The sequence below is a fragment of the Saccopteryx bilineata genome, chromosome 2 (genome assembly GCF_036850765.1).
Source record: "Saccopteryx bilineata isolate mSacBil1 chromosome 2, mSacBil1_pri_phased_curated, whole genome shotgun sequence".
NCBI classification, from domain to species: Eukaryota; Metazoa; Chordata; class Mammalia; order Chiroptera; family Emballonuridae; genus Saccopteryx; species Saccopteryx bilineata.
The window spans coordinates 12,426,855-12,481,699 of record NC_089491.1 but is presented as its reverse complement, the minus strand read 5'-3'; the positions used below and the strand labels follow the sequence as shown (position 1 = coordinate 12,481,699).

The window sequence follows — 54,845 nt, the reverse complement described above, 5'->3', positions numbered from 1 at the left end:
GACAGGCAATGTATAGCTCTCTACCCCACTGACTTTGAACTTGTTTTAGCCAGCAGTTCATAAATAAGCATAACAAACACTGCTTCCAATAAAAATCTTTGAATGGGTTTAGACTGTCTGGTTTCCCTCTTGGGCTCTGGCCTTCACCAGGAGAAGAAAAGCTCATCTCATATAAGTCGGTCCCCTTAGCTTGGGTTTCAGAATGAGAAACACACAGAACAGATCTGAACTTGACCCCAAATCTGAAGCACAGTTGCCTCTTTAAGTCTGCAGGCTTTTGACTAAGAAATAAATGCCTGTTGTTATAAGGTACTGAGGTTTTGGATTGTTTCTTATTCAGTGCTTTAAAGGAAATCCCAACAGATATAATACACAGATACTATAAATTGCTGTTTAGTCAGTAAAAAGAATGAGGCAGATTAACTCCTGGCCATATTCTCATTTCATCAACAGTCTCTAGGTACATATAGATATCCAAGCTTTTACCTAGCAGCTGTTTGTACTTTTCTCCCAATATTTCTTCACCTATATGCTATTAATAATAATAACAATAATAGTAATAATAATAATAGAATACACATATATGGTACTAACTATGTGCTGGTCACTCATGAGTGCTTTATGTATATGTATTCATCAAATTCTTACAACAACTCTAAATTATAGATAACATTTCTCTCTTCTTTACAAATGGAAAACTGAGACAGGGAGTAGCTGCAAAATTGTCAAAGATCGCCTGACCAGGCAGTGGCACAGTGGATAGAGCATTGGACTGGGATACGGAGGACCCAGGTTCGAGACCCTGAGGTTGCCAGCTTGAGTGTGGGCTCATCTGATTTAAGCAAAGCTCACCAGCTTGAGCCCAGGGTCTCTGGCTCGAGCAAGGGGTTACTCGGTTTGCTGAAGGCCCACGGTCAAGGCACATATGAGAAAGCAATCAATGAACAACTAAGGTGTCGCAACAGAAAACTAATGATTCTCCATTCCTGTCTGTCTGTCCCTCTCTCTGACTCTCTCTGTCTCTGTAAAAAAAAAAAAAAGTCAAAGATCTCTGTTGTATTAGTCCTGAGAGTTGGCTTTTCCTTTTTTTTTTTTTTTTTTTTTTTTTTTTAATAAATTTTTATTAATGGTAATGGGATGACATTAATAAATCAGGGTACATATATTCAAAGAAAACATGTCTAGGTTATTTTGTCATCAAATTATGTTGCAAACCCCTCGCCCAAAGTCAGATTGTCCTCCGTCACCCTCTATCTAGTTCTCTGTGCCCCTCCCCCTCCCCCTAACTCTCCCTCCCTCCCTCCCATGTCCTCCCTCCCCCCCCGCCCTTGGTAACCACCACACTCTTGTCCATGTCTCTTAGTCTCAATTTTATGTTCCACCAATGTATGGAATCATGTAGTTCTTGTTTTTTTCTGCTTTGCTTATTTCACTCCTTATAATGTTATCAAGATCCCACCATTTTGCTGTAAATGATCTGATGTCATCATTTCTTATGGCTGAGTAGTATTCCATAGTGTATATGTGCCACATCTTCTTTATCCAGTCTTCTATTGAAGGGCTTTTTGGTTGTTTCCATGTCTTGGCCACTGTGAACAGTGCTGCAATGAACATGGGGCTGCATGTGTCTTCACGTATCAATGTTTCTGAGGTTTTGGGGTATATACCCAGTAGAGGGATTGCTGGGTCATAAGGTAGTTCTATTTGCAGTTTTTTGAGGAACCACCATACTTTCCTCCATAATGGTTGTACTACTTTACAGTCCCACCAACAGTGAATGAGGGTTCCTTTTTCTCCACAGCCTCTCCAACATTTGCTATTACCCGTCTTGTTGATAATAGCTAATCTAACAGGGGTGAGGTGGTATCTCATTGTAGTTTTGATTTGCATTTCTCTAATAACTAATGAAGCTGAGCATCTTTTCATATATCTGTTGGCCATTTGTATCTCTTCCTGGGAGAAGTGTCTGTTCATGTCCTCTTCCCATTTTTTTATTGGATGGCTTGTTTGTTTGTTGTTGAGTTTTATGAGTTCTTTGTAAATTTTGGATATTAGGCCCTTATCTGAGCTGTCGTTTGAAAATATCAGTTCCCATATAGTTGGTTGTCTGTTTATTTTGATATCAGTTTCTCTTGCTGAGCAAAAACTTTTAATTCTGATGTAGTCCCATTCATTTATCTTTGCCTTCACTTCTCTTGCCATTGGAGTCAAGTTCATAAAATGTTCTTTAAAACCCAGGTCCATGATTTTAGTACCTATGTCTTCTTCTATGTACTTTATTGTTTCAGGTCTTATATTTAGGTCTTTGATCCATTTTGAATTAATTTTAGTACACGGGGACAGGCTGTAGTCGAGTTTCATTCTTTTGCATGTGGCTTTCCAGTTTTCCCAACACCATTTGTTGAAGAGGCTTTCTTTTCTCCATTGTGTGTTGTTGGCCCCTTTATCAAAGATTATTTGACCATATATATGTGGTTTTATTTCTGGGCTTTCTATTCTGTTCCATTGGTCTGAGTGTCTATTTTTCTACCAATACCATGCTGTTTTAATTATTGTGGCCCTATAATATAGTTTAAAGTCAGGTATTGTAATGCCCCCAGCTTCATTCTTTTTCCTTAGGATTGTTTTGGCTATTCGGGGTTTTTTGTAGTTCCATATAAATCTGATGATTTTTTGTTCCATTTCTTTAAAAAATCTCATAGGGATTTTGATGGGAATTGCATTAAATTTGTATATTGCTTTGGGTAATATGGCCATTTTGATTATATTTATTCTTCCTATCCAAGAACAAGGAATATTTTTCCATCTCATTGTATCTTTTTCGATTTCCCTTAACAATGCTTTGTAATTTTCATTATATAGGTCCTTTACGTTCTTTGTTATGTTTATTCCTAGGTATTTTATTTTTTTTGTTGCAATCGTGAAGGGGATTATTTTTTTGAGTTTGTTTTCTAATATTTCATTGTTGGCATATAGAAAGGCTATGGACTTTTGTATGTTAATTTTGTATCCTGCGACCTTACTGTATTGGTTTATTGTTTCTAATAATCTTTTTGTGGAGTCCTTCGGGTTTTCGATGTATAGGATCATATCATCAGCAAAAAGTGATAGCTTTACTTCTTCTTTTCCGATATGGATGCCTTTTATTTCTTTGTCTTGTCTGATTGCTCTGGCCAGAACTTCTAGCACCACGTTGAATAAGAGTGGAGAGAGTGGACAACCCTGTCTTGTTCCTGATTTAAGGTAGAAAGTCCTCAGTTTTATGCCGTTTAATAGGATGTTGGCTGATGGTTTATCATATATGGCCTTTATCATGTTGAGATATTTTCCTTCTATACCCATTTTGTTGAGAGTCTTAAACATAAAATTGTGTTGTATTTTATCAAAAGCCTTTTCTGCATCTATTGATAAGATCATGTGGTTTTTGTTCTTTGTTTTGTTGATATGGTGTATTACGTTAACCGTTTTGCGTATGTTGAACCATCCTTGAGATTCTGGGATGAATCCCACTTGATCATGATGTATTATTTTTTTAATATGTTGTTGTATTCGGTTTGCCAGTATTTTGTTTAGTATTTTAGCATCTGTATTCATTAGAGATATTGGTCTGTAGTTTTCTTTCTTTGTGCCATCCTTGCCAGGTTTTGGTATGAGGGTTATGTTGGCCTCATAAAATGTGTTTGGAAGTATTGCTTCTTCTTCAATTTTTTGGAAGACTTTGAGTAGAATAGGAACCAAGTCTTCTTTGAATGTTTGATAGAATTCACTAGTATAACCGTCTGGGCCTGGACTTTTATTTTTGGGGAGATTTTTAATAGTTTTTTCTATTTCCTCCTTGCTGATTGGTCTGTTTAGGCTTTCTGCTTCTTCATGACTCAGTCTAGGAAGGTTGTATTGTTCTAGGAATTTATCCATTTCTTCTAGGTTGTTGTATTTGGTGGCATATAATTTTTCATAGTATTCTACAATAATTCTTTGTATTTCTATGATGTCTGTGGTGATCTCTCCTCTTTCATTTTGGATTTTATTTATTTGAGTCCTGTGTCTTTTTTCCTTGGTGAGTCTTGCCAAGGGTTTGTCAATTTTGTTGATCTTTTCAAAGAACCAGCTCCTTGTTTTATTGATTTTTTCTATAGTTTTTCTGTTCTCTATTTCATTTATTTCTGCTCTGATTTTTATTATCTCCTTTCTTCGGCTGGTTTTGGGTTGTCTTTGTTCTTCTTTTTCTAGTTCCTTAAGGTGTGAAGTTAAGTGGTTTACTTCGGCTCTCTCTTGTTTGTTCATATAGGCCTGAAGTGATATGAACTTTCCTCTTATTACTGCTTTTGCTGCATCCCAGAGATTCTGATATGTCGTATTTTCATTTTCATTTGTCTGTATATATCTTTTGATCTCTGCACTTATTTCTTCTTTGACCCATTCATTTTTTAGAAGTATGTTGTTTAGTTTCCACATTTTTGTGGGTTTTTCCCCCTCTTTTTTGCAGTTGAATTCTAGTTTCAGGGCTTTATGATCAGAAAATATGCTTGGTACAATTTCAATTTTTCTAAATTTGCTGATATTGTCTTTGTGGCCCAACATATGGTCAATTCTTGAGAATGTTCCATGTACACTAGAGAAAAATGTATACTCTGTCGCTTTGGGATGAAGTGTCCTGTAGATGTCTATCATATCCAGGTGTTCTAGTATTTCGTTTAAGGCCACAATATCTTTATTGATTCTCTGTTTGGATGACCGATCTAGAGCCGTCAGCGGTGTATTGAGGTCTCCAAGTATGATTGTATTTTTGTTAGTTTTTGTTTTAAGGTCAATAAGTAGCTGTCTTATATATTTTGGTGCTCCTTGGTTTGGTGCATATATATTAAGGATTGTTATGTCTTCTTGATTCAACTTCCCCTTAATCATTATGAAATGACCATTTTTGTCTCTGAGTACTTTTTCTGTCTTGTAGTCAGCATTATTAGATATGAGTATTGCTACGCCTGCTTTTTTTTGGGTGTTGTTTGCTTGGAGTATTGTTTTCCAGCCTTTCACTTTGAATTTGTTTTTATCCTTGTTGCTTAGATGTGTTTCTTGTAGGCAGCATATAGTTGGATTTTCTTTTTTAATCCATTCTGCTACTCTGTGTCTTTTTATTGGTAAGTTTAATCCATTTACATTTAGTGTAATTATTGACACTTGTGGGTTCCCTACTGCCATTTTATAAATTGCTTTCTGTTAGTTTTGTATCTAGTTTGATTCTTCTCTTTTGTTTTTCTATCATTTGTTTTTGTTTGTTTGTGTTCCATACTTCTTTCCTCTGTTGCTACCTTTTTTAAGTCAAGTGTTTTTGTGGTGGTTTTTTTAAGGGTGGTTACCATTAAGTAATGAAAAGGGTACCTACCATATTCATTGTAGTACCCTATCTTATAAGTATTTCTGCACTTCATCATCCTTTGCTACTGTTAATCTCCATCCTCTCCCCCCTTTTTTTCCTTTGTTGTCACAGTTTAAGTTTGGTTTTATTGTGTTCTTGGTGGAGCTGTTACTTGTGGTGTTGTTTTCTTTTGTTCTTTGAATCTGGTTGGAAAACCCCCTTTAGTATTTCCTGGAGTGGGGGCTTTCTGTTGATAAATTCTCTCATCTTTTCTGTATTTGTGAATGTTTTTATATCTCCTTCATACTTGAAGGATAGCTTTGATGGGTATAGTATTCTTGGCTGAAAGTTCCTCTCTTTCAGGGCTTTAAATATTGGGGTCCACTCTCTTCTAGCTTGTAGAGTTTCTGCTGAGAAATCTGATGATAATCTAATAGGCCTTCCTTTATATGTTGTACTCTTCTTTTCCCTGGCTGCCTTGAGAATTTTTTCTTTGTCATTGGTTTGTGTCATCTTTATTATGATGTGCCTTGGAGTGGGTTTGTTGGGGTTAAGAAAACTTGGTGTTCTGTTTGCTTCTTGAATTTGAGGCTTTAGTTCCTTCCACAGGCTTGGGAAGTTCTCGTCTATTATTTGTTTGAGTATATTCTCCATTCCATTTTCTTTCTCTTCTCCCTCTGATATACCTATTATTCTTATGTTATTCTTTCTGATGGAGTCAGACAATTCCTGTAGGGCTTTCTCATTTTTTATTATTTTTGAGTCTCTTTCTTCTTCTCTCTGTTGTGCCTCAAGTTGTTTGTCTTCTATTTCACTAATCCTATCTTCAATCTGGCCTGTTCTGTTAGCTAAGCTTGTTACCTCATTTTTCAGCTCATGAATTGAGTTTTTCATTTCTGTTTGATTTGTTTTTATAGTTTCAATTTCCTTGGTAATATATTCTTTGTGTTCATTGAGTTGTTTTCTGATCTCCCTATATTGCCTTTCTGTGTTTTCTTGTATATCTCTGAGTATTTTTAAGATTTCTAATTTAAATTCTCTGTCATTTAGCTCCAAGGCTTCCAATATGTTAAGTCTTTTCTCCATAGATTTTTCCACATCTATTTGTGTTACCTCTCTTTCTTTTGTATCCATAATATTCGATTTCCTCTTTCTTATCGGCATCTGAGGGTGGTCTTATTGATAGCACGCGGGCGCACTCCCTGGCGGCTTGAATGAGCGTCGCTGCGGTACCTTCCTCCACACCCTCGTCTCTCAGATTCAAGTGATAACAGTCCTTTTGCTTTCAGTTTGTGTGGAACTCCGGAATGCTCCGAGGATAAATTTTTCTGTTTCTAGTTGATAAATTTGTTGTGATTTAGGGGAGAGCTGTCGGACGCGCTTCTCACGGCGCCATTTCCGTGACGTCACTCCTCCTTTTTTTTTTTTTTTTTTTTTTTTTTTTTTTTTTAATGCAAGTGCCTGACTTAAGCGTTGATTGTCAAGGCATTCACTTAAAGAACTGTCTCAAATGGACACATTGCCAACCACCAGGATAAAGAGCCAGGCCCCATGGTCCTCAGCTTTACAGATCTTGATTTATTCCAAGAACTGCACTTGAGCCATTTGTTTTTCTCTTCTCATGCTTAAAAGCCTGCCCCATGTTTTTAATCCACCAGTAGTGAACCTGAAATACCCTACCCCCACATTCAACCCCAGTAAAAGCAGAACCCAAGCCACGCATGCTCTCTATCCACCTACAGCCTTGCTGAGTGGTCACAGGTGCTCAGCTTACTTTCCAGGACCTGTGAGTAACTACATTTTCCTTCAAAGTTCCTGATGGTTATTGCTAAGGGCATCTTGCAATCATAATAGGAACCACAGAAGGGGTATTCCAGCCTAAACACTGGTTATCAATAGGCTGAGAGCACAAAATAATCACACAGCAAGTGATGTCAAAGCTGGGATTCTGAATCATGGTATCCAGCTACAGAGTCCATCCCCTCAACCCTCAGCCTCTACCACCTTTAACAAAGCCCAGTAGCGTTTTTTTCTTGGGTTTCTGAAATCTGTTTCGTTCTGACCTGTTTAAGGCAAATAGTTTTCTGGAGATCATATGTTTGCACAAAAGAGCTCCTTACTTATATTGTTTCAGTGAAATCATAAATACTGTTCCCCTTATCTCTCAAAGGTGTGCCTTTCTATACATCAACAATAATCTATCTGAAAAGGAACATTTTTTAAACCCCATTTACAGTAGCATAAAAAAGATTAAAATATTTTTGGAATAAATTTATCCAAGGAGGTAAAAGATATGTACACTAAACTCTATAATATGCTAATATAAGAAATAAAAGGAGGCACAAAGAAATTGAAAGATAGCTTGTATGCATGGATTGAAAGATTACTATTGTTAAAATGTCCATGCCACCCAAAGAGATAAACAGATTCAACACACTCTATTAAAATTCAAAAGCAATTTTAACAAATGTATAGATCACACATAGAACCACAAAAGACCCCAAATTGCTGAAGCAATTTTGAGAAAGAACAAAGCTAGAGATAGCACACTTCCTGATTTTGAAATATATTACAAAGCTACAATAATCAATACACAGAGACCAATACAACAGAACAGATGGCTTAGAAGGTCATATCTTAGGCTTTAACATTACAAATAATTGCACCACTGGTAGAAACTCAATTTTAAACGTTTCACTTCCTCTCAGCTTCTGTTCCTTCACCTTATTTAATTTAGTTCTCCAACCACAACAATCAAACAATTCCCTTGACAGTACTTTTCATTATTCATCATTTAATTTATGCCCTTCCCTCCTCCCTTCATAAGAATACATTTTATGGTCCAGAATTGTAAACTGCCTTCTTATAAACACCCTAATTCTTTTGTTCCCTTTTGCTCTACCTGGTCAAATCCAGCCCGAGGTAAAGCCGACATTTTGTTTATTCATGACTGTACCGGATTACCTGGAAATTGTTGAATATCACTCAATCATGATGACAGGATGAATATTAAACTGGTCAGTGGAATACCTAAATGGGCACTCAATACTGATAGAGCTGAGGCTTACCGTGACATTTCCCAAACTCTAACAGTTCAGATAATTTCTTCCCACAATTCTCTAAAATAATCCTGCTCCCCACCACTCTCCACTGAAGTCTCTTCAAGTCCATGCTGTGTTCCTGCCATCAAACCCACCAGTGCATTTGCATACCTGCCCTTTCTGTTGTTGTTTTTGTTGTTACAGAGAAAGAAGTGGCTCATCTCCTAGGTAAAAAACTGCCCTTAATGGGGGGCATTCCACTTCAAGGACCTTATTTTCACAATTAATTTCTTTCTCTCTTGAATCTTAAATTTTTCATTATACACTGGATTGTTTCTATCAGCAAAGAATGCTTAATGTCACAAGCTTTTATAAAAATTAAAAGACATTCTCTCTTGACTCACGTCCTCCTCAAGTTACACAACACTTGTATGTCTTCTTCAAAAAACTGTACTTGAGAAAGATCTATTATCATGGCCTCCACTTATTCACTTGCAATATTATCAGAAAATGATAACAATTGTAATTTTCCTCCTAATACTTCACTTAACTGCCAGCCCCAAAATTTTCAATATTCTATACTTTGTCAAATCTAATAATCAATTATCTGTTCTCATTAATGACCTCTCAACTGCATTTGAGAGAGTGACCACTCCCGTATTCTGGAAAGACTCGTTCCTAGGATTCAGACGTACGAGCATGTCTCCTTCCTCCCTGCGAATAGCCACGCCTCAGTTCCCTTTGCCGTCCCCTCTCCCAGACTGCAAATGCTGGAGTGAGCAACTGTCTCGGGCTCTGTTCATAGTTCCCTTCTCGTTTCTATATGCTCTAAGCAGGTGATTTTACCCAATCCCAGGGCTTCAAATATCATCTACATTTTGGTGTAACATTTCTATCTCAGGACAAGGCCATGAACCTCAAGAATTACATAATTCTTAACTACCTTTGAAATATCTCCACTTGGATAGCTATCACAAGATCAACATGTCCTAAAACGAGTTATTGATTTCGCCCCCTCCCATCACATTGGCATACCTTCCATTTCCCCAGTCTTCTACATCTAAATGGCTATTCCACCCATGTTCACAGTCCATCCTTGACCTTTCCTTTTCTTTTTCTTTCTTTTTTTTTTAATTCAGTGAGAGGAGCAGACGCAGAGACAGACTCCTACATGCACCCTGACCAGAATCCACCTGGCAAGCCCACTAGGGGGTGATAGTCTGCCCATATGGGGTATTGCTCCATTACTCAGCAACTAAACTCTTCTTAGCATCTGAGGTGAAGGTCATAGAGCCATTCTCCGTGCCTGGGGCCAACTTACTCCAATTGAACTATGGCTGCAGGAGGAGAAGAGAGAAAGAGAGAAGCAAGAGGAGGGGTGGAGAAGCAGATGGGCACTTCTTCTGTGTGCCCTAACCAGGAATCGAACCCAGGGCCTCTGATGCCAGTCCAACATTCTAGCACTGAGCCAACCGGCCAGGGCCATTCCTTTCCCTTACATATTACATCTAGTCTCTCAGTGTGTCTGAACAGCTCTACTTACCATAGGTCCCAAATCTGACTGCCTGCTCCTGGTGTGAGCGCCACTGGGGAAGCTCTCCTCCACTCTTTTTTATCAGTGACCTACACTGTCTACATGGAGTGACACAAGAGCTCAAATGGAATAATTCAGTCACTAGAAGTTTCAAATTGCTTATTATTACTGTGAGTTGATACTAACAAGAAACCATAAAATTATTACAATTTTAAGAGGGCCTTAGACTACTTTATGGCTTATAGATAAATCAGTTCTCTGTATAATGGTTGCAATTCATCTTGACTTCTCTGGAAAATTGTACATGCCATGCCATCACTAAAAGGATCAAAGTTCTGCAGGCCATCCTGATTTGTAATAATTTGCCTTAGTAACCCCCCCAACAGGCCCCATATTAGAGCTGAAAGATGAGAGCTTCAGGTTTGATGACTTAAAAGTATCTTTTCGGTTCCAAAGCGATGAGATTCTAGGTCAGTCATTAAGGACCCAAACAATTTATTTAAAAACTCACTTCTCCCCAAATCCAAACAAGAGAGAACCAACAGAGAAGATTATTCCATGGGAATGTGAACCAAACCAGTTATCAGGAGTGCAGCCCATCTATCTGAGGCATTTTCAAGGTAGACCCTAACTCCTTGGGCTCAGGAGACATGCTGCCATTCCCGGTTGGCCTGGGAGCCAGACTGGAAGTTCCCCAAGATGCAGAGTTTCCTGGACAGTCTCCGCAGAGCTCCCTTAACCTCCTGGTTCCTCAGGCTGTAGATCAGGGGGTTTAACATAGGGGTAACCACTGTGTAAAAGATGGCAACCTGGCGGTCCTGGCCCAAGTCGTAGCTGGAGGAGGGGCGGAGGTACATGCGGATCACAGAGCCATACAGCAGCATCACAACCAGGATGTGGGAGCCACAGGTGGACAGAGCTTTGCGCAGGGCAGCAATGGAGTGCATGCGAGCTATGGCAACACCAATGCGGGCATAGGAACCCAAAATGAAGAAGAAGGGGCTGACCACCACAGCCACCCCCTCTGTGAATATTAGCATTTCATTGACCACTGGTCGGGTGCAGGAGAGCTTCAACAAGGGTGTGATGTCACAGAAGAAGTGGGTGACCTGGTTGCCACAGAAGGTTAAACGGGTCACCAACACACTATAAAGGAGGCTATTGAGGCTGACCATCACCCATGAGGTCAAGGTTATGTGTAGACAGAAGCGACGGCTGATGATGGCTGAATATCTTAAGGGGTCACAGATGGCAACATAGCGGTCATAGGCCATGGCAGCCAACAAGTGGCCTTCCATGCTGCCCACAGCCATAAAGAAGAACAGCTGGAGCATGCAGTGGTTAAAGGAGATGGTTTTAGTCACAGACAGTGTGTGGACCAGCATCTGGGGAACAGTGATGGTTGTGAGAAACATGTCAATAAAGGAAAGCTGGCCAAGCAGGAAATACATGGGAGTCTGCAGCCTGGGGTCTGAGAGGGCAACAACTACTAACAGGGCGTTGCCTATAATTGCCACCAGGTACATGACAAAGACAATTCCAAAAATAACTGGCTGCATCTCTGGCCAGTTGGACAGGCCCAGTAAGACAAAGTCGGTTATTTCTGTCCTGTTTCTAGCGGCCATAAGACACAATCCACATCGCCTGCAAAAAGCAAGTGTCCAGATGAAATAATGCTGAAATTTACTTGAGGATAACCTTTACAAAACACCTTTTCTTGCATGGATGCCCCTAGTTTCCAAAAGAGGGTTTCTTTTCCCCCTTAATTTATTTCCCTTGCCATTATCTTTCTATCCAGCCACTCACTCACCTGCTCTTTAGTTTATTCCAGGTTCATTTATTGGTCATTGAGAATTTTTCAACTTGATAGATCCTAAGAATAATAGGATAAGTCACACATGGTCCCTTCTTTTAATGAAATCCACTGTATACCATGGAAGGCATTCCTATAGGCAGAATTTGTTTGGTGCTTGCTGTGAGTTGAAGAGCATACTGAATACCACACATGTGATCCTTACAACAAACAGTCCCATATGATGGAAACTACAGTATTTGCAGCCCCATATTACAGATGAGAAAACTAAAGCAAAGAGACTATACTACTGAAGGTCTTATAGGACCTGAGCGACAACACATGGACTTAACCCTGTATAGGTTTGTTGGACTTTAGCACCACACATGGCTGGCTGCCAGGGTTGGAGAGGGGAGAGAAAGATGTCAAGGCTCCAGCCAGGTGTTTGAGTCTCTCCATCTCTGGTGGGGGCACTGGAGTGAAGATCTGGTCCCAACTTTCTATGTCCAGAAGCTACTGGTCCTTAGGTAGGGGAGTTCTTATTGCATCAAGTCAACTGAATTTACCTGGGATTAGAGTAGAAGTGATTAATATAATCACTGACTTATTTTAATGATTAATTTTCAATGAATAATAAAATCTTACAGTAGATAGAATTCTCATATATTTTCAGATTTTCCTTAAAGGTTGATCTACATGGTATAACAAAGAAGTAACTTTTTTTTTTAATTTTTCCATTGATGAGAGAGAAAAAGAGTGAGAAGCATTAACTCATTTCACTTAGTTGTTCCATTTAAGTGCATATTAATTGATTGCTTCTCGTTAGTGCCCTGACTGGAGATCAAATCCACCACCTTGGTGCACCAAGACAACACTTTACTCATTGAGCCACTCAGCCAGGGCCAAAAAGGTAAAATTTTGAGGCTGCTGTATGGGTAAGGATATTTTGATAAAATACTATATTTCTTCATGAATGTGAGAAAAATAATTTTAAAATAGTAGATTATAAGAGAACATACAATAAAAAGCCGAGGTCTCTTACTCTAAGTTTGCCCACCTCCACATTTCTTTAGTTTTAACTCTTCTGGTGGTCCATACTTTTATGCCTCTAAATAATGTGCTATTTGCTTATACATCCATGTAACAATTTTTTAATTTAAGATATCTTTCAGCTCTCTACTATGAAAATGAAGTTTTATCTTGTTTTCATTACCCTACTTTTTTCTCCTCTTTCCCCACACCCGCCACTTTTTGATGATTATTTTAGTTCTGAAATTACTTACCATTTTGCTTTTAAATAGTATACTTAAATTTGTATTTCTTTTTCTATCAACTTCAGACTACACTTGTTATCTTCACCCTGGTACCCTCCCAAACCTTAGGAAGCTATACCTTGACTCATTTACTGTCAAGATTGAACACATAATTTATGAGCCGTAATTATAGGTAAGTCTTCCCACTAAAAGCTGGGAGTCAACAGACACCATTTACATTAGTATAACTATATAGCTATTTTTTGCTATGGTGTCAAATGATATACTATGGTAGCATTTACTTTTAGATGAGCCAGTGTTCCACCCAACTAAAGGATAATATTCCTAACATTAAGATAAAGAATTAAAACTATTTTAAGGATATCTCTCTAGGTGCTTAGTTTAAAGATCACACATAAAGCAGGAGCCTGAAAGGTAAAACTTACCTTTTGTCTTTATTTCTCTCTGTATCCTTCTCTGGGTCTGTGGATATAGCTCAGAATATGCTCTTGTGATCCTAATACTCATTCAAGGCAGTGGCCACAGAGAAGAATGTCTATGTCGAGGTATAGACAAAGGTGAAAGAGAAGAAGAGATGAGAAGAATTGGAGATGGAACAATTCCTTTCATGGAGAAAGGGAGAGAAAATGGTCTCCAAGAGGAAAAAAGTAGCAAAGAATATAGATGTATCCATTATGAGGATAAGAATATAATAGCATAGAGTCCATTTTCTTCCAAGAACAGCAAAACTGTATTCTCTAATTATATGCAACAAGAGTAATAAGAAATGGCAGTGCTCTTCTTGGCTGACTCCACCAAGACTCATCTCTTTGTCTTTCCTATTTTCCAATATCTCAACATTACTCCCACCAGAGCCTGAGCTCTGTGGATTCTGTTCAGACAATTTCGCGGGATCAGGGATGCCAGAGAGAGGAGGAATTTGCTGGAAGAGATATGAAGATACACATATATACAGATTTCAACACCTTAAGATAATAACCAAGCCTGACCAGGCAGCGGCGCAGTGGATAGAGCATCGGACTGGGATGCAGAGGACTCAAGTTCAAAACGCAAGATAACCAGCTTGAGCACAGGGTTACTAGCTTAAGCATGGAATCATAGACATGACCCCATTGTTGCTGGCTTGAAGCCCAAGGTCGCTGGCTTGAGCAAGGGGTCACTCACTCTCGCACTGCTGTAGCCTCCATCCCCAGGTCAAGGCACATATGAGAAAGCAATCAATGAACAACTAAGGTGCCACAACGAAGAACTTATGCTTCTCATTTCACTCTCTTCCTGTCTATCTGTCCCTATCTGTTCCATCTGACCCTCTCTGTCTCTGTCACACACACAAGAAAAAAGTAACCAAAACTGAAATCTGGGAAACAAAAGCAAGAGGAAGAATCCCCATAATAAAAGTGAAAAGCATCTCAGGTGTCCCAGTGCCCACCTGGTGCTTCAGGGACTTTTAGAGTCATAGAGAAGGGACGGAGCTGGAGTGTCAATCCCTAATCCTGCTTATTCTTGTCTTTCTTCTTTGATGAAAGCACAAAGGGACACATGAGTCATCACTGTTTTGTTTTGTTTTTTTAATTTTATTTATTTTTTAGAGAGGAGAGAGAGAGGGAGAGAGAGGAGAGAGAGACAGAGAGAGAAGGGGGAGGGGCTGGAAGCATCAACTCCCATATGTGCCTTGACCAGGCAAGCCCAGGGTTTTGAACTGGCGACCTCAGCATTTCCAGGTCGACGCTTTATCCACTGCGCCACCACAGGTCAGGCCAAGTCATCACTGTTTTATCTGTATCTAAATCTTAAAATATGCACTGTTTAATGTCCTCTTGGCCTAAATTCTATTTCTCATCTGCACCCTGTATTGATGAATCACAAATATTGAGTCTGAGATTTATATTTCTCTGTCTCAAAGGTGCTGAATGAAAGAAGGTAAAGGGACTAGGCAAAAAATCATAAATATATAACACATAGACACAGCAACAGTGTGGTGATAGCCAAAGGGAAAGGGGGTGGGGGAGGTGGAGGTGGGCTAAGGTGGGGAAAGGCGCAGAAAGAAACATTGCTTTGGGTGAAGGATGCACGATGCATTGTGCAGATGATGTTTTGTTGAGTTGCACACTTAAAATCTGTTTGTTTCTGTGGACCAATGTCATCCCAATAACTTCAATTAAAAAAAATATCATTCAAATTCTAACAAAATAAATTAGGTCCTTTGTTACACATTCCTCATACCTGGAAACTGTGAAATATCTCTCCAGATCCTTCCTGATTGAATGACTATATTCTCCATCTTAACCTGATTCATATTTTCGCTCAAAAGCCTATCTTCCTATGTTACTATTGACAAGTTCCTCCATTCTATTGCTCCCCTTGACTATGATATTTGTATCTCATTCTATTCATTGGTCTTTTTGGTACAAATATCACACTATTTTCTACAAGAGGACTACAATGTCTTATTTTCTATTCCCTTCCAATTGACTATTAGGGCAGAGTGTGACCTTATACTCACCTTTCTCAGTATCTAACATCACACACTCAAGTTAGAAAGTCTGGATAGAGCTCTTAGCTACATTCTCACAAAATTAGAGATTCCCCTTGTGTACTATTCCACAAAAGCCTTCTGTAGGGCAGCTGCTCCCAGGGAAGCAGCCTCACTTACACGCACATGCTGTGAGACTACCCACCCCAGAAGCTTCCACCTGTATTCAGATGAGATGTTATCAGAATGAGCTGAGCCCTTCGACCTTGCTTTGTAAACCGGGACTGTAGCTCAGGAGTCTGTGAGTCGGCTCCTTCTCCTTCCTTACACCTTCATCTCACTAGGGGGAAAACCATAGAGCTTCTGAAAACAATTACTTCCGTAGGGAAGGTCTGTCCTTGGGGGATCACCATAGCCCTGCTGGGCAGGAAGAAACCCCAAGGGGATAAGTTTCATCATCTCAAGAAACTATCTTTCCTAACCTATCTTTTCGGTAATTATTGAGTGTTTGCTCTTCCTACAAATATCTTAACTCAACTGTACTAGCTGCGCAGCACGAGGCTTGATGGGACAGCAGCATGACAATTCTGTCCACTGCTGTGTTTGCATTCTGCTCTCCAGTGCCTTCCTCATTTCCTGCCCTCCCCCATTCGTTTCCTTTTGCTGGACTTCATCTAGCCATTTTGCTTATCTACTTTAGAGCTATTGTTCCCAGAATTCTTGATTTAAACAAGTTTTTGAACATAAAAGAAACAGCAGGAGGTGGAGCATCACATGCAAAAATCTGAGACTGTATGCAAACTGGACAGATTCTTGGTCTCATTGGCAAATAGAGTACTAATACCATATGGCTTATTGTGGAAATGGATGCAAATTGAATAAATACATAGTAGTATTTTCCACCATTGACCTGCACAGGAGAAACTCAGTCCTGTGCTAGAAAACCAATACATACTAATAATTGGTAAATATGATCAAAATTCAGTGGAAACAGAAAAGAGATTCTAACCAATCAAAATATAATCAATTTCCTTAAAAAAAAAAGTAATACAATTATTTTTGTTTGCAGTCCATCTATTTGACTTTCTAACAGCCCTCCTTTTGCTTTGGGGAATTGACTTCTTCCCCCTAATGGATATAGGCTGATAGTATTGTCAAATCCCCTTCCAGCCCAGAATTTAAGGTAGGAGATAGGCGGACTGAGAATGGTTGGATGCGATTCATTCCTAACAGTCTCACTCTAAGCAGACAGTCCTGAATTTTAGGCTATCTTTAATCCCCTCCACCTGACTCCTTCCACCTGTCTATACATGTACACCTCTACTTTAATTACTGAACTAATAAATAGATCTAGACATTGAATAACAACAGCTGCAAATATTAACAAAAAATGGAGCATAAATAGTTCTCCACAAATGGAAGAACACACCACCCCCTACGAAGAAATCTCCCCTTTCCAAAAGTCAAGCATGAATCTGATCAAGCTTCTACATTCAAACTCAAGCTTATGGAAAATACAAAGCACAGAGGGACATGTAGTGATACAATACAGTGACAAAACCAGACAAATCCAGACTGTAGGGAATTCCATAAGAAAAGTACACAATGTCTTCCATAAATAAACAGAGCTTATAAATGAAGAGAGCTAATAAACCAGCAAAGTTGTAGAATACAAGATCAATAAGAAAAATCAGCCATATGTATGTATATATATCTATATCATCTATATCTGTATCTATTTCTATATATATATTAGCAATGAATAATCTGCAAGGGCATTAAGAAAACAATTTGATCTACAGTAGCATCAAAAAAGAATAAAATACTGTGAACTAAATTTAACTAAACAGATGAAAGACTTGTTTGCCAAAAACTACTAAACATGACTGAAATTAAAGAATGCCTAGATAAATGGAAATATAGCCCAAGTAATGGATCGGAAAACTTAATATTGTTAAAATGGCAAGTTTCCACAGGTTGATCTACAGATTCACTACAATCTGTCAAAATCCCAATGGACTATTATGTGGCAAAGTATTTCATTTGAATTTTTCCTATATATTTTACTTGCAATTTTTAATTTAAAAATTATTTGAAATACATAAAATGAAATTCACACACATCAAAATAAGATGCTCACACTGTGAGAAGCCCATGGAACCTGGGCTAACATTTGGAGTAGCAGAATCATGGGCCTATCTCACACTCACTTCTGGACATATATTTGCTCACTGAATGGAACAGGTGAGAAATTGCCATCCCTGTTACCTAACCTGTTCTCTCCTGCTAACTTTATGATATAACACCAACACACTTCCCACAAGCAAGTATACCAAAATAAATGTAACTATAATTAATTTCACTGTGACTACTTCAGTTCAGAATATCACAATAATATTTTCATATTTCTTCAAAACTTGGAAATTAAACAACCAGACCTAGTGGTTCATTTATATCCCTCAGATAACTGAAAAATCAATGGTCAGAGGGAAGGGTCCCAGAGGCATGCTGATGAGGAAGCCCTGAGCACAAGTGCAGGAATGTAGAATGCTCACACTCTGCCAGAGCACCACATCAACAAGAGCTAAATTCAGAGTTTCATAAGAGTCCAGGTTGTCTCACCCTCCCATCTCTCCCAAACCAGCCATGCTCAAGTCTGCCCTCTTCTTTCCTCATCTAACCACTATGGCTGGCTAATCCACAGTCCACCTTCTCCCTTCCAACCAGACTGCAGAGTGCCTTCTTGACGTCCTTGTTGCAGAGGTTGTACACAAAAGGGTTGGCCAAAGGTGTGATGACAGTTACCATGTTCTGATTCTGAGACATCTGGGAAGGAGGTTGGAAGAAGACTCAAATGATGGTGCCATCATGGTGTATGATGCTTTTCATTTTTGTTGTATTTGGTTTGCTACTATTTTATTGAGAATTCTTGCATCTATGTTCATTAAAGATATTACCAATTCACCTTCATTTGTCTTTTGGGGCTGAAGTGAATTTCTTTCTTTTTTTTTTTTTAATTATGATGTCTTTTTTTTTAATTATGATGTCTTTTTTTTTTAATGGGGTGACATCAGTAAATCAGGATACATATATTCAAAGATAACATGTCCAGTTTACCTTGTCGTTCAATTATGTTGCATACCCATCACCCAAAGTCAGATTGTCCTCTGTCACCTTCTATCTAGTTCTCTTTGTGCCCCTCCCCCTACCCCCTCCCATCTCCCTCTCCCCCCTTCCCCCATAACCACCACACTCTTATCAATGTCTCTTGGTCTCACTTTTATGTCCCATCTACGTATGGAATAATGCAGTTCCTGGTTTTTTCTGATTTACTTATTTTACTTCGTATAATGTTATCAAGATCCCACCATTTTGCTGTAAATGATCCGATGTCATCCTTTCTTATGGCTGAGTAGTATTCCATAATGTATATGTGCCACATCTTCTTTATCCAGTCTTATATTGGCGGGCTTTTTGGTTGTTTCCATGTCCTGGCCACTGTGAACAATGCTGCAATGAACATGGGGCTGCATGTGTCTTTACATATCAATGTTTCTGAGTTTTTGGGGTATATACCCAGTAGAGGGATTGCTGGGTCATAAGTTAGTTCTATTTTCAGTTTTTTGAGGAACCACCATACTTTCTTCCATAATGGTTGTACTACTTCACATTCCCACCAACAGTAGATGAGGGTTCCTTTTTCTCCACAACCTCTCCAACATTTGCTATTACCTGTCTTGTTAATAATAGCTAATCTAACAGGTGTGAGGTAGAATCTCATTGCAGTTTTGATTTGCATTTCTCTAATAACTAAAGAAGATGAGCATCTTTTCATATATCTGTTGGCCATTTGTATTTCTTCCAGGGAGAAGTGTCTGTCCATATCCTCTTCCCATTTTTTTATTGGATTGCTTGTTTGTTTGTTGTTGAGTTTTATGAGTTCTTTGTATATTTTGGATATTAGGCTCTTATCTGAGCAGGTGTTTAAAAATATCATTTCCCATTTATTTGGCTGTCTGTTTATCTTGTTATCAGTTTCTCTTGCTGAGCAAAAACTTCCTAGTCTGATGTAGTCCCATTCATTAATTTTTGCCTTCACTTCTCTTGCCTTTGGAGTCAAATTCATAAAATGCTCTTTAAAGCCCAGGTCCATGAGTTTAGTACCTATGTCTTCTTCTATGTACTTTATTGTTTTATGTCTTATGTTTAGATCTTTGATCCATTTTGAGTTAATTTTAGTACAGGGGGAAAAACTGTAGTCCAGTTTCATTCTTTTGCATGTGGCTTTCCAGTTTTCCCAGCACCATTTGTTGAAGAGGCTTTCTTTTTTCCATTGTGTGTTGTTGGCCCCTTTATCAAAGATTATTTGACTATATATATGTGGTTTTATTTCTGGGCTTTCTATTCTGTTCCATTGGTCTGAGTGTCTATTTTTCTGCCAATACCATGCTGTTTTGATTGTCGTGGCCCTATAATAGAGTTTGAAGTCAGGTAGTGTAATGCCCCCAGCTTCATTCTTTTCCTTTAGGATTGCTTTGGCTATTTGGGGTTTTTTATACTTCCATATAAATCTGATGATTTTTGCTCCATTTCTTTAAAAAATGTCATTAAAAATATGGAACGCTTCACAAATTTGCGTGTCATCCTTGTGCAGAGGCCATGCGAATCTTCTCTGTATCGTTCCAATTTTAGTGTATGTGCTGCCAAAGCAAGCACAGAAATGAATTTCTTATAGATAATATATAGATGAGTCATGATTTGTTTTGTTTTTTAATCTATTCTGCCAATCTTTGTCTTTCAATTAAGAAGTTTCACCCATTTACATTTAAGATAACTGATACTAAGAAAAAAGGACCTGCCATTTTACTACTTGTATTTACATATCTTACATCTTTTTTTTGTTCCTAATTCTTCTATCACTTTCTTCTTTTATGTTTTTCTTTCTGGTATACGTTTTGATTCCTTCCTGTTTCCTCTTCCATATAGATGAAAATTGTAAGGTGAATTATTTTTTCTTAACTTTATTGGGGGATATTGGTTAATAAAGTTATATTGTTTTTAATTGTACAATTCTATAATATCATATATCACCTGTATATTGCATCCCAAGGCAAAACCCCTTCCATCACCATATATTTGGTGCCTTTACCCTTCATTATTCCTCCATTCCTCTCCCTCTGAAAATCATCATACTGTTGTCCGTATCCATGAATTTTTGTTTGTTTGCCTGTCTTGTTTGTTAATGTATTGTTTTTGGTTTTATATCCCATGTATAAGTGAAATTATGTGGTTAGCTTTTTTCATCTTAGTTCACTTAGCATGATATTCTCAAGTTCCATTCATATTGTCACAAATGACAATATTTCAATTTTCCTCATGTCTGAATAGTATTCCATTGTGTGTGTGTGTGTGTGTGTGTGTGTGTGTGTGTGTGTGTCACATCTTCTTTTTCAAATTATCATTTGACAGTTACTTAAGGTGTTTCTATGTCATGGTCAAATTCAATAATGCTGCAATGAACAAGGGGTGCATGTATCTTTGTGAATAAAGGTTTTCAAATTTGAGGGTACATACCCAGAAGAGAGGTTACTGGATCCTATGGTAACTCTATTTTTAACTTTTTGAGGAACCTCTATATTGTTTTCCATAATGGCTGTACCAGTATACATTCCCACCAGCAGTGAATGAGGGTTCCTTTTTCTCCACAGCCTTGCCATCACTTACTACTTGTCTTCTTGATAACGGCCATCTTAACAGGTGTGAAGTGCTACCTCATTGTAGTTTTTATTTGCATTTCCCAAATAGCTAGTGAAATTGAGCATAAGATGCATTATTCGAATGTAACATTGAGGAAAAAATGCTGTTAATCATTTGTGACATGCCATAGATTTAAATTCATCCCATGTACGAGATGTTAAAATATGGGATAATATGAGCCACAAATATCAGCTATCAAAAAAAATGCAATAGCTGGATCATAGAAAATATAGAATATAGTTTCTGGAACCAGGTCTGTATTTGAATTAGTGGCTCCAAAGAAAAGCAGCTCTGATGTGAAAAGCAAATGCCATCAAGTTTAATCTGGCAAAGAAAAAAGTAAGGCAACGTTTTGGTTCCATTCTTCAATTGAAAGCTGTTTCTTAACATAAAATTTTAATTTTGTCAGAGCAAATAGGAGAGGACTTTTGAAATAGAGGTTCAGGCTTTTGTTCGTTCAAGTTATATTTAACAGTTGCCCTGTTTTCCTAAGTCACTACACAAATGGAGACAATAAGTACACATATTATGAGGTAGGTGTGTGGTTTGCATGAAAAAAAGCTTATAAATCACTGAGGACATAAATGTTGTCTCACTTTAAGTGAAAATTATGTGATAATAAATGGAAATTGTGTTTAATGATAACATATGTTCTAAAGGAGCAGAGAACACATTCTCTTAGGTCATGAAAGAATGCTCTTTGTAGGAAGCTGCATTTGAGCCTGGAGACCCAGGTGAAGGTGGAAATATAAGTAAGTAAGGTGAGTGAACTGTAAGATGTGATCAGAAATCAGTAAATAACAGGAAATGGGCAATACATATTGCCAGGTCATGGTGAGACCTGATGTTTGAATTCTGTGTGCTTTCTTGAATTAAGAAGAGTAAAAGGCCTGACCAGGATGTGGTGCAGTAGATAGTGCATTGGACTGGAACACAGAGGACACAGGTTTGAGACCCCGAGGTAGCCAGCTTGAGCATAGGCTCATCAGGTTTGAGCCAAAGTCACTGGCTTGAGCAAGGGTCACTTGGTCTGCTGTAGCCTCACGGTCAAGGCACATATAAGAAAGCAGTCAATGAACAGTGCCGCAGTGAAGAATGGATGCTTCTCATCTCTCTCCATTCCTGTCTCTCTGTCCTTATCTGTCCCTCTCTCTGACTCTCTGTCTCTGTCACACACAAAAAAAAAAAGAAGAAGAAGAGTAAAAGATCTGAAGATGGTGGCTTCCCTCATTGTAATCTCAAGGAATGGGGATTGGTTAATAAAAAAAGGATGACCTGAGGTCAGGTTCAAAGATTATGACACTCCATTTTGTTAGAGAATTGAGTCATAAAACCAGCTACTAACCTAACAGATGTATCTAAACTTGGGAGGGGTGGAGGAGAAGTTACCCAGTGTTGGGTACTCTGAGTAGTTGTCCTTAAGAGAAATGGAGGCACTAGGGGAGGCCTAATCAAAGATTTACAGGTTCAAGGCAAAAACTGAACCCTGGTGTCCTGCCTGGAACTCTGTCCTCAGTGCTACATGTGATGACATCTCCCAGATAAACCCATAGAGAGGTTGGAAGAGCCAAGGACAAAACACCTACGCCAGGGTAGGCAGATGTTGCACTATTCCCTAAGTCAGGGAGAGGGGAGCAGGCCACCTAGAAAGGGAGAACACCTGTAATTCCTCGGGGTCCTTGGAGACAACCCTGCACTAAGTTAATAGATGTTTTTTTCTTACCCTCGATTTCATCAAACACCAGACTTACTGGCAGAGTCTCAGAGGCCACTCCCATGAGGGAGGGAGGGGATATACCCATTAACACCTGTGAAGAATGAGAGTCCAAGGAAGCAAGCATGTGGAGTCAAGAAGGATTAGGAGATTTTCACCAGGTACCTTTCCTGCATGCTCTCTCTTGACACCGTTTTGTCTTCTTTTGGCCTAATCATTCCACGGAGCATAAGTGAGGGGCATGGAATGAAGAGAATACATGAGGCAAGAGCTCAACGTCCTTTCCAGGTAAGAAATCGACTTTGAGAATGCCTTGTGAGAAGGTTCAGATAGATAGCTGATCTCAGAGAGCTAGCTGGTCCTTACCGGACACTAAGAGAACTAGTTAATGTTTATGCTAAGTTTTTATTTCTCTTCTTTTCTTTTCTTTCTTTTTTTTTATCTATATTCTCATCTTGACTCTCTTACTTTTTACTTTAATTTACTTTACTTTACTTTACTTTACTCCTGAGACCACTGACCTCAGGATATAAATTATCAGCAAAATATCAGAGACATATGGGAGAGAATTTTCTCACACAGTGCACTCCCTCTCTCCCACTTTCCCTTCCTCACACTCTTTCCCTAGAACTGTTTGCATTCAGTTCAATATTCTTTAAAGGACTTTTTTGCTTCCATTATAGATGATGTGGAAAGAAGTATCTTGACTTAAAAGAATGGCAATTCATTGACCACAAGCTAGGTAAGATAGGTATGTCATGGTTACCTGGATGTGGAAAAGCCACTGAAAATCCTTAATCATAGGCTGACCTGACCTGATTCAGAGCCTGCATCTGTGGTGACTATGATGTCACCGAAGAGTAAGCAGGAAGCTAAGAAAATCAAGCTCTCCATCCTAACTTTTCACTCTCTCTCTTTCTCCTTGCCCACATTCCCTCTCTCTCCCTTTGTCTCTTTAGATTTCTATCCCAAAGGTTAAAAAAATAAGTTAAAACACACTTTTGGAGGGTTGGGGAGGAGAGTTGGGGGAATGTAGTAAAAGGGACAAATATACAGTGACAGAAAATGATTTGACTTTGTATGATGGGCACAACAACACAACAGTTCGAATGCTATAGAAATGTTTACCTGAAACCTATGTACTCTTATTGATCAGTGTGACCCAATTAATTTAATTTTCTAAATAAAACTAAAAATGAACATTTTCAGCTCTAATCTTTCCATACTTGATAAGAAAAACCATTCTAATGAATTCTCTATTAATAAATGTTTAGTGTAAGGACAAGATAGAAAGATCATGTCCCAAATAACAAGAATCATTTGTTGGAGGTGTTGTTTATCTGTAGGTGCATATAAGTCCGTGGAAATGCTCAACCTGACAAGACTGCCCGAGTTCATCCTCTTGGGACTCTCCTCTCGCCCTGAGGACCAGAAGCCATTCTTTGTCCTCTTTCTCACCATATACCTGCTCACCTTGATGGGAAATCTGTTCATCATCTTGACTATCCGCTCTGATCCTCAACTCCAAAACCCCATGTATTTCTTCCTGAGCTTCTTGTCCTTTGCTGATATTTACTACACAACAGCTGTAGTCCCCAAGATGTTAACGAACTTCTTATCAGACACAAAGACCATTTCCTATGCTGAGTGTCTGACGCAGATGTATTTCTTCCTGGCCTTTGGAAACATGGACAGTTATCTCCTGGCCGCTATGGCCATTGACCGCTATGTAGCCATTTGTAACCCCTTCCACTACGTCACTGTTATGAACCACAGACGCTGCATGTTGCTACTGGTCTTCTCTGTAGTTTTCCCCTGCCTCCATTCCCTCCTACATGTTCTCCTGATGCATCGGCTCAGCTTTTGTGAATCAAATGTTATTCATCACTTTTTTTGTGATGTCAACCCTCTTCTGAAACTGACCTGTTCCTCTACCTCTGTTAATGAACTAGTGCTCATGACAGAAGGGCTGGCCTCTGTGGTCGCTCCACTCATCTGCATCATTATTTCTTACCTACAGATCCTCATTACTGTCCTCAGGATTCCCTCAGCTGCTGGAAAACGCAAAGCCTTGTCCACCTGCAGCTCCCACCTCACTGTGGTGACTCTGTTTTATGGGAGCATCATCTATGTCTATTTCCGGGGGCTGTCGAGCTACACAGTCAAGGACCAAATAGCAACAATCGTCTATACTGTATTGACATCCATGTTGAACCCATTTATCTATACTTTAAGAAACAAAGACATGAAACGGGGCTTAGGGAAACTGCGAGGCAGGATCAAGTCTGAAATGAATAGGCTTTTTCCTACAAAATCCAAAAAAATTCATAACCCTAATTGTAATGTATGGATTTGTGCAATTGCACACACAGAACCACCTGCATATTCAAGTGCACACATATTCACAAACAAACACATACCAGCAGCTGACTCAAGTCTTATAGGGAGAAATACCCTTTCCTCATTGTAGCAGTGCCCAGTGGCTTCCCACCCCGGGGTCTCTGTTACACAAGGACAGTTCCACTCCTGTCTTGCTACCAGTGCTATGATTATAAGCTCACCCCATAATATCTCTCCATTTCAGAAAATTATGTTTAATCCTTACATATTAATTTAGAACCTCACATATTTCTATCTTTGTATGAATGCAACTGTTTGTTTACTAAATTTCCAGAAAATTTTAGTACACATCTATAGAAAAATCTAAATATGTGCAGAGATGTTTTTCCATACCTAACCAATCAATTTTATTCAAAACCCTTAGAAATATCTTTGCCGGTGTGTGTGTGTGTGTGTGTGTGTGTGTGTGTGTGTGGCCTCCCTATCAGACTAAGAGCTTCCCAATGTAGTCTGTTCCCCCATCACACCTTGTTAGAACTACAATACCTCTTCTTAATTCTCCATACAGCTGGATACCCTGGGTCTGGGAGTCATTAGATTCCCAACACTGACATGGATCACCTGACTAATAGTGAGCCAGCTCTATGCCTCTACACACGTTTTGGTCTCTACTCTGCCTCCCTTCATTTGCTCAGGCTGCATTCATCACCTGACTCATCCTGGGGCTGCCTGCCTGTGTGCTCTTCTCTCTAGAGATGTTTGTGTTTCCATGTCTCTTCTCTGTCACTTTTTAAGAATGAAAGTTTTATTCCATGTAGTCAGAAATGCTTCCTATGACCACTAGATTAGAGATTTTAAAAATTTATGTATATTACTGGTAAGAAGCTTTATTTAGAATGCTTGATACAAAAGAGGCTTCAAATTACTTGGGAAATGAATTATATAGCAACGCAGTTTGATGAGTGACTGACTCTACCTTGTGTTATGAAGAAAAACAGCAGTTCAGTGTGATTTCTCTCTCTCTCCTGGTGATTTTAACACATGGAAATGACTAAATCAAAGGAATTAATCTCTGGTAGTACTTCAGACAAGAAATAAATGGATGACATTAAAGTTTTTAAGTGACAGAATGAGGAGTCTTTAAACTCTTGATTTTGTCTTAATTGTCCCTAACCTCAGGTGAGACAAAGTCTGTATGAGTATTACTCAATTTCATTCCTTTATTACATGTTTTATCAATTAATTTTCACATCTATGCCTACTCTTATCATTTAATAAAGACCTCCTGAAATGCTGATGTGAAAACATCTTGTCTTTACCTCTGGGCTGAATGAAGGAGGAATAAAGATTGATTACAGTGTCTGCTATGGGCATGGGAGCAAAAAGTACTAGTAAATATAACAAGTGAATTTGTACAGTCACCATAAGCCTCCAAAATTGAGTAGCTACTGAATAAAAAGTTGTTAAAAGAAATGATTTTGCCATGCAGAAATCATACTTTATTTCTATAACTTCATTTCTACAATTTAATTTTAGTTTTGGTTTTATTATGGGTACAAAGGCTGAACTTCTTACAGCTCTCCTGGAGTCATGTAGGCCTGGTCATGCATCCTAGCTCCTGAAACAAAGTTTTCCATACCTTAATCACTAAGTCTATCAACTTTAACTACTGCCAAGTTTTTAAACTCAAGTATTCCCCTATCACAGGTAATATTTTTAAAAAATATATTCTATCACATTTGGTTGAATCTGAAGATACAGAACCCATGGATACAGGGAACCAACTGTACTTTTTAGCATATATTTTTAATAAATTTAAAGATGCCAATACATGTACACAAGGTTATCATGGTAATGAAAAGGTAACTAGCACAAATCAATCATCCAACATTCTGACCAGTGGAAATTAATGTTATCATTTTTTTCTTTGTTTTTATTTATTTTATTTTTAAATATTATTTAGAAAATTAACTTTAACAGGGTGACATTGATAATAAGAGTACATAGGTTTCAGGTGAACATTTCTATAGCATTTGAACTGCTGATTATGTTGCCTATCCATCACCCAACATCAAATCATTTTCCGTCACCTAATATTTGTCCCTCTTTATACTCTTCCACCATCCTCCTCACCCCTGCCCATTCAATTACGTCCGCTTCCACCTCCCCCACAATCCCTTCATTCCAGTAATCACTTCACTTTTATCTATGTACATAAGTTTCAGTTTTATATCCCACCTATGTGTGAAATTATACAGGTTTTAGCTTTTTCTGATTTACTTCTTTCATTCAGTATAATGTTCTCAAGGTCTGTCCATGTTGTCATGAATGTCATTATGTCGCTATTTATTATGGTTGAGTAGGATTCCATTGTACATATGTACTACTACATCTTTTTTATCCAGTCCTCTACTGAGGAACACTTTGGTTGATTCCATGTCTTGGTCACTGTGAATAATACTGCAATGAACACAAGGCTGTATGTGTCTTTATGTACCAATGTTTTTGAGTTTTGGGAGTAGATACCCAGTAGAGGGATTGCTGGGTCATATGGTAATTCTATTCTTAATTTTTTGAGGAACCACCATACTTTCTTCCATAATGGTTGTACTAATTGGCATTCCCATCAGCTGTGAATGAGGGTTCCTTTTTCTCCACAGCCTCTCCAACACTTGCTATTATCTGTCTTGTTGATAATAGCCAATAAAACTGGTGAGAGGTGGTATCTTACTGTGTTTTAATACTCATTTCTTGAATAGCTAGTGAAGATGAACATCTTTTCATATATCTGTTGGCCCTCTGTATGTCCTCTTGGGAGAAGTGTCTGTTCAGGTCCTCTCCCCATTTTTTAATTGGATTGTTTGCTTGTTTGTTGCTGAGCTTTGTGAGTTCTTTATATATTCTGGATACTAACCCCTTATCAGAGCTGTTGTTTGCTAATATCTCTCATTTAGTCAGCTATTTGTTTATTGCCAGTTTCTTTTGCTGTGGAGAAGCTTTGTAGTTTCATATAGTCCCATTCATTTATTTTTGCCTTTACTTCTTTTGCCTTTGGAGTCAAATTCATAAATTGTTCTCTACGGCCAAGGTCCATGAGGTTAGTATTTGTTTTCTTCTGTGTAATTTCTAGTTTCAGGTCTTATATTTAAGTTTTTGATCCATTTTGAATTAATTTTTCTGCAGGGGGACAAACTGTAGTCAAGTTTCATTCTTTTCAATGTGATTTCTAATTTTCCCAGCACCATTTACTGATGAGGCTTTCTTTTATCCATTGAGTGCTTTTTTGGCTCCTAGGTTGCAGATGATTTGTCCTTATATAGGCGCTTTTATTTCTGTGCTCTCAATTCCATTCCATTGGTCAGTATGTCTGTTTTTCTGCCAATACCATGCTGTTTTGATTATAGTGGCTCTATAGTATAATTTGAAATCAGGTAGTGTGATACCTCCGGCTTCATTCTTTTTCCTCAGGATTGGTTTGGCTATTTGGAGTTTTTTATGGTTCCACACAAACCTGGTAAATTTTTTTGCTATTTCTTTAAAAAATGACATTGGGATTTTGATAACTATTGCATTAAATTTGCATATTGCTTTGGGTAAAATGGCCATTTTCTCTACGTTGATTTTTCAAATCCATGAATGGAAATATTTTCCATTTCACTGTGTCTTTTTCAATTTCTTTCCATAATGTTTTGTAGTTTTCAGTATACAGGTGCTTCACATCCTTTGTTAAATTTATTTCTCAGCATTTTATTTGTTTTGTTGCAATTGTAAAGGGAATTGGTTTTTTGAGTCAATTTTCAGAAGTTTCATTGTTTTCATGTAGAAAAGCAGTAGAATTCTGTATATTGATTTTGTATCCTGCAACTTTACTGTATTGGTTTCTTGTTTTTAATAGTTTTTGGTGGAATCTTTGGGGTTTTCTATATACAGGATCATGTCATCTGCAAAAAGTGATACCTTTACTTCTTTTTTTTATATCAATGCTTTTTATATCTTTCTCTTGCCTGGTTATTCTGGTTAAAACCTCCAGAACTATGTTGAATAAGAGTGCAGAGAGTGCATAGCCTTGTCTCATTCTGATTTTAGAGGAAAAGCCTTCATTTTTTTCACCATTATAATGTTATTAGCTGATGTTTTGTTATATATGGCCTTTTATTATGTTGGGGTATGTTCCTTCTATTCTGATTTTATTGAGTGTTTTAAACATAAAGTGATGTTGTATCTTATCTAATGCCTTTTCTGAATCTATTGATAGAATCATGTGATTTTTGTTCTTTGTTAATGTGGTGTATTATGTTGATAGATTTCTGTATGTTGAACCATCCTTGTTCTCTTGGAATAAATCCCACTTGATCATGATGTATGATTTTTTTTAATGTGGTGTTGTATTTGATTAGCTAATATTTTGTTTAGGGTTTCTGCATCTATATTCACTAGAGGTATTGGTTTGCAGATTTCTTTTTTGTGTTGTCCTTGCCAAGTTTTGATATGAGGGTTATGTGGGCCTCATAAAATGTGTTGAGAAGTACTGCTTCTTCTGCTATTTTGGGAAGATTTTCAGAAGGATAGGTACCAAATCTTCTTTGAATGTTTGGTAGAATTTACTGGGGTAACCATCTGGTTCTGGACTTTTGTTTTGGGGCAGGGTTTTGATGGTTGTTTCTATTTCCTCTCTGCTTAAAGGTCTGTTTAGGTTTTCCACTTCTTTGTGGTTCAGTCTAAGAAGACTCTATAGTTTTAGAAATTTATCCACTTCCTCTAGGTTGTTGAATTTGATGGCATATAATCTTTCATAATATTCTACTATGATCTTTTGTATATCTATAATGTCTGTGATAAGTTCTCCTCTTTTATGAGTCCTTCCTGTGTTTTCCTTAGTGAGTCTAGCCAGTGGTTTGTTGATTTTACTGATCTTATCAAAGAACCATTTCTTTGTTGTATTAATATTTTCTATAATTTTTTCTCCCTTTCATTTAGTTCTGCTCTAATTTTTACTATTTCTTTTCTCCTGCTGACTTTGGGTTGCCTTTCCTCTTCTTTTTCTAGTGCCTTAAGCTGTGATGCTAGGTTGTTTATTTGGGATCTCTCGTGTTTTGGGATATAAACCTCTAATGATATAAACTTCCCTCTTATTACTGCTTTTGCTGCATCCCAAAGATTTTGATATGTCATGTTATCATTGTCATTTGTCTGTATATATCTTTTGATTTCTTTTATTTCTTCTTTGACCCAGTTAGTTTTTAGAAGTATGTTGTTTAATTTCCACATTTTTGTGGGTTTCTTTATTTCCTTTTTAAGATTGAATTCTAATTTCAATGCCTTACAATGAGAAAATATGCTGGTTATAATTTCAATCTTCCTAATTTTGTTGATGTTAGTATTGTGGCCCAACATATGGTCTATCCTTGAGAATGTTTCATGCACAATAGAGAAGAATGTATAATCTGACATTTTGGGTTGAATGTCCTATAAATCTCTATTACATCCATTTGGTCAAGAGTGTTATGTAAGGCCGATATTTTTTTATTGAATTTCTGTTTGGATTATCTATCTAAAGCTGTCCATGGTATGTTGAAATCTCCAAGTATGATTGTGTTTTGTCTGTTATTTTTAGTTCAGTTAGTAGATGTCTTATATATTTTAATGCTCTCTGGTTCACTGCATATATATTAGGAAGTGTTATGTCTTCTTGATACAATGTTCCCTTTATCATTATGAAATGTTCATCTTTGTCTCTGGTTACCTTTGTTGTCTTGAAGTCAGCATTGTCAGATATGAGTATGGCTACACCTCTTCTTTTTTAGATATTATTTGCTTGGAGAATCATCTTCCAACTGTTCACTTTGAAACTACTTTTGTCCTTGCAACTTAGATGTGTCTCTAGAAGGCAGTGTATGGTTGGGATTTCCTTTTTAATCCAATTTGCTGCTCTGTGCCTCTTTATTGCTGAGCTCAGCCCATTTACATTCAGAGGAATTATTGACACCTGAGGATTTTCTATAGCCTTTTTCTGTTTTGTTTTCTAATAGCTCTATGCCTTATTTGGTTCTTCTCTCTTTTGTTTCTGTCAGTTGATTTGTTTGGTGGTATTCTAAACCTCTTTCCACTGTTTCTTCTCTTTTAAGCTGTGTGCTTCAGCAGTGGTTTTTTCATGTGTGGTTACTTCTAGGTTAAGAGGAAAATGTTCATATGTACATGAGTCCTTTGTCATATGAGTGCTTCTGCACTCCATCCTTCTTTGCTACTGCAGATCTTTACCCTCTTTCCTTTTATGTTATTGTTGTCACAGACTATACTTGTTTTTATTGTGACTTTGTTAAACCGTTTACTTGTAGTTTTGATTTGTTTTGTTCTTCATATCTGGTCAAATAACCCCCTTGAGTATGTCCTCCAGTGGTGGTGTCTTCTGGTGATAAATTCCCTCAGCTTCTGTATGTCTGTAGAAGTTTTTATTTCTTCTTCATATTTGAAGAATAACTTTGATGGATATAGTGTTTCTGGCTGCTAACACCTCTCTTTCAGTGCACTGAATGTTTGAGTGCACAAGCCATTCTCTTCTGGCTTGTAGAGTTTCTGCTGAGAAGTCTGATGATAACCTAATGGGATTTCCTTTGTATGTTATGGTCTTCATTATCCTATATGCCTTGAGGATTCTTTGTCATTGATTTTTGAGAATTTTATTATGATGTACCTTAGAGTAGGTCTGTTAGGTTGTGGTAACTTGACATTCTATTTGCTTCTTAGATTTGATGATCTAACTCTTTGCATAGGTTGGGAATTCTCATAAATTATGTATTTGAATAGGCTCTCCATTCCCTTCTTCCTCTCTTCTTCTTCTGATATACCCATTACTCTTATATTGCTCTTTCTGATGGAGTCAGATAATCCATGTAGAGCGTGCTCATTTTTTAAATTTGTGAATTTCTCTCCTTTTCTCTCCATATAGCACCTCTAATTGCCTGTCTTTGATTTCACTGATTCTTTCCTCTATCTGGCTTGCTTGATTAGTTAAAATTGCTATCTCAGTCTTCAATTCACTTATTGAATTCTTCATATCTGTTTTTAAAGTTTCAATCTCCTTGGTGAGGTATTAGTTTTGTTCATTAATTTGTTTTCTGAACTCATTAAGTTGCCTATTAGTGCCTTCTTGCATTGGAGTATTTTCTTTTTTTTTTTTCTTTTTTTCTTTTTTTTGTATTTTTCTGAAGTTGGAAATGGGGAGGCAGTCAGACAGACTCCCACATGCACCTGACCAGGATCCACCTGGCATGCCCACCAGGGGGCGATGCTATGCCCATCTGGGGCGTTGCTCTGTTGCAACCAGAGCCATTCTAGCACCTGAGGCAGTGGCCATAGAGCCATCCTCAGTGCCCAGGCCAACTTTGCTCCAATGGAGCCTTGGCTGCAGGAGGGGAAGAGAGAGACAAAGAGGAAGGAGAGGGGGAGGGGTGGAGAAGCAGATGGGCACTTCTCCTGTGTGCCCTGGTTGGGAATCGAACCCGGGACTCCTGCACGCCAGGCTGACGCTCTACCACTGAGCCAACCAGCCAGGGGCATTTGAGTATTTTCAAAACTAAACTTTTGAATTATCTATCATTTAACTCCAAGGCTTTCAAGCGATTGATGTATTTTTCTGGAGATTTTTATTTTCTTTTTGAAATATGTGACTTTCTTCTGTAGCCATGGTATTAAATTTCTTCTTCCTTGATGGCATTCGAGAGTGCTGTTGTTAAGAGTCTTAACAGAAAAACATCTAAAAAGCTGTAAAATGTTTTAAAAATACAATAAAAAATATAAAAATTTTAAAATCATGACAAGAAGAAAAACCACAGGAAAGAAGATCAAAACAAAAATCAAGATAAATCCTTCAAAAACAAATTAAGAATAAAAATATAAAAATGAAAAAGATGAAATTCAAAAATAAAAAAAGAAATAAGAAGAATAGAAGAAAAAACGAATAAAGGAAGAGAAAAAAAAGAAATTTTGATTTTGAGAGGTTTCTTCCAGTAGGTGTCACTATATTATAATCTTTAGCTCTGTGAAGTTCCTGGGCTGTCCTCTGAGATGTTGCTGTGGCAATTATGTAGGCAGTGCTGCAGTCGTATTGGTGGGTGGGGTGTGTTGTGAGGGCTAAATGGCTATAATAATGGCAATCTCAGATTTCTGTGTTCTCTTGTCCACATCTCAACAGACCTGGAGACCAGAGGTGGAGCACCTCTATCCTTCAGGAAAGAGAACAGTTTTGGAGAGCTAACTGTGGGGTTTCTCTCTGCCCCTCTCTGTACCATGAGGTGAAGGAGGCAGGATGAGGGAGGATGGGTACCACACTTTAGTTTTCTCTGTCTCTGCTAGTGCAGGCTGCAGGCAGACCATGGGAACATGGCCATGACTCTGTGCTCTGACCACATTGATTTATCTTCGCCCTCTACCCCTCTGTCTCACCACTCCTCCTGGTAGAGGGAGAACCATTCACTATGAGTTTTGCTCTCTGTACCCCTAAGATAAAATCCAGAACTTCCCTCCTCCCTGTAGTCCAGCAGAGCAAAAAAAAAAAAAAAGTCACTCCAGGTTTGTCTCCTCTCCTTTCCAAAGCCCATCGCAATAGTGTTTTATTTTCCCCCAACCCTTTACACCTCATCCCACCTATAGTCCATTCAGTGCATGTAGATCATTCAGGTGTGCCAGAAAGCCCAGCTGGATTTCATTTACTGCATTAAAGTTGTTCAATTTGTTAAAATTTCAAGGTGAAAGATCAAGAGTATCTCTTACACCACCATTACTCTGACATTCAATCTCAAATTTTTTAGTTTAGGAAGAGTGATATTTTTCTTTGATCCGAAGTCACTCCTCTGGCAATGTCAATATTATGAAGAGTAGTCTTTTAAAATGGTGCTGAATTGGTTCTGAATCCTTGCAGGGCAGCTAAGAGAACGCAGCTGAATGCCACTCTTTTGAATGTCAGTACTGCAACAGCCTCGAGAAACAGTTAGGCAATCCAGAAGCCTGGGGAGGCTGCCAATGATCTAATTTTAATGATGAGGAAACTGAAGTTAAAAGAGATGAAGTAACTTACACAAAGTCACCAGGAGGTGAGTGGTAAACAGAATTCAAACTGAGAATTTACTAAGTATAAAGCAGAAGTGCCTACCCAAACACCATGGGTAGAAGTGGGAGCTGTCTGAATCTATATCTTAACCTGTGTGAGGATATCACCAAGGGAAGCCATGACCTTCCCCACAGCCCCCTCTTGGTTCCTCGGCTATTAAACAATTTTGAACCAGATGAGCAAATGCTCTTCTGATCATGAGATTGACATTTTTGCTCTCCAGGTAAAGCATATTTCTCTGACAGATGGTTCAATAGGTGCCTTGGTAGTCTGATTCTCCCACCAGGGGCAGTGTTGAGATCAGCTGTGGCCATGATTATGTTGAGACTGACATGATGTGCCAGAAGACAACAGGCTTAATTCCTAATCAACAATTTACAAGAAGCCAAACTTTTGCTCCTGGATTCTATTAAATGAGTCCGTAAGGGCTGCCCTGAGTAGTTAATTATCATCAAAATAAAGCAGCCAAACTTTTACCCCTAGATTCTATTAAATGAGTCCTTAAGGGCTGCCCTGAGTAGTTAATTATCATCAAAGTAAAGCAGACTAGAAGTTCTCCAGCAAGAGCTCTCCAGAGTCTTGTTAAGAAAGCTGAAATTGGACCACATCCCCTTAAGAGAGCTACTCAGAGACAGTGGCTCAGTAACTTTTCCACCCAGATGTCATGTGGAAGATCTCCTCATTTGTCCCCTGAGTTAGCCTCAAGGGACCACATTTTGCTTCAGTTATAGAAAGAGGAAAGAAAATGCCATAACTCAGAGGCTTTGCTTTCTCTCATCTGAGTTCAACTTTCCAATGGCAGCATTAGAGATAGCTACTGAGTAACCAGTTTTAAGGGAAGATGATTTTTTATATTAAATTTATTAGGATGACATCACTTGACAAGATTACAAAGGTTTCAAGTGTACATTTCTATGACACATGATCTGTATATTGCATTGTGTGCCCACCACCCAAAGTCAAATCATCTTCCACCACCATATATTTGACACCCTTTACCTGTTACTTGCCACTCACTCACTTTCCTTTTAGTAACCAACATACTGTTGTCTGTGTCAGTTTTTGTTTGTTTGTTTTTCTGGATTGTTCCTTTGTTGCTTTCAGTTTTATATCCCACATAGAAGTGAAATAATATGGTTCTTGACTTTTTCCATCTAACTTATTTCACTTAGCACAATAGTCTCAAGTTCCATTCATATTGTTACAAATGGCACTATTTCATTTTTTCTCATGTCTGAATAGTATTCCATTGTATATATGTAACACTTCTTTATCAAATCATCTACTGAAGGATAAATCATTTCTTTCTATGTCAAGGTCACTTTAGATAATGCGGCAATGAACAAGGGGTGCATGTATCTTTGTGAATAAATCTTTACAAATGTGGGAGTAGATACCCAGAGGAAGGGTTCTGGGTCCTTTGGTAACTCTATACGTAATTTTTTGAGTAACCTCCATACTGTCTTCCATAATGGCTGTACCAGTTTACCTTCCCACCAGCAGTGAATGAGGGTTCCTTTTGCTCCACAAACTCTCCAACACTTGTTATTACCTGTATTGATGAGAACAACCATTCTAACAGGTGTGAAGTGGTATCTCATTGTAGTTTTGATTTGTATTTACCAAATAGCTAGTGAATTTGAGCATAATATGCATTATTCTAAAGTAACATTGAGGGAAAATAATGCTGTTAATCATTTGTGACATGCCATAGATGTAAATTCATCCCATGTAAGAGACGTTAAAATGTGGGATAGTATGAGTCTTGGATATTGGCTATCAAGAAAATATGATAAGGCCTGACCTGTGGTGGCGCAGTGGATAAAGCATCGACCTGGAAACGCTGAGGTCACCGGTTTGAAACCCTGGGTTTGTCTGGTCAAGGCACATATGGGAGTTGATGCTTCCAGCTCCTCCCCCCTGTCTCTCTCCCTCTCTCTCTGTCTCTCTCTCTCCCTCTCTCTCTCTTCTCTAAAATGAATAAATAAAATAAAAAAAGAAAATATGATAAGCATAACCTATGGTGGCACAGTAGATAAAGCCTCGACCAGGAATGCTGAGGTCACCAGTTTGAAACTCTAGCTTGCATGGTAAAGAATCATATGGGAGATGATGGTTTCTCCTACATCCCAACCCCCCCCCTCTTTCTCTCCCGTCCAACTTTCTAAAGTGAATAAAAGAAATAAAATTTTAAATTAAAAAGAAGAAAATACAATAGCTGAATAAAAGAAAACATAATTTCTGGAATCAGGCCTGCATTTGAACTAGTGTTCCAAAGAAAAGTAGCCTTGATGCTAAAAGCATATGCCTTGAAGTTTAATCTGGCAAAGAAAAAAGTAAGAAAAAATTTTGAGTCTCCAATGGTCATTTCAAAGCTGTTACCTAACAAAATTTTAATTTTATCAGAGCAAACCAGAGAGGCCTTTTGGCATGGAAATTCAACAACATGGTTTGGCTACAAACAGCCTTTGGTTCAAGTTATGTTTAATAGTTTCCATGTTTTCCTAAGACACTGTAAAAATGGAGACAATAAGTACACATGTTATGAGGTTGTTGTGTGGTTTACATGAAAAAAGCATATAAATCACAGAGGACATAAATGTGTGAGTCTCCCTTTAATAAAAGATTATTTGACAATGAATGGGATTACTATTTAATGACAATGTATGTCCTAAGGGAGCAGAGAACACATTCTCTAAGGTCATCAAAGAATGCTCTTTATAGGAAGCTGCATTTGAGCCTGGAGACCCAAGTAAAGGAAGAAATATAAGTAAGTGAGGTGAGTGAATTGTAAGATGTGATCAGAAATCAGGAAGTGACAGGAAGTGGGCAATTAGAGTTAGCAGGTTACGGTGGGACCTGATATAAGAATTCTGTGAGCTTTCATAAATTAAGAAGAGTTAAAGATTTAAAGATGGTGGCTTGCTCTCATTGTAATCTCAAAAATGGTGGTTGACTAACAAAGACAGAATGACATAAGGTTGGGTTCAAAGGCTATGACACTCTCTTTTGTTAGAGAATCCAGTCATAAAGCCATAGCTACTAACCTAACAGATGTTTTGGAAGGGGTGGAGGAGAAGTTACCCAGTGTTGGAGTACTCTCAGTAGTTGTCCTTAAGAGAAATAAAGGTACTAGGGGAGGCCTAATCCAAACTTTATAGATTCAAGGATAAAACTGAACCCTGGTCTTCTGCCTGGAACTCTGTCCTCAGTGCTACATGGGATAACATCACTTAGCTAAGCACTCCCCCCACCAATGGTTGGAAGTTATAAACAGACCATTGTTATCTATGCTCAACATCTACGCCAGGGTAAGCAGATGTTGCACTATTCCCTAAGTCAGGGAGAGGGGAACAGGCCACCTGGAAAGGGAGAACACCTATAATTCCTCTGGGTCCTTGGAGACAACCCTGCGCTAAGTTAATAAATGTATTTTTCTTACCCTTGATTTCATCAAACACCAGACTTACTGGCAGAGTCTCAGAGGCCACTCCCATGAGGGAGGGAGGGATATGCCCATTAACATCTGTGAAGAATGAGAGTCCAAGGAAGCAAGCATGTGGAGTCAAGAAGGATTAGGAGATTTTCCCAGGTACCTTTCCTGCATGCTCTCTTGACAGTTTGTCTTCTTTTGGCCTAATCATTCCATGGAGCATAAGTGAAGGGCGTGGAATGAAGAGAATACATGAGGCAAGAGCTCAACGTCCTTTCCAGGTAAGAAATCGACTTTGAGAATTCCTTGTGAGAAGGTTCAGATAGATAGCTGATCTCAGAGAGCTAGCTGGTCCTCACCAGACACTAACTAAGAGAGCTAACTATATCCATGCTACGTGTTGATATCCGTTTTGGGGTTTTTTGTGTTGTTTCTTTTTTTTTTTTTTTCATCTATACTCTAGACCTAAACTGTGTTTTACTTTAGTTTACTCCTGAGGTACAGTCCCATGACCTCAGGACATAAAATATTGTTCAAAAAGCAAGGACATATGAAAGAGAATTTTCTCACACACGGGTACTCCCTCTCTCCCACTTTCCCTCCCTCCACCTTTCTTTCCATAGAACTGTTTGCATTCCATTCAATATCTTTAAGTGACTTTTTTGCTTCCATTATAGATGATGTAGAAAGAAGAATCTTGACTTAGAAAGATGGTTATTCATCGACCACAAGCTAGGTTAGGTAAGATGGCTATGTCATGGATTACTTGGATGTGAGTAGCCACTGAAAATCCTTCCTCAGAAGCTGACTAGAACCTGATTCAGAGCCTGCATGTGTAGTGACTGATATCCGCCCAGAGTAAGTAGGAAGAAAAGAAAATCAAGCTCTCCATCCTAATTATACTCTCTTGCTCTCTCGCTCTCTCTCTCTCTCTCTTTCTCCCTTTTCCTTCCATACCTCTCTCTCCTTTTCTCTCTTTAGATTTTTATCTCAAAATTTAAAAAAAATAATTTAAAACACATTTCTTGGGGGTTGCAGAGAATGGGTTGGGGGAGATTAATAAAGAGGAACAAATATACAGTGACAGAAAACTATCTGACTTTGGGTGATGGGCACACAACACAATCAACAGTTCAAATGCTGTAGAAATGCTTACCTAAAACCGAAGTACTATTACTGATGAATGTGACTCCATTAAATTTAATTTTAAAAATAAAATTTTTAAAAATATTTCAGATCTAATCTGTCCATATTGGGGAATAAAAAACATTTGAGTAAATACTCTATTATTAACTGTTTAATGTAAGGACAAAATAAAAGAATGTACATCCCAGATAACAAGAATCCTTTGCTGGGAGTGTTATTTATCTATAGGTGTGTATAAGTCCATGGAAATGCTCAACCTGACAAAACAACCCGAATTGATCCTCTTGGGACTCTCCTCTTGCCCTGAGGACCAGAAGCCACTCTTTGTCCTCTTTCTTTTCATATACCTGCTCACCTTGATGGGAAATCTGCTCATCATCTTAGCTATCTGCTCTGATCCTCAACTACAAAACCATGGGTGGAGCGCAGAGCACATTCCTAACAGCTGTGGCTGATGCAATGCTGTGAGAACACTCCAGCACCTGAAATCCTCCTACACATTCCCAGAAAGGGAGCTCGCCCGCTATAAGAAAGTGACTCAGCACCAACCACACAGCTCCCTGATTTTTTCAGCCATTGGCTATGAAGGACACACTGTAACATCCTATTGGCTGAATCCATGTATATAAGCTAGTTTACTTCCTGAATAAAGTGGATCTGCGTCACTGAACCTGGTTCCTGGAATTGGGTCTTTGTGTCTCCATCATCCTCACCCCCAGCAGGACTTCTCCACACAAAACCCCATGTATTTCTTCCTGAGCTTCTTGTCCTTTGTTGATATTTGCTATACAACAGTTGTAGTCCCCAAGATGTTAACGAACTTCTTATCAGACACAAAGACCATTTCCTATGCTGAGTGTCTGACGCAGATGTATTTCTTCCTGGCCTTTGGAAACATGGACAGTTATCTCCTGGCAGCTGTGGCCACTGACCGCTACGTAGCCATTTGTAACCCCTTCCACTACGTCACTGTTATGAACCACAGATGCTGCATGTTGCTACTGGTCTTCTCTGTAGCTTTCCCCTGTCTCCACTCCCTCATACATGTTCTCCTGATGCATCAGCTCATCTTTGTGACTCAAATGTTATTCATCACTTTTTTTGTGATGTCAACCCTCTTCTGAAACTGGCCTGTTCCTCTACCTCTGTTAATGAACTAGTGCTCATGACAGAAGGGCTGGCCTCTGTGGTCGCTCCACTCATCTGCATCATTATTTCTTACCTACAGATCCTCATTACTGTCCTCAGGATTCCCTCAGCTGCTGGAAAACGCAAAGCCTTGTCCACTTGCAGCTCCCACCTCACTGTGGTGACTCTGTTTTATGGGAGCATCATCTATGTCTATTTCCGGGGGCTGTCGAGCTATACAGTCAAGAAGCAAATAGCAACAATCATCTACACTGTATTGACATTCATGTTAAACCCATTTATCTATACTTTAAGAAACAAAGACATGAAACGAAGCTTAGGGAAACTGCAAGGCAGGATCAAGTCTGAAATGAATAGGTTCTCTCCTACAAAATCCAACAGAATTCATAAACCCTAATTGCAAAGTATGCATGTGTGCATTTGCACACATATAACTGCATGTGCACTCACGTGTATACACACACACACACACATACACACCAGCACCTGATGCAAGTCTTTGGGGGAAAAATACCCTTTCCTCATTGTAGCTGTGCCCAGTGGTTTCCCACCCTGTGGTCTGTTACACAAGGACAGTTCCACTCATGTCTTGTTACCTGTGCTGTGATTGTAAGCTCACTCCATATCTCTCCATTTCAGAAAATTCTGTTCATTCCTTACATATTTATTTGGAACCTCACATATTTTCATCTATTTATAAATACAACTCTGTTTGGTTACTAAATTTCAAAAAAAAATTTGTACACAACTATAAAAAAATCTAAATATGTGCAGAGATGTTTTTGCATACCTAACCAATCGATTTTATTCAAAACCCTTAGAAATATCTTTGCCGGTGTGTGTGTGTGTATGTGTGTGTGTGTGTGCATGTGTAGTCTTCCTATCAGACTAGGAGCTTCCCAATGTAGACTCTTTTCCATCACAACATGTTAGAACTACAATACCTCTTCTTAAATTCTCCATACAGCTGGATACCCTGGGTCCAGGAGTCATTAGATTCCCAACACTGACATCGATCACCTGACTAATAGTGAGCCAGCTCTATGCCTCTACACACGTTTTGGTCTCTACTCTGCCTCCCTTCATTTGCTCAGACTGCATTCATCACCTGACTCATCCTGGGACTGCCTGCCTGTGTGCTCTTCTCTCTAGAGATGTTTGTGTTTCCATGTCTCTTCTCTGTCATTTTTTTAAGAATAAAATATTTATTCTGTGTAATCAGAAATACTTCCCTCCAGCCCTGCTCCAGCCACCTATAACCTAACCTTGCCCAGAATGCTGGGGTTTGCCACTGAAGGCTGAAGGTGCCCAGGGCCGTCAGTCCCATCTATGACACTGTGGACGAGCCTAGGGTATTTCTTCCAAGAAACAGGTAAACTGATCTCATCTGCACAAGGGCCACTTAACTATGTTTTGCCTGAATAGTCAGGTTTTTTATTCTTCCCTCGAAGATCTCTGTTGTGGGTGTTGATAGTCCTATTTTCTGCTGCTTTGTTTAATATATAGTGTTTCCTTTATTCCTCCTTCCTCAATGCCCCACTTATATTTCAGGCTGGGACCTACTCCTAATTTAGAGCTCTCTTTCACCCTTTTGCCAACTTCTATTATGAATCTACCTTTGCCACCCAGCTTAGTGTATTCCAAGGTTCTCTTTACCACGCCACAGTTGCAGAGCTCCAGGGAAAAGCAACATGGTCTCATCTCTCCAGGCAGAGGAGAACAGAAGCTCCATCTCTACACATGCTGCAGATGGCTTTTCCAGTCTACCTGAATCATTACCAGCTAGAAGCAGTGGTCATTGGGACTTGGATGTGAGCTGCAAAGTATAGAATGGTGACAACCATTCCAGTGCCATGTGGACTTTTCCTGGATGTGGACTTTTCCTGGACTCCTGCTCCTTGTGACAGCTCATAATGGACTGAACTGGGGTTGAGTTGCATTTGCAAGGATCTGGAATGATGTTGGTGCCAACTTGGACTTGGTGAACATGTTAAGGACACTATTCTTTTATGGATTCTTGCTGTATTGGCCAAGAGTTTGCTTAAAGGCTTTAATCACTGTAAAAAAAAAATAGAAGACTGGATAAAGAAGATGTGGCACATATACACTATGGTATACTACTCAGCCATAAGAAATGATGACATCGGATCATTTACAACAAAATGGTGGGATCTTAATAACATTATACGGAGTGAAATAAGTAAATCAGAAAAAACCAAGAACTGCATGATTCCATACATTGGTGGGACATAAAAACAAGACTAAGAGACATGGACAAGAGTGTGGTGGTTACGGGGGGTGGGGGGAGGGAAGGAGGGAGGGGGGAGGGGGTGGGGGAGGGGCACAAAGAAGACTAGATAGAAGGTGATGGAGGATAATCTGACTTTGGGTGATAGGTATGCAACAGAATTGAATGACAAGATAACCTGACATGTTTTCTTTGAATATATGTACCCTGATTTATTGATGTCACCCCATTAAAATTAATAAAAAAATTTTAAAAAGAAGAAATACTTCCTATGGCCACTGGATTAGAGTTTTAAAAAATCGATGTAAACTACTGGTAGGAAGCTTTATTTAGAATGCTTGATAGGATGATTCAACTATGGATGATGGGTATACGGCATGATTGACTGTCCAAATGATGTGGAGATGTTTTCTCTAAATCTATGTACTCTGGTTGACCAATGTCACCCTGTTAAATATAATGGTCTAAATAAAAAAAAAGAGAGAGAATGCTTGATACAAAGGAGGCTTCAAGTTAGCTGGGCAATGACCTATGTAGGAACACAGTCTGATGAATAACTCTACCCTGTGTTGTGAAAATAAACAGTTTGTGATTTCTCTCTCTCTCTCTCTTTGTCTCCTGGTGTTTGTATTTTAACACACAAATGACTAAGTGAAAGGAATTAATTTCTGGTGGTACTTTAGACAAGAAATAAATGGATGACATTAAAGTTTTTAAGTGATAGAGTAAGAAGGCTTTAAACTTCCTTGATTTTGTTTAAATCATTCCAGAACTCAGGTGAGACAAAGTCTGTGTGAGTATTACTCAATTTTATTCTTTTATTACATGTATGGCCAAATAACTTTCACATCTATGCCTATTCTCATCATTTAATAAAGACCTCTTGAAATGTTGAAGTGAAAAAGATGTTCTCCTTACCTCTGGGCTGAATAAAAAAGAATAAATAGAGATTGATTACAGTGTCTGCTATGGGCATGGGAGCAAAAAGTACTAGTACATATAACAAGTGAATTTGCACAGTCACCATAAGCTTCAAGAATTGAGTAGCTACTGAATAAAAAAGTGTTAAAAGAAAAGAAAATTGTTTTGGCATGAAGAAATGCAACTTAATTTCTGTAACTTCATTTCTAGAGTTTAATTTTAGTTTTGGTTTTATTACGGGTACAAAGGAAAACTGCTTACAGCCCTCCAGGAGTCATGTAGGCCTGGTCATGCATCCTAGCTCCAGAAACAAAGTTTTTCCATACCTTAATCATTAAGCCTACCAACTGTAACTACTGCTAAGATTTTAAACTCAAAAGTTCCCTATCAAAGGTAACATGTTTAAAAAATATTTTCTTTTGCAGTTGGTTGAATCTGCATATACAGATCTCAAGGATACAGAGGGCCAACTGTATTTTTTAGCATATATTTTTAATAAATTTAAAGATGCCAATACATGTACGCAAGGTTATCATGGTAATGAAAAGGCAGCTAGCCCAGATCAATCATCTACAATTCTCACTAATGGAAATTAATTACCTCATTTTAATGATGAGAAAACTTAAAATGAGAAAATGAAGTTCAAAGAGGTGAAGTGACTTAACCAAAGTCACCAGCATGTGAGTGGTAAACAGAATCCAAACTCAGAATTGACCAACTATAAATCAGAAGTGTCTACCCAAACACCATGCGGAGAAGTGGAAACTGTCTGAGGCTACATCTTAACCCACGTGAGGATATCACCAAGGACAGCATGACCTTCCCCCCCCCCAGCCCCTTCTTGGCTCCTATTTCATAGTTTTGAACCAGATGAGCCAATGTTCTTCTGATCAAGAGATTGACATTTTTGCTCTCAAGTAAAGCATGTTTCTCTAACAGAGGTTCCATAAGTGCTTTGGTAGTCTGTTTCTCTAACCAGAGGCTGTCTTATCATCAGTTGTGGCTACAGTTATGTTGAGACTGACAAGATGTGCCAGGAGACAACAGGCTTAATTCCCAATCAACCATTCACCTAAGAGGACAAGCTTTTGCCCCTGGATTCTCTTAAATGAGTCTGTAAGGGCTTCCCTGAGCCATTAATTATCATCAAAGTAAAGCGGCCTGAGATTCCCCAGCAAGAGCTCTCCAGAGCCTTGTTAAGAAAGCTGAGATTGGACCTTATTCCTTTGAGGAAGCTTCTGCAGAGACAGTGGCTCAGACACTTTTCCAACAGGATGTCATGTGTAAGATCTCCTTGTTTGTCCCCTGAGCTAGTCTCAAGGGTCCACATTCTGCTTCAGTTATAGAAAGGGGAAAGAAGATACCATAACTCAGAGGCTTTGCTTTCTCTCATCTGAGTTCAACTTTCCAATGGTAGCATTAGAGGGAGCTACTGAGTAACCAGTTCTGGAGGGGAGTTTTTAATTAAATTTATTGGGATAACATCGCTTGAAAAGATTACAAAGGTTTCAAATGTACATTTCTATGACACATGATCTGTACATTGCATTGTGTGCCCACCACCCAAAGTCAAGTCATCTTCTTCCACCATATATTTGACCCCCTTTATGCATTACTAGCCCCTCACTCCTTCTTCCTCTAGTAACCACCATACTGTTTTCTTTTGAGTTTTTCCTTGTTTGTTTTTCTTTTTTGTTTCTTTGTTGCTTTCAGTTTTATATCCCATATATCAGTGAAATTATACAGTTCTTAAATTTTTCTGTGAGTTGTTTCATTTATCTTTATGTTCTCAAAGTCCATCCATGGTGTTGTTAATGACAGTATCTTTTTTATGGCTTAGTAGTATTCCTGATTTTTAAACCATCTATAGCCAGAGATTTTTTTATTTTATTTTTTCATTAATATCCTTGAGGCATACAAATCAATTCCCCCATTCCTTTTGGTCTCCTAATTCAAAAACTTCATGATGAAGTCTATTTTATCAAAGAAGTGGTTCTCAGCCTACTCCACATATTTAGTATATAAGATGATCCTGATGCCAAGGACCACATCTCAGAATAATTCAATCCCAACCTCTAAGATGTGGCCTAGGGGTCAGTAGTTTTTAAAGCTCTCACATGATTTCAGTGAACAGCCAAGGTTGACACCACTGATCTCTTTAGAGGAACTTGGTTGGGTTGTGAAATTCATTAGAGCTGCTGTTGTAATTTTAAGGTTCAGCAAATGAATAGACTTCTTCCCGGCCTCGAAGGTATATTTTCATACATTATAAAAGTTTTTTGTGTGTCAACATTTGAAGGCAAGAAGACACAAACAAGGAACAAAGTTAAAAATATTTTAATTCTATTTTTCTGGTCTTTTCTATTTCTATTTTTCATTTTCTACTTCCTAAGTAAACAGATAATACACAACTCTAGTGTAGCTGTAAATTTTCAACATGAGTTATAAAGTCTCTTAAGTTCCACAGGAAAACTGTTATTTATAAAAATATATCTTTACATATGCAAATATAATGAGTAACAGCACTGAAAGCACACTACATAAATATACTGCTTATAAAAATTATTACTTCATATTCATTTTGAAATATCCCCTATTTTTGTGAGCAGTGTATAATATCTCGCAACTTGAATTTTTATCCAAAAAGATATCTTAGAGATAGTTCCAAATCACTACTATCTACTGTTCCATAATATTGAATAATATCTTTATTATATGCGGCTTAAGTGTCTGTTTGTCGCTGATAGCTTATTGGTTGCTTGCGTAACTGTACTAGCCAATGGGGTGAAGTTGCCATGGCATTCAAATAGTCCCGCCTTCTGGCATGCCACCTCACAAATTGAGGTTAAAGATTGGAGCAATTATTATGCTGTTAAGAAATCTTAACACCAGAAGGGGTCTTTGCAATGGTACAAGACTAGAGGTTCTCCAATTGAAAAATAATGTCATAATAGCTAAGTCTTTGACTGGCTCCTCTAAAGGTGAAATACATGTCATTCCAAGAATTGATTTGGCTCCATCTCAAACAGGGTTGCCGTTCCAATTGAGACGTAGACAATTTCCTGTAAAACTTGCCTTTGCTATGACCATCAATAAGTCTCAGGGCCAAACGCTTAAGCGTGTTGGCATTTTTTTTACCTGAGCCTGCATTTGGACACGGTCAACTTTATGTTGCCTGTTCAAGAGTTCGTGAAAGAACAGACGTAAAATTAAAAATAATTGATGGTCCTCTGCAAGGCGAGCTTAAAAATGATGGAAAGATCTACACAAGAAATGTTGTGTACAAAGAGATCTTTGACATGTGAATTAACATTTTATTATTTAAATCACCTTTATTTATTGAGCTAGAGGTGGCTCTTAAGAAATGTACCGCCAGTGGTTTCCTTCATTGCACTCTACTTTAAGCAATTAAGCAAGTAGAAGGGGGAAACCCTGTGGGGCAGTAAGCAAAGGGGCGTCCTTGCCGCCTGCCCTGGGTAATTCAGTTTGAATTAGCAGACACCTTTGCACAAATCATTTTAATTACAATTTATAATATCTAGAACAGCGGTCATTTCATATGACCACCGGGCTTTCTAGTTTTTGTATATTTATCTTGTATCTGGCCACTGGTAAAATTTTCACAGGTTTAAAATCTTTAGATGATTATCAGAACTTTTCTAGATATAGAAGTCACTTAAAAACAATGACAATTGTATCTGATGAAATGTGTATGCTTCCTGTTTCTATAATTTTTACCTTTTCATCGGTTTAGACTACCATCTGAGCAATGCACCTCAACAATGATAACAGAGGCCATCTTGAATTAACTTTTCCATGATTTTGGTGGGAACCAGAATTTTCTATTCAAAGTTTTATATTCTGCTATTTTGAGTGTTTAGAATGAGGACTTAATAGGTTTTTAATCAGAAAATTAATATATTTAAATAATCAACCTTATTAACATAGGCTATTCCTTATAATATTCCTATTTTTAGTGGCATCCATGAATCAAAAATTTATCATTTAAATGGCCAGATTATGTTAGCCAAACAGAAATATTTAAATATATATTAAGTAGATCTTTCTCTGAAGATTTAAAAATTCTTGTCTGACATCCATGGATACCAAAAAGCATTGATTAAATCTGATGCTCACTTTTGTCCTGTCCCAATGACCACGAACAACCTCTGAAACTATCAGAAGAGGATCTTAATGAGAGAACCTCATTCATTTGAAACTCTTCTTTGAAAGCATCTTGATTATAGGTGGGACCCAGCAGCCTCTTCCTCTGGAATTAAAAAAAAAAAAAGTAGCTAAGGAGTTGGTGGTCAAGAAACAACCTAAGAAGAATATTTAAAAATAGAACAGAAAAATGCAGACAAATTAGGCTACATAGAAGGTCCTAAGAATGCATAAAAAACCTTTAGTTTCTCATCTAAGAAGCAACGTGAAATTTTTAAACTTTTCCCTAGTGGTATTTCACTCCCTATTACCCTATAGTTTCTTGAAGTTGATAATCTCTCAAGTCCTAAAAAATAGCAGTGGACATTTTTATAGGCTGGAGGTGAGGGAAGAAGCTGTGTTGATCAAATTGCCCTTCAGATCTCTCCCACTGCTTCTCCAACCCTGTCCAGGAGACAAAAGACATGGAGACAAAGAACGACAGCAGCGGCACCTCAGGCTTCATCCTCCTGGACCTCTCTTCCAACCCTCAACTGCAGACACCCCTCTTTGCCATCTTCTTCATCATGTACCTGGCACTGTGGTGGGAAATGTACTCATCATCTTGGTCATCTGCTCTGACTCCCAGCTCCATACCCCTATGTACTTTTTTCTCAGCAACCTATCCTTTATGGATATCTGCTTCACAACAGTCATTGTGCCTAACATGCTGGTGAATTTACAATCAGAGACAAAGTCTATCTCCTACGTGGGCTGCCTGGTCCAGATGTACTTTTTCATGGCGTTTGGCAACACCGACAGCTACCTGCTGGCCTCTATAGCCATAGACTGGCTGGTAGCCATCTGCAACCCCTTCCATTATGATGTGGTTATGAAGGCACAGCGCTGCCTCCTCATGTTGCTGGGCTCTTGCACCATCTCCCACCTACACTCCCTGCTCCATGTGCTACTCATATCCCGCCTATCTTTCTGTGCCTCACATGTCATTAAGCATTTTTTCTGTGACACCCAGCCTGTGCTAAAGCTATCCTGCTCTGACACTTCCTCCAGCCAGGTTGTCATAATGACCGAGACCCTAGCAGTTATTGTGACACCCTTCCTGTGCATTCTCTTCTCCTACTTGCAGATCATTGTCACTGTCCTCAGAATCCCCTCTGTAGCCGGGAAGTGGAAGGCCTTCTCGACCTGTGGCTCCCACCTCACTGTGGTAGTCTTGTTCTATGGGAGTGTCATCTACATCTATTTTAGGCCCTTGACCATGTACTCAGTGGTGAAGGACCGGGTAGTCACAATTATGTACACAGTAGTGACACCCATGCTGAACCCTTTTATCTATAGCCTTAGGAACAAAGCTATGAAAAGGGGTTTAAGGAAGTTAAGGAACAGAATACACTCATAGAAAGAACAACATGATGGAATGTCTTAATTGGGAGATGACCTAAGAGATGATCAGTTATGCTCCTATTTTTCACATGACACCCATAAAGGTCATGACAAGGTGGTATTGAATAACAGTAAGAGCATTGTCCTGGGATCTAGAACATTCGAACTTGACCAAATATATGTTTAATCCCAGACTAGGTACAGCTAAGAATTCAGATTTCAGGAAAACAGTGTCCTCCCCACAGATGGTGGAATAAAGCTATCTCCAAATATGTCTTCTATAGTTTGACATCAGCTTGTCCTCAAGGAATTACAAAGTTCAATTTGTTTTTTTAGAAATAGAAATTACATGGATTTGGTTGGGATTTGGCAAAGACTTTTTGAGCAATGACCTGAGCTTGTCCTTAAGGCTGGGTTGAATTTTGACATATGAAGGTTCATTAGATGAGAAAATGGGCAGAGCATTTCAATCAATGAAAATCACCCAAGCAGGTAGAGGCAATGGACACATGGAATGTGTTTGAGTGAAAATAATCTCAAAAATCATTGGAAGCCTCCAGAAGGGCCCTCCCCATCTCCACTTTTTCTTACCCAAAAAGGACTATCAGTCTCATACATGTATGAAAAGGTGTGTACTGCCAGCTAAATGCTGGAGTCATTCTCCGGAGGAGAGGGGAAGGGACACCCTCTTTCTTTTTTGCAACATCTCACGTCTTCTTTCACTATTGCCTTCCCTCCCCTCGCCCATACCCTTGGTTTGGTCCTATCCTACACTTCAAATTTATGTTTTGAGTTGAACATGAGCTTTTTTTCACACTGAAAAGGTTTATTCCTTTTCAGTGTATGTCCACCATAAAAAAAAGTATAAAGCTGCTTGTTTTACACACTCAGAGACCAAAGCTGGTGGAGCAGTCACCATTGTAATGAATCATCACTCTGTCAGAAGCTAAGAAAGACTCTGACAAATACTCAGGTTCAGAAGTGACTCACACTTCTGACCACATCCACAACTAATCTCATAACCCAATCCAACAAAATGGAGCCCAGGGCACAATCCAACAATGTACAGTATCTGTAAAATGGAAAGCCAAAAGTATTTGGTGATCAACATTAATGACCATGACACAATCCTAGCAACACACATACATACAAGGTAAACTTGTGGCTTAATCCTTCACTGATTACGTTACTGTCAACAACAATAGTAACGTAAGATATGCATGCTCTCTAGAATTCTTTTACCTCAATTATTTCATCAAGCTTTTAACAACCACCAGATTTTATGGATCATAAGCCTGCAGTTAGCAGGATCTAAAGTTAAACACAAGGCTTTTAGCCTTAACAATATAACAAGAGATTTATAGAGGCCTACTGGCACTCAGGAACTCCGAGGACCCAAAATCAAGGTCCCTGTCTTTGCTGTCACTATGTCTTCTTCTAATGGTCACATAAAGCAACCAGCAATTCAGGAAACAAACTCAACTGGAAATAGCCTTCGTGTTTGTACACGCCCAACTGGTTTCACTGCTGTCTCCCACCAATCACTTGGCTTAGGGATGCTGGCTTAGATCTGTGTCCTTCCCACTTCCTCTATGCATGCGCCATCAATTTCTCATGTTCACCCAAGGACAATGCACCACTTCAGAACATGCAGAATGCGTGGCATATATAAATATTAAATGAATAAATTCATTAACTTTAAAGCTAATTATAATTTGGTCTCAGGAAACATATTGTGTAACTTCTATCTTCACTTTGCCATCAACCCCTGACTTCGTTGTCTCATCCACACAGACAACAAGAAATCAAGGTGTTTTACACAAAAGCCTACAGATATTCCAAAAAGTTCCAACTAAAGAGGATGCTATATTATAAAACCATGCAATAACATGTTAGGTGAACGTATTACCAATCTGGCCTTCAGGGTAGTCCTGACCTTCTCAGTCAGGGCTATGGTGTACCAGGGGTCCTCAAACTTTTTACACAGGGGGCCAGTTCACTGTCCCTCAGACCGTTGGAGGGCCGCCACATACAGTGCTCCTCTCACTGACCACCAATGAAAGAGGTGCCCCTTCTGGAAGTGCGGCGGGGAGCTGGATAAATAGCCTCAGGGGGCCGCATGTGGTCCACGGGCCGTAGTTTGGGGACACCTGGTGTAGTCTGTCAGAATATCAGGCAATGCCCAGGAGACATTCTGTCACCCTTCAGAAGGAGTGAGCTGATATGCACAAGTACTATTACTATCTGAGGACTTTCATAGAAGTTTTTCTAACCAATCTAGGGTGACGATAAGTTAACTTGGGAAAATGCTCACAAGCTTTTGGTAGGAATAAGTTAAGTCTTTTCATGCAATTCAACAATACACACTTTTAAATGGTTAAAAAATGATAAATTTTATGTTATATATAGGTTTTTAAAAGTTGTGTGTGTGTGTGTGTGTGTGTGACAGAGAGAGGGACAGATAGACTGGAAGGGAGAGAGATGAGAAGCATCATTTCTTTGTTATGGCACCTTAGTTGTTCATTGATTGCTTTCTCATATGTGCCTTGACCATGGGGCTACAGCAGACTGAGTAACCCCTTGCTCAAACCAGCGACCTTGGGTCCAAGCTGGTGAGCCTTGTTCCAACCAGTTTAGCCCGTACTCAAGCTGGTGACCTTGGGGTCTCAAACCTGGATCCTCCGCATGCCAGTCCAATGCTCCATCTACTGCACCACCACCTGGTCAGGCTTTTAAAAGGTTTTGGGTTTTTTTAATAAATGGATAGTTAATAGGTGTGGCTGCACCAGTACCACCTATCAACAAAGATAAGCTTTTATGTGAAAACCTGGACTCTTCCCTTGACTCTAGCCCTCTTCCCCACATCCAGGGAGAAGTCTCTGGCCTTCTTGATGTATTTTCCTGTCTCCTTAGAAATCACTAGAAAAACAAGTGACTAATTATCTGGGGCTCTAAGAAAACCATCGCGATGGTAGCCTGAGTTTCCTTAGTCTCCACTGAGAGGTCTCTACTCCTCTCTCAGACACAGTGTTTAATGAGCTCCCTGGGGTTAGTGCCTGGGGAGGCTGTCTACCTCCTTGGGGTAAAGTCATGCGCAGAACAACCAGATACTTCCATGCCCCCATCCTGTCGCTTAACAGCCGATGTTACCTGAAGAGGTAGATAGTTGGGGACAGAAGAAAGGCTCACGATCCCAGTGCATGGTGCTACATTGAGGGGTCACTTCTCAGGAGAAAGAAGAAGAGTGGCCACCTCGGGAGCTGATAGCCTTATCTCTAGGCTGAGGCAACACTCACACATGCCCCATGCACTCACCATTATAGGTCTTGACATCTCTCACCAGAGTCTGGGACTTTTTCCTTTTCTTGGCCTGATATGGACATTCCTTCTATGCCTGTGCCCTCCATTCCTCCTCTCGACATCAGGGCAAACAAGGCTGAGGAGCAGGTGCTGGGACCCTCCAAAGACCACCCAGAAGGTTACCATCTCTCACCTGAGTAAGTACCTGGTGTCCTCAACCACATCCAAGCTAGAGTGTTTGTAACCTGGAGTATCAGAAATGTAGAAACCCTCCTATCTAATATATCTGGTCATGCAGAGAAGAAAAATGAGTTAGTTTCCTAATTACATGCAGCAAGTTAATGCCCTAGTCAGGACGACACGCAGGTTGCCTGATCCTTATCACCCTGCCTTCCTTATTTCTTTGACAGCTTCAAACTCTCCCACATGCCCATATCCCCTCTCCACTCATGCAAAGGAGGCCACATGGGCTGTAAATGGGGAAGATTCCATGCAGAGGAATCAATGCTTTCAGGGGAAAGGTGTATCTGTGCTGATGGGTAAAAGTCCAGCTTCTGTCATCCCAACCTGGCTTCAGAGTGTCCCCAAAGCCAGTCTTGTACTAACGAGAGTCCACATCAATGCCTCATCCCAACGCCAGAGCAGCAGAGGACATGGGCTGTGGGAGAGACTGAAACAAGAGCGAGAAGGGGGAGGAGCAGTTCCTATCAGCCCTGGCTGCCATGCCAGCTCTGGGCTAACTCACGGTACAATATGAAATGACCAATTCCTTCCAAGGCCTCCACTGGCCCTCTGCAAATTGATCGTGTAGATCACAACATAGGTTGTGAAACTTTTTTAGTACTAGAAGCTTATCTTCAAAATTATTTTTAACCTGTAGAGCAAATGAAAGAAAATTTTTTCAGGGTAAATAGGAAGAGTCCTGGGACTCCTGAATCTCTGTGTTCTTACTGTCCCTCACCAGCGACATGTCTGTCACAGAGGAGTGTCAGCCATGGCACAGAGGAAGAAGTTGACTGGAGATGTGAAAGGACTCGAACCTAGGTCCTAGGGGAGGGCCAAAGGAGGCGGGAAATAGCTGACACGGAAAAAGTGAAGACTTGGGGAGATGTGGTCACTGTCTTAAAACATCTGTGGGGTAACTTGGTACCTCACCTCTGTGTCCCCAGTCCCTAGAATGACAGCTGGCACTCAGGAAGCACTGTCAAATGCTTAACAAATCAGTAATTCCACAAGTAAAAGAAAAAAATTATAATCGGTTATTATAATAACTGAAGTCAGTAAAGAAAGGATGTGGGAAGTGGGAGGTTTAAAATTCTTGACTCTTGCCTGACCAGGTGATGGCGTAGTGGATAGAGCATCGGACTGGGATGCGGAGGACCCAGGTTCGAGACCCCGAGGTCGCCAGCTTGAGCGCGGGCTCATCTGGTTGGAGCAAAAGCTCACCAGTTTGGACCCAAGGTCGCTGGCTCGAGCAAAGGGTTACTCGGTCTGCTGAAGGCCCGCAGTCAAGGCACATATGAGAAAGCAATCAGTGAACAATTAAGGTGTCAAAACAAAAAACTGATGATTGATGCTTCTCATCTCTCTCGTTTCTGTCTGTCTGTCCCTATCTATTCCTCTCGCTGACTCTATCTCTGTCCCTGTATAAAAGAAAAAAAATTCTTGACTCTTGGCTTTGATACCAAAAATGTAGACATAGCTCATAATTATTGCATGGGTAACAATCAGAAAGCGGTGCGTTCCCTATCACTAGATGTATTCAAGCTGGATGACCACTGTCGGGGCTGCTACAGGGCTCCTGCTCTGCATGATGGTTTGGAAAGGATGGACTCTGAGTTTTCTTCTGGATCTAAGATATATATAAAACACTGAGAAGAATATATATATATTATTGAACATTTATTATGTGCCAGTGCTTATATACAAAAACCCATTAAATAATGTTAAAGAGCAGAAATAACCAGTTCATTGTGTTCATTAGATTTCACTTATACGTGAGATCATATGGCACTTGTCTTTCTCTGACTGGCTTATTTTACTCAGTGTAATACTTTCCAGATCCATCCATGCTGTCCCAAAAGGTAAGATTTCCTTCTTCTCTATGGAGCATAGTTTCCATCGCAGTCATGCCCTTCTTGAGCTCTGAGGTTCAGAGTCCTGCATATTCTTCTCAATCCCATCTCTGCTGTCATCACCTTGTTTCTTTTATTGTGGTAAGCACATTTAACATGAGATCTACCCTCTTAACAAATGTTTAAGTGTACCTTATTTTTTTTCTTAAATTACATTTATTGGGGTGACATTGGTTAATGAGATTATATAGGTTTCAAGTGCACATTGCTATGCTACATGATCTGTGTATTGCATTGTGTGCCCACCAGCCAAAGTCTAATCATCTTCTGTCACCATATATAGGACCCCCTTTAAACTTTACTACCTCCATCCCCCTTCCCTCTGGTAACCACCATACTGTTTTCTGTGTCTGTGAGTTTTTGTTTGTTTTTTTTTTCTTTTCTTTTTTTTTTTTTTTTTTTTTTTTTTTGCTTTTAGTTTTATATCCAGCATATGAGTGAAATTGTATGATTCTTAACTTTTTCTGTCTGACTTATCTCACTTAGCATGTTATACTCAGGAACAAGACAGGGATGCCCACTCTCACCACTCTTATTTAACATAGTACTAGAAGTTCCGGCCAGAACAATCAAGCAAGA

General features: G+C 39.0%; 4 protein-coding genes and 1 non-coding gene across 5 annotated transcripts; 3 read left to right on the top strand and 2 right to left on the bottom strand.

Annotated features, from left to right (window-relative positions):
- Positions 1 to 10,572: 10,572 nt before the first annotated feature.
- LOC136322738 (olfactory receptor 1f45-like) lies at positions 10,573 to 11,556 on the bottom strand. Its single transcript, XM_066254642.1, has one exon. The coding sequence runs from the start codon at positions 11,554 to 11,556 to the stop codon at positions 10,573 to 10,575; it is 984 nt and encodes a 327-aa protein (XP_066110739.1).
- Positions 11,557 to 20,079: 8,523 nt separating this feature from the next.
- LOC136327872 (U6 spliceosomal RNA) lies at positions 20,080 to 20,186 on the bottom strand. The gene has a single exon (XR_010729932.1). It is a non-coding gene; the product is annotated as a U6 spliceosomal RNA (small nuclear RNA).
- Positions 20,187 to 24,307: 4,121 nt separating this feature from the next.
- On the top strand, positions 24,308 to 25,411 carry LOC136322147 (olfactory receptor 1L3-like). The gene has a single exon (XM_066254301.1). The coding sequence runs from the start codon at positions 24,308 to 24,310 to the stop codon at positions 25,409 to 25,411; it is 1,104 nt and encodes a 367-aa protein (XP_066110398.1).
- Positions 25,412 to 39,208: 13,797 nt separating this feature from the next.
- Positions 39,209 to 40,512, top strand: LOC136322737 (olfactory receptor 1L3-like). Its single transcript, XM_066254641.1, is given in 3 exon segments — positions 39,209 to 39,372; positions 39,700 to 40,034; positions 40,037 to 40,512. Coding segments are annotated over 3 exon segments (975 nt in total).
- A 7,306-nt stretch (positions 40,513 to 47,818) lies between these two features.
- On the top strand, positions 47,819 to 48,847 carry LOC136322736 (olfactory receptor 1L4-like). The gene is given in 2 exon segments (XM_066254640.1): positions 47,819 to 48,021; positions 48,024 to 48,847. Coding segments are annotated over 2 exon segments (933 nt in total). The 5' UTR covers positions 47,819 to 47,912.
- The last annotated feature ends 5,998 nt before the right edge of the window (positions 48,848 to 54,845 follow it).

Coding starts and splice junctions, on each gene's coding strand:
- LOC136322738 (XM_066254642.1), bottom strand. CDS start 11,556: ATGGCCGCTAGAAACAGGACAGAAATAACCGACTTTGTCTTACTGGGC.
- LOC136322147 (XM_066254301.1), top strand. CDS start 24,308: ATGCTCAACCTGACAAGACTGCCCGAGTTCATCCTCTTGGGACTCTCC.